Below are 72,089 nucleotides of genomic sequence, written 5' to 3'. Positions count from 1 at the left end.
ATCTTTTTTTGCCTTTTACACCGCAATTTTGTTGTTATGCCGATTGATTCCTCCCCACACACATTGTTGTGTTGTCACTGCTGTTGTATCCTACTGACTCACCTGCTAGTGAGGAGCCCCCACCAGCAGAACGTATAGAGCCTTCGTCCTACAAGTGGTTCAACCAGTTAATGCAAACCCCCCATTTCTGGTCAAATCATTTAAAAAATGTTTCTTGGCCTTCTTGGCACTCAAGATGTTGGTGAACAGACTAGGTGGAATTCTCTGTACATCCCTTAACTGGTTGAACCACTTCAACCCCTAAATACTTCATCCACCGGTGTCCCCCAGGGGCCAATACTAGGCCCCCTCCTTTTTTCCCTCTCCAACAAATCTCAACGTGTTACATTGTGACCATGTCCTTTATTCTCAGAAAATTCATGTGTATTTTCGGATACTTGACCACTTATAAACCCCCAATACTCTCTTCAACAAAAAATGACAATCTACAAGCTCCCAACGCATTTCAGTGTGACGCGTTGTTAGCTTGTAGACCGACTATTTTCATCAAATAGGGATGATAGGGATGCAAGGGTTCAAGTGGTTGATGTAAAAAATATATATATATATATATATCACACAAAGGTTTGGCGGCCCCCCGTAACTCTGAAGAGGGGGGTAACTCTGAGGACCCCCCAGACCCCTGCTCTACTGTATACTAGGGGTTCCCAAACGTTTTAGCTTGTTTAACTACTCTGCCCCGGTCAAATCCGCGACTGTTCCACCTCGCTGGTGCCGACTGTTCTCACCAAGCGGGCCGAGTGTTCCGGAACATTCGGCCCACTGGTACCGAGCGTTCCCTGGATAAAATGGGGCCGAGTAGATTTTGGTTACCCATTAAAGGTGCTATACAAATAAAGTTTATTATTATTATTTATAATTAATTATGAGGCCATTTAAGATCAGGTTTAAGTTCTGTGTTAGTGTCATATCATTCATGATACAGATGGTTAAAGATTTGCTCAGTTAAATAATTCTATCAATCCACACCAGTTTGAGTTGATCCAGAGTAATTAAAGTTATATTCATTCTTATAAAATGCATGTACTGTATATCAATGAGAAAATCTACACTTCCATTGTATGTGTCTCTATCTGTCTCTCTGTCTGACGTGTGAGAACTTAGTTGAAGTGCCAGTGCGTAAAGAATCTGAAAATGTCAGTTGATAAAACCTAAAGTTTATATAATTACTATGTTAAACGTTTTATTATTCTAGATTCTCATTTGATATTTATAATTATTATTCAAATTAAAGTTACTAATAATAATACAATACACTCATCCTATATTAACATTGGCTTAAGGGAGGACAGGCGGGCGGTTGGAGCACGCCATCACACTCATGCCATAACCATTCCCAAAGGAGCTATGCCCAAATATGGAGTGTGTTGTCTAACATCAATGTGTCATCATGGCATCAGGCACAAACAAATCACTCAGCTCCATATATGGCCAGAAAAGGGGCCATGTCCATTATGGTCATCAGGGATTGCGATTGATGCCCATAAAAGGCACAAGGACTGACAGATACAGAGATCTCCATATATGGCCATATCAGGTGGATCGGCGGTGCAACGTAGATTCGGTGCCGGTGTATGGTTTCTCCTGTATAAGTTAACTGTGTGCCGCAGCCTGTGTACATAGGCTGTCCTCTGAGTTTTCCCAAATTTAGGTGGAGTCTCTCCTTGTCATAGGGCATCTCCTTGTCATCATCTTGTCCCTGTTTTTTTATATGTGTATATATGTTAAATATATGTTTTCTAATCACTTGCTTTTCGATGTGCACTGTATAATTTCATTGAGGCATCTAAACAGCGGCAGGTATCGTTTGATTTGGTACGTTCAGAAATGTAGGCCTACTTTGTGCTCTTTACATACCTCTATAAAATTATACAGTGTAAACGTCGAAAAGCAACACAGCAGAAAACAATGTGTGATGTCGTCTTTTTTTTCTTGAACCGAGTATTTTATAAAGGTCTCAATCGTTCATAAATTGTGTTTGTTCATAAGCTGTCCACTTGGCTCTCATAGACTCCAATGTTATTTCACCGAACTTCCGGTGTGAGTCTGCCACCCAGTGAGTCGAATCTGCCGAATGGAATTGCATGATAGAGAAAATGACGTCGGCGTCAGAAAAAAGAAATTCCTTGGAACAGGGTGTTTAAAATGTGTAGCACTCTCAGGACTGATTGATTGGCTTAATGGCCACAGGTGTGGGGATCCTCACACTGAACTTAAACTGTCTGTGTGTCTGCACTGTCGGTAAGGTCTGCTCGAAACGTTACCACGAATAACATTTCCACAATGGGAGCACCATACTGGTGTGCAGATTTTATTATTTTTCTACTGTTGAAGTTTCGATCCAGCACCCAGCCCGGCAGGATATGGGATGTGCTTATTTGTCATTGTTTTGATGCCCTTTTCATGTATGTATTGTAGGCTAAGTCTTACTGATGAATTGAGTAGCTACAATGGACCACAATGAAAACAAGCCCCCCAGGGATTTTTGTGATATCCTTTTGGCATAATTTTTGACTGTGCTACTACATATACTGTTAACAATCTTGTTAATAAAGTAGCCACACTGAATAGTGGGGACATTTAATCACCAGATTTAAAGTCATCAAATTTGTCCAATTCGAGTCTAAAGTCCAAGTCCGAGTACATAGTGATAAAAGGAGTAAAATATTACCATATTTCTTATGCTTATTCATATTCTTCTTTGCGACCAACATGCCTTTCAAAGATTTTTATCAGGCAGTAGCCTACACCTCCATCAACTGCACCAATGAACTGTGCCGGTTGCAACAAATGGGTTGGGCTTAGTGACATGATACAGGGTGCTCATGCTATAAAAACTGGGATGCGTGTTCATTTCAGTTGTGTTGGCCTGGACAAGCTTTTGTCTGGTTTCTAATATGGGTGATGCATTTATAGTAGCAATAGACTTGGGTACTGCTTACAGTGGGTACGCTTTTCTTATCAGCGGCAAAGGATCTAACATAGATCCCATTCTTCCACAATGGGGAAGAGAAGAGGGAATGAACACCTCAAAGACGCCTACATGTGTTCTATTTGATGAAAATGAGCAATTCCTCAAATTTGGTTATGATGCTAAAAGGGAATACACTAGAAAAGGAAATGAAAAGGCAAAGAAAACACTTCTCTTTGAAAACTTTAAGATGGAACTCTACGGAAAAGTAAGTCTATGATATTTATTTGTAATTAGGATAAAAATGTGTTCTAAAAATTATATATATATATAATATACAATATATTATATATATACATATACATATACATATACATATACATATATATATATATATATGTATATATATATATATATATATATATATATATATAATCTATGTTCAATTATTTATCAACAACATACATTTTACATTTTCAACAGAAACTCAACGAGGAGTTGATGATTACAGCCGTAAATGGCAAAAAAATGAGAGCCCTGAAAGTCTTCACAGAAAGTCTACGCTACCTGAAGGACCATGCACTGAACACCATTGCTGAAAACACAAGAGGACGAACCTTCACCGCGTCTGACTTCACCTGGGTTCTGACTGTTCCTGCTATTTGGGATGCTTCCGCAAAACAGTTCATGAGAAAAGCAGCAACTGAGGCAATTCCATGTTGTTATAACATACATGATGACATTATCAAAATTATCTACAGGATATTTTCTACACATGTAAATGTGTGAATTTGAATGTTTTCGGTCTTTCTTTCTTTCTTTCTTTTCAGGCTGGCATTGTGAGAGAAAGTCAGACAGACAAGTTGGTCATCGCATTGGAGCCAGAGGCAGCCTCAATCTGGTGTAAGCAGTTGCCCTCAGATGGTTTTGTTGATGAGAACACAACACATGCTACCCTACAACAAAATCCTGGAACACAATACATTGTTGCTGATTGTGGAGGTATGTTTGTGCTGTGCTGTATATATATATTATAGTAAATAAGAGTGGGTGTGTGTATACTGTATATGTGTATGTATAAGACAAAGTATATACTCAGCTGTACATACATTCGTTTTACTTACAATATACTGCACAATTCTTATCTTTAGATGTATGCAACTTCACTCCATGTTTCCTCTGTTGTCCACTTTATATTAAAAAGTATACAAAATGTATGTAAACGTTCACATTTTAAAGCCTAGCATTGTTGTCTTACAGGTGGTACCATTGACATCACGGTACATGAAGTATTGGATGGAGGAGTCCTAAAAGAGCTGCATAAGGCCTCCGGTAATGATATGGGAGGGGAGCAGGTTACTAAAAAATGTAAAAGTTGCCTGAAAGAAATATTCTCTGATGATCTCTGGAATGAGTATGAAAGAGATTTTCCCAGTGAGCTTCAAAAGTTGATGTATAACTTCCTTGTCCTTAAGAGTGTGGATGATGCTGTAGAAATCTCCTGCCCTTTCAACTTAGCAGCATTAGCTCAGAAAAAGAAACCAATAGAGAATTACTTCAAGAATATGCAAGGTGTATCTTGGGACGAGGGGTCGATCAAAATCTCAAAAGCAAAGATGAGATCTTTCTTTGATGAAAGTCTGAGTGGCATCACTAAAAGTCTCAAAGAAATCTTGGGGGAAAAGGATCTCAGAATTGATTACCTTGTGTTAGTGGGCGGTTATGCCTCAAGTGAGATTCTGCGCAGACACATTACCGAGCAGTTTGGTGCTCAGTGCAAAGTACTGTGCCCTGCGTTGGCCCAGCAGGCAATTTTGAAGGGAGCTGTCATGTTCGGAAGAAACCCTGCAGTAGTGGCATCACGAAAAAGTGCCTTTACTTATGGCACTAATTGCTCTATCAGTTTTGATGAGTCGAAGCATAAGGCTGAAAAGAAGTTCTCAACTGAAACGGGTGACCGCTGTCGTAATATTTTCTTAACACTGGTGACAATAGATGAAGATGTAGGTTGGGATGAAACCAGAGACCACATCTTTACAGCACTAGAAAGAAACCAGACATCAGCATGTTTAGGTTTTTATCGCACAGAAAGGAAGAATCCTCTATATGTAGATGAGTGGGGAATAGAAAAACTGAACTCAATTGATGTTGAGATGCCAGATACTACACGTGGGCTGGATCGTGAAATCCAGTTGAAAGTCAAATTTGGCTTCACAGAAATAACAGCCACAGCCACTGATGTGGATTCCAAGTCAACAAACTCAGTCAAAATTGACTTTTTGAGCAAGTAGGATCCTAGAATAAGACTAAGTATTTACATTGTATTAACTTGAAGCCCCAAGTTATGTAATAGATACGAGATTAATACACTGTAACAAGTTAACCACGGTATAAGGGATTTTGGCCAACTCTAATCTGATACTCTGATACGAATCTGATACTCACGAATCTGATACTCACTTTCAAAACTGCCCTAAAGATACACCTTCAGGAGGCTGCAATTCGAAAATGGCCCCTGTCTAAGTCTTAACCTACCCCCCCCTACCCCCCCCTCCTTCATTTTCCTCTTTTGTATATATATATTTTTTTCTCTCTTCATACCAGTAACCTGAAAGCTGATTGTATGACATTCTGTATAGTAGTGTGTATATCTGGCTGTCTCTTATGTCATCATGATTTGTGTGCATGGGGTACTCATCTTAAACAAGCTGCGTGCTTAATGAGAGTTCCAGTTTAGTAGACCTTGTATTGTGAATTTCAATTTGTACTTCCATGTACTGTTATGTACTGTCATGTACTATTCTCATGTCTTACTAAATAAACTACATCAATCAATACTTTAAAGCAGGGGTTCTCAAACGTTTTTTATACCTGGACCCCATTTTATTAGGCATTTTTGGTGATACAACACTTATAGTGCAATTTTCAATTGCAACTAGAAAAAGTGCTCCTCGGAGCACAGGTCTCCGCCAGGTCAGGTAGGTTATTGTGGGCCAACAATGTTCGGAATTCGCCAATCAGGATGGAATATGAAAAATCGCACAGAACCATCTTGATCACTTGACTATAGAGATAATGGGTACCGATTTGCATGATGATTGGACAACATTTGTAGGAGTAATACAAAAAAGAAAAGTGTTGAAAAAATCGGCCTCCTGGTGGCGCTATAATAGGGCAATGTTAAAGGGTGGCATTTATTCTTCAACATAGTGCGAATGTGCGTGCAAAGTGTCACCTCAATCGGACGCTGCGTTCATGATTTGTGGCATTTTGTTCAAAACAGGCCACTTCTGCAAACTTTAGATGTCAATGTTAGCCAATCAGGATGAAATATGAAAAATCAAACAGTTCCTTCTTGATCACATGACTATAGAGATCATGTGTACCGATTTGTGTGAGATTTGGATAAAATCTGAAGGCTTAATATCCAAAAATGTGTTTTACATAAGTGGGCCTCCTGGTGGCGCTATAAAAGGCAAATGTGAAAAATGCAGGGCAGACATTTTTCCTTGGCCTCTAGGGAGTGTGCGTGCAAAGTTTCATGCAGATCGGTGCAGTTATAGTTAAAAACACAAATCAGCCTTTTATAGAGCCACCATGAGGCTGATTTGAAATATGTCAAGTGCCATTTGTTCCTCGGCGTATTGGGAATGTGTTTGTGAAATTTCACGGAAATCGCAAGCTGCGTTCATGATTTGAGGCATTTTGTTCAAAACGGACCAATCCTGCAAATTTTGGAAGCCAACCTTAGCCAATGAGGATGGAATATGGGAAATCGGACAGATCCGTGTTGATCACATGACTATAGAGATACTGGCCCTCATTTATCAACGCAGCGTATAAACCGGCTTATATTTTTCCATATATTCGGCGTACACCAACGTCAAAGTCACATTTATCAACGGATCCTACACAGCCAATCCTGGCGTACATCAGGTCGGAGCTTTGATAAATCTCACGTCTGAAAACGAGCGTCATTTAAATAACACGCCCTTAAATATTCTCAAAACGCCCCGATTTTACGACATGAAGAAGAATCAGAATACGACCAAAGACATCAAAAGCCAATAAGAAAGAGTTTCCCCCGATCGCCTCGCCTCGCTGCCTGTCAAGTCACACACACACGCACACGCACACGCCTCACCTCTCTCTCTCTCTCTCTCTCTCTCTCACTCACACACACACACACACACACACACACGCCCAACTGTGTCTTTCATGTAATCCGTAGCGGTACAATCTTTGTCACGTAGGCTTGTAGCCTACATGAATGACATATTATGATACCAATCACATCGCCATGAATGGAATACGTTTGTATATTAATTTATTTAACCCATACCGAGCAGTGCACAAGCAGTCATGTAGGATATTCCATGAAAAGATCGTCGGCAGTCCCGACCGCGGGACTCCCGGGTCCCGACGCAAAAGCGCTCGTATATTTTGAAAATAGCAGATCTACAAGCTCACAACGCGTCGCGATGCGACCCGTTTTTGAGCTTGCAGATCTGCTATTTTAAAATAGCCAATGCAACTGAATGACTGTTAAAGCAGTTTGTTTAAATTACTTTATAAAATGTTATATTTTCACAGGGATTAATTATTAGTGTGTAGATATACATTTAGGAGTGGATTATGTGTCCAGATGCCTGTCAGACAGTCAGACAATGCTGCTCCGCAGGTCTAGAATGGAATAAACGGGTGCAGCCAACGTCAACAACTGGTCTCGACCAGACGTGAGATCTCAGCGTATGGTAGGATGAAGCCCACGTCAGGATATATTGATAAATGCCGAAATGTGCGGTGATCTCGCCCTACGCCCATTATTTGGGCTGCACCGCGTTGATAAATGAGGGCCACTGTGTACCGATTTGCATGACGTTTGGTTAAAAACTGTAGGAGTAATGGGACAAAATGGGTTTTGCACAAATCGGCCTCCTGGTGGCGCTATGACAGGCCCATGTGAAAAATGTGGGGCAGAGTTTCTGAATTGGCATCCAGGGAGTGGGTGTGCACAGTTTGGCAGCGACCGGGCCAACGGTGCCTGAGATTAGCTGGTAACACACAGACAGGACACACGGACGGACGGACACACGGACGGACGGACGGACAGGGGCGAAAACATACTCTCTCGCCATGCCTTTCGGCCTGGCGGAGACAATAACGCATACTTAAAAATAAGGCATGCATTGGTGGCCTTGATTAGGAATATTGGAAAATACCTTTATATCCTGCTGATTTTGTGTCTTATCCATATAGTTTAAAAGCTACTGAAAAGTGTTTCTATACACATTTGTAAATGATAGCAGTATATAGCCTATATCTTAATTACCTTATTTTACTTTTACTTTTTTTTAATTTATTCTTTTACAATTTATTTTAATTCAAAATATATAAAAGAAAAACTAAGAAAATGCATTCACAGGCTTTGCTTAAAAAAAATAGATTTAATGGAAAGGATAAATGTAAAGTTTTTCAGTTGTCAATGTGCAAACCCACCCTCACCTTCCTGTGACACCACTTGGGGTCCTGACCCATATAGAACCTCTGGGTTGCATTTGGTTTAAGAGGAATTGTATTCAGTCATGTTAAGTTAATGTGCATTTAATGAACAATAATATGCATATGAAGTTATTGTTTTATTAAAATGACTTATTCATTGATATTATGTTGTGTATATAAATGACCAAATTATGTGAGTCTGCTTCCTCTGAAGGTACCAAAAATTAAGCATTATTTTTTTTCTTGGTTTGGATTGAATGTTTATTTAATTTTTATATTTCTTTTTACATAATTTGACCTAGGCTACTGTAAATGACGCAATGATGCAATAAATGAGTCACTGATTATATGTGAGTGAACTTCAGACAACATTAGTATGAAAACAACTGAATATCATACGTATATGGTAATGTAACACCTGACAAACATTACAACCACAATCCTGCGTGGACTACCTCACATATACTGTACCATGGTCACATCAATTTAAATATGACGACAATATAATATGTACTTGAAATAGAAACTTTGTGTTGGCATTATCTTTGTCAACCTTGATAAACATTCACATATCTTACAACTGTAGTAATTTTGAAGTAGGCTATGACAAAGAAATTAGTACCAGTTGAGTCTGACAATATGTGTGTAGCACAAGATTCTGGGCTCGGTACCAGGGCCCGGTTCCAAAACCTTTTCAGTTCTGGACCCAAAAGTGAAATTTGGGATCCAGGGACCCAAACTTACAAATACTTTATGCATCATGAACCTCACTTCTATATTTATAAATTACTAATGAAAATGCTGAATCTAATTTAAAGTTTCTCACCACCTTATAAATTATGTACAATATCTCAGCAATATTTTCATGAATTGGTACACCATTAACTCTGTAATCCCAGCATCATCAACAGACTCGTGTAGCTGCAATGAAAACCATTTTTGTTCCAATATTTCCTCTGTAACTGACCATTTAATATCTGCTGCCATGTCTTGATTCGATTGCAACATTTGTATTTGAGAGTGGATCAGCCGTTTAGACACGAGGACGGTCTCTACAGAAAACGGCAAAATAAAGTAGATGAGCCGTCCGTTTAGACAGCAACGGTGTTATCCAGGGTTGAAAACGCAATATAGTGAAACCTCCTTCCAGAGTGGAATTCTTTGAAAACGCAGCGCCTGCCGTCCATGTAAACGGCAAGACGGTGTTGGAGCTCTTCTCTTCGCAGATGAGTGAGGCTGGGACCGAGGCTAGTGTTGGAGACGTTGTTTACTAGTGTTGCCAGACTCTGCGAATAGATACGAGATTAATACAATTACACTGTAACAAGTTAACCACGGTATAAGGGAAAATGGTGATTTTGGCCAACTCTAATCTGATACTTTAAAGCAGGGGTTCTCAAACGTTTTTTATACCTGGACCCCATTTTATTAGGCATTTTTGGTGATACAACACTTGATTTATAGTGCAATTTTAAATTGCAATAACGCATACTTAAAAATAAGGCATGCATTGGTGGCCTTGATTAGGAATATTGGAAAATACCTTTATATCCTGCTGATTTTGTGTCTTATCCATATAGTTTAAAAGCTACTGAAAAGTGTTTCTATACACATTTGTAAATGATAGCAGTATATAGCCTATATCTTAATTACCTTATTTTACTTCAATTTATTTTTATTCAAAATATATAAAAGAAAAACTAAGAAAATGCATTCACAGGCTTTGCTTAAAAAAAAGATTTAATGGAAAGGATAAATGCAAAGTTTTTCAGTTGTCAATGTGCAAACCCACCCTCACCTTCCTGTGACACCACTTGGGGTCCTGACCCATATAGAACCTCTGGGTTGCATTTGGTTTAAGAGGAATTGTATTCAGTCATGTTAAGTTAATGTGCATTTAATGAACAATAATATGCATATGAAGTTATTGTTTTATTAAAATGACTTATTCATTGATATTATGTTGTGTATATAAATGACCAAATTATGTGAGTCTGCTTCCTCTGAAGGTACCAAAAATTAAGCATTATTTATTTTTCTTGGTTTGGATTGAATGTTTATTTTATTTTTATATTTCTTTTTACATAATTTGACCTAGGCTACTGTAAATGACACAATGATGCACTAAATGAGTCAGTGTTTATATGTGAGTGAACTTCAGACAACATTAGTATGAAAACAACTGAATATCATACGTATATGGTAATGTAACACCTTGCCGAGGCGTTGTCTGCCGCTGCCCTATGGTTTATTGTCCCTATTAGTGTATATGGTTTTGTGTTTTTTTTAGTTATTGTATTTTGTTTCATCTGGCTGCTTCCCATCAGAGCACAGTTTTATCATAACAGAGCATTCAGTTATATTACAGCAGTAGCCTATGTATACTATGTGCAGCTTGCTGTGACCCAACTGGGTTCTGTGTATATTATAAAGGGTTCACTGGACTGCCCAGGTTCCTGGTGTTGCTCAATAATTGTCTTGCTATTTTATCTATTGCTCTTCTAAGTCTAACCTCAAGCTTTTCTTAAATAAAGATCAGTACTATTGTACTAGGATTGTATACACTGTGTTTGTCATTCATTTGACAGCCTGACTGAATAGTACACAAATCCTACAAATGGTCTCCTAAGTAGGCGTGGTTTGCATCTCCCCCTACCATCCCACCACCCTCCCCCTCCCCCTCCCCTCTCCCTGTCTGCCAACGTCATGTAGATGTGCATTTGTGTATTTTCTTCATTAAAGAAAATAAATGCTTTAGATGTTTGAAAGTGCACTGTTATTGGCAAATATGCTTTTAAAGAAACCCATAAAATTCCCACCACAAACTCACACGTATTATTCAGTCTTATGCTAGATGTGCTCCTGTTTCTGCTCAACATTGTAAAAGGTCCTTTTATTTATAAAGTATATATTTGACCACTAAAGACTATATATACTATAGTGTTTAGCATGAATGTTTAGCAAAATGTCATGATTCCCAAATCATACCCCATCAACCAAGACAGTTAATAATGGAAAATGATATTATTGAGCATTGGAACACACATTTTATTTAATTTTTGAAATGTCCATAATGGTTTCACGTATATAGGCCTACTACATTCACATATAGAATCTCAGTTTATCAGTTTTTAGAACATCTTATGGGGACAGAGCATAGAGTTGAAATATAATATAATAATACAATATAATATAAGGGACAGACAGAGCCCTCTATGTCTCGTCCGTCAGACTGCAGATGGACTCTTCAGATATCTTCCCAAATCTCGCGAGAGTGGGTTGCTGGGATAGAGAAAAGTCGATAACAAAGTTGATTTTCTCCTAATTTGTGTCACAAAAAAAAAAGCCATTTCAGTATGGAAATCGTGCATATTATGTGTCTTGTGACGATCGGGTCCAATATTTAGTTCAGTGACCATGGAGCTAAAGAATGGTTCAGAAGCTGTGTTCACGTTCACTCTTCCATTGGAATCAATAGACTCCAACTTGCTTCCTGTCTCCTAAAAAGGTGTCCACCTACGTCACGCAGAAACGGGAAATACCGGAGAATGCGACTCTTGCTATTTCCCTCTTGGCCCTTACCTCTTTCTTACCCGAACACAAGGTTGCATAGGTATGACAGTGGATCTGCTGCAAGTTTATCGCAAGTTTATATAACACTGCTCGGCAGCAGTGATATAGCAGTGCTTAACACTTCAAATGGCCATAGTTTGGTGACCATTGCTATGACTAGGTTTGAAAATCTAGTACTATATAAGGTCAGCTGACAAGGGTCTATATTGGTCATTCCTCGTACCAGGTTGGGCGCCCATAGCTGAATGGTTAAGAGTGCCCGCCTGGGAAGCCGCTTGTCTCAGGTTCAAAGTGTCCCACGGTAAGACACATGCCTACACCCTAACTACTAACTACATCCTAACTGCTCCCCCCTCCGCACTCCTCTGTGGACAGCATTCAGCTGGGCGAACCTGAAAACTGAACCGGACGAACCGGACGAAAAGAAAGATAAAAAACAAGAAGGTTCATTACTATAGGTGACAGAACCTTTCAGTTTGTAGCTCCCAGACTCTGGAATGTCCTTCCACAGGTCTTGAGAGCTTCAGGCACTGCACATTTTTAACAACAACATTCTTACAAAATGACAAACAAAAAAAAACCTTAAGCTGAAAACTGAAGTTCCGGACAATTTTTTTTCAAAAAACAAGAAGGTTAATGACTAAAGGTGACAGAACCTTTCACTCTGTTGCCTTTCCCACACTCCAGTTAAGTGTTTAACAGTTGTCTGTGTTCTTTATGTTAAATAAATGTATGTATTTGGGCAAAACTCATGCCTCAAGTCTCATTTATCTAATCTGTGTTTTTGGGGACCCCAACAAACATTACAAAATTATTTTCCTTGATATAACCTCTTCAAGGTGGTATTGTCAGACATAATTCTGAGAGTAAATTCCTTGCCACACTAAGTTACACACTAGGTTACATAGCCTATGTAAAGCAGTTCTCTGTGAGAAGCGCTATATACAAATAATATGTACATACTTACTACACCACATGTTCAAAAGAGTTGTTGTCTCCGCCAGGCCGAAGGCATGGCGAGAGAGTATGTTTTACCCCCTGTCCGTCCGTCCGTCCGTCCGTCCGTCTGTCTGTCAGCAGCTAATCTCTGGCATCGTTGGCTTGATCGCAGCGAAACTGTGCACACACACTCCCTGGATGCCAATTCAGAACCTCTGCCCCAAAATTTTCGCTATAACAGGCCGATTCGTGTTTTTTACCAATAACTGCACCGATCTGTGTAAAACTGTTTGTTGCACACTCTCTAGAGGCCAAGGAAAAACCTTTGCCCTGCATTTTTCACATTTGCCTTTTATAGCGCCACAAGGAGGCCGTCTAAAGTAAAATACATTCTTGGATATTAAGCCTTCAGATTGTATCCAAATTTCACGCGAATCGGTACACATGATCTCTATAGTCATGTGATCAAGACGGATCTCTTTGATTTCTCATATTCCATCCTGATTGGCTAAGATTGACATCTAAACTTTACAGGAGTGGCCCGTTTTGAACAAAATGCCGCAAATCATGAACCCAGCATCCGATTGCGGTGAAACGTTGCACACACACATTCGCACTTCGTTGAGGAACAAATGCCACCCTTTTCACATTGCCCTATTATAGCGCCACCAAGAGGCAGATTTTTGCAACACTTTTCTTTTTTATATTACTCCAACACATTTTGTCCAAACATCATGCAAATCGGTACATATTATCTCTGTAGTCAAGTGATCAAGATGGTTCCCTCCGATTTTTCCTATTCCATCCTGATTGGCCAATTCCGAACATTGCTGGCCCACAACAACCTACCTGACCTGGCGGAGACCTGTGCTCCGAGGAGCACTTTTTCTAGTTGAACATGTTTCACCAGGTAGGTCATGTCATTTGTTAAAAATGTCAACAGAGCCTGCAGTTCTCAAGACCTTTGGAAAGGCATTCCAGCCTTTAGTTATTAACCTTTTTCGTTTTTGACCTCTTTTCGTGAAATGGGGCTTAAGTGTCCCTGAGCAACACTTAACCCATAACTGACCATACAACATTGTATGACGAAGTATACGACGGTGTCGCGCCGATCTATCTACAAACTGATTGATTGATTGATTGATTGAATACTTTATTTAGAAATTTGCAGAAAAAAAGCACATGAAAGTACAGTTTAAATACAAGCTAAATAGGATTGAAAAGCCCATGAAAGCCTAATGGCTTGTTTCAAATGAGGTCCCCATGTACTCAATTCATAGTGAAAGTTAACTCACAATGCATGCATTTGTGACAGCCTTTTTAGCTTGTAGATCTGCATTTCAACATTGTAGCCTACCACAGCAATTCATGATCATACACTTCTTTACATAACCTTAGTGAGTATATGTTATCTTTTCTCTAACTTAGGCTACTTATCTGAATGTTGGCATTGGTCTACACAAGATCTCATGAAAAGACCTAATTTGTATCATACGCAAGCCAATTCCCAGAGGTCTCGCCATTGTGGTTGAAACTTTCTCTCCCTGATCGTATCATAGGCTACTGCCTTTCACTTTCCCTCAAGTCTTGCGCCGACTTTCTTTGATACCTGTTTTTTATCCGGCGTTTGGCCAGATACTGGTGGTTTTCAAATGAGTCACTGGTGCAAGCAAATTAGCTATGTGAGTGAACGTCAGGCAACATTAATATGAAAACAACTGAAAATCATAAATATGGTAATGTAACACCTGACAAACATTACAACCACAATGCTATGTGGATTATGTCCATGCCCCACCATTACCAACAAAGAAATACAGATAAAGCAACATTGTGCCATAAACTGTTAGTCCGTCATAGTCAATTCATCATAGTCAGTTGTATATCAACTTTGTCAAAGGCAACCTCTTTTCATACATTTCGTACTTTATTGTTGCATGAAAGTATCTTGATACATCAGAATATATAATCAAACTAGTGGTGACATACGTTTTTGATAGACCTATTCAGGGTCACCACCACATATCAAAGAATTATATTTTGTACTTTTGTATTTTTTTGTACCCGGCCAACCAGGTATTACAATTGCTATTGTGCAATCGTGTGAACTATAATGTTAAAATATAAATACAACCCTTAAGAATGAAATCAAGACATTTTGAGGCAGAAACAAGCTTTCAATCAACAGGTAGAAGCTGCAGTTACTTTTTGGCAGGTGGAAAAATTCATTGTTAAGGGTTATATTGGCCCTTTCAATGAGTGGACTTGAGTGGACTATAATCAATGAGCTATAACCCCGAATGACAAATACAAATACTTCATGGGTTATATTAGCCCTTCAAAATCTTTTTTTGCCTTTTACACCGCAATTTTGTTGTTATGCCGATTGATTCCTCCCCACACACATTGTTGTGTTGTCACTGCTGTTGTATCCTACTGACTCACCTGCTAGTGAGGAGCCCCCACCAGCAGAACGTATAGAGCCTTCGTCCTACAAGTGGTTCAACCAGTTAATGCAAACCCCCCATTTCTGGTCAAATCATTTAAAAAATGTTTCTTGGCCTTCTTGGCACTCAAGATGTTGGTGAACAGACTAGGTGGAATTCTCTGTACATCCCTTAACTGGTTGAACCACTTCAACCCCTAAATACTTCATCCACCGGTGTCCCCCAGGGGCCAATACTAGGCCCCCTCCTTTTCCCCTCTCCAACAAATCTCAACATGTTACATTGTGACAATGTCCTTTATTCTCAGAAAATTAATGTGTAATTTCGGATACTTGACCACTTATAAACCCCCAATACTCTCTTCAACAAAAAATGCCAATCTACAAGCTCCCAACGCATTTCAGTGTGACGCGTTGTTAGCTTGTAGACCGACTATTTTCGTCAAATAGGGACTGTAACAGAGGACTCTGTCACGACTTCGATGTGGTATTAAAGGACTGTATTATTCTTTAGGCACTACTGGCTCCTGTGACTGTCGCAAGTAGTATGGCTGTTTGGGGCTGAGACGAGCGGCTCAGCTAACTATGAGATTCTAGGAAGCTCCTCTGGGTATAGCTCTTCCAGGTATAGCTCAAGTCTCCAAATATTCTTCGGGTTGTTATCTTACAGCTGGTCTGCTAGCCGCTCCTGCGTTCCGCTGTACTTATAGGTCCAAGGGACAGCTATTGAGCAGGTACAGTCCTACAAGTATCTGGGAGTTCACCTGGATGAGAACCTGGACTGGGCTCTGAACACCGATGTTGTCTATAAAAAGACACAGAGCAGGCTCTTTTTCTTGAGGAGGCTTAGGTCTTTTGACGTGTGCAGCAGAATGCTGCATAATGTTCTACCAGTCAGCAGTGGCAAGTGTCCTGTTCTATGCTGCAGTCTGCTGGGGAGGCAGTGTGATGGACAAGGATGCTAAGCGGCTGAACAAACTGGTGAAGAAGGCGGGCTCAGTACTGGGAGAGAGGCCGGACTCACTGGAGGCTGTGGTGGAGAGATGTATACACAAGAAGAGCAGGGCCATAATGGACAATGTGGGTCATCCTCTCCACAACATCCTGGCAGGTCAAAAAAGCAGTCGTAAGGACCTGTTCCGTTCATTGCCCTGCAAGAACGATCGTTTTAAGAACACTTTTGTTCCAACAGCAATCAGGCTCTTCAACTCCATGACCAGCCGCTAGGCCTATGAACTGGACTAATGGACTAATGGTCTTAGTTTTTAGTTATTTATGGGTCTATGTGCAATGACAATGACAAAGGATGATTTTTATTCCCAGTGACACCTTTTAAATGCTTTTTTATGCTTATTTCATAATATATCTTTTATATTTGTCTTCTCTCAGTTTTAACCTGTGACCCCCCTTTTTTGTGATGTGTTTTTAACTAACCTTGCCTGTATGAGCTATGGGATATCTGAATTTCCCCTCGGGGATCAATAAAGTATCTATCTATCTATCTATCTATCTAGGTGGGACATGGTGTCGTATGATCTTAGGGCGACGTCACACTGGCGTCGCGTCCTTAATCGGGACGATTATCCCATCGTCATCGTCGCCTTGGCAACAGGGATGATAGGGATGCAAGGGTTCAAGTGGTTGATGTAAAAAAATATATATATATATCACACAAAGGTTTGGCGGCCCCCCGTAACTCTGAAGAGGGGGGTAACTCAGAGGACCCCCTAGGGGTCCCAGACCCCCAAGACCCCTGCTCTACTGTATACTAGGGGTTCCCAAACGTTTTAGCTTGTTTAACTACTCTGCCCCGGTCAAATCCGCGACCTCGCGGGCTGAGTGTTCCGCCTCGCTGGTGCCGACTGTTCTCACCAAGCGGGCCGACTGTTCCGGAACATACGGCCCACTGGTACCGAGCGTTCCCTGGATAAAATGGGGCCGAGTAGATTTTGGTTACCCATTAAAGGTGCTATACAAATAATGTTTATTATTATTATTTGTAATTATTTATGAGGCCATTTAAGAACAGGTTTAAGTTCTGTGTTAGTGTCATATCATTCATGATACCGATGGTTAAAGATTTGCTCAGTTAAATAATTCTATCAATCCACACCAGTGGGAGTTGATCCCGAGTAATTAAAGTTATATTCATTCTTATAAAATGCATGTACTGTATATCAATGAGAAAATCTAGACTTCCATTGTATGTGTTAGAATTCTGTTTATGTGAACATACAGTACTGCCAATAAACTGATTGTTGTAACTCTGTGAAGTAGCCTACTGTAGAGAGATACCCGACTGTTACTGAAGAAAATACTCTATTTAGTAATGATTGCGAACGCGGAAGAGGCGCGGCGCGCCTCCGACCAAGTGGAGCTTACTATGTAACCCTGCTTGGGTTGTGTGTGTGTGTGTGTGTGTGTGTGTGTGTGTGCGTGTGCGTGTGTCTGTCTGTGTTCATGCCCCCATGTGACTCACATGCGTGCACTGCCTGTAAGCAGCCACCCGAGTGCGCCAGAGTGCAGGAATTTAGACAATGCACAGCCTGCCCCACACACACACAAAAACACACACGCACACACACACACACACACACACACACACACACACTTCTCTCCCCATCACGGTGAAATAACACGGATTACAAGTCCGTAAATACACAATATTTTCGATATGTGTTCGCTTCCAGCGTTTGCGCGTCTTACTTGTTCTTATAAGAAATAGCCTTACATAAAATAAAAAAATCACTTACACTACCTTTAATAAACATGATATAAACCCAAATTATGAAAAGAAAAAATACACACACGCACACGCACACACACACACACACACACACACACACACACACACACACACACACACACACACACACACACACACACACACACACACACACACACACACACACACACACATATATTCAGTTGATTGCTAGAGACACAATGTACAGAATAATCAATTCTTACTAATAGAGCTGAATGCAGATAAAAAGTCAATTTAAGTACCACAATACTAGGTGACACCTACTGAATTAAAACAAAACAACTCCAACTTCTACCTGAACTTTAGTTTATTGTCTCATCACAAGTGTAAAAGAGTGTATTATAATTTTTTGCAGTTACAACTATTAGTCATAAGAATAGAGATAGAAACACATGAAATGTCAAATGACAGGACAAATAAGAATTATGTTCGAGTATTCATAGTCATTTATACATTACATAAAGTGATAAAGCCTGTAACGGCCTGAGTTGCTATAAGACTGTTACATGGCTCAGCACTCATTCAACAGGGCATAGTAACATAATAAGTTGGAGTGGCTTATTGTGAAGATTGAGAGTGTGCATGTCTATCCCCTTTTCAAAGCGCTACACCCCTTTGAGATGAATAGCTGAGGTGGAGCGTAACACCTAGGTCTTAACGCACAACTTAGTTAGCCAAGTCATACTACTTATGAGTTGACGGTGCCCGGGATCAAACCCAGAACCTTGCAGTACAAAGGAGAGTAGCCCTACTCTACCGACTGAGCTATACCTGGACACATAACAACATAATATCGACACAATTAATACAACCTGTAGGTTTTAGTGATTACACAAAATTAGATACACCACAAAGATGTATCAATACAATTCATCTGTATATTTGTTAAAACTTTTAAAACTTAAAACTTTTTATAAGCTTTTTTAATTTTCTTGCTTTAATATATTTTGTGCTACATGTAGCACAATCTACGGGATAAGTCCCAACAACATTTTGGTGCTTGTACCTGTATAAGTCAGTGACAACCGCTTGAATCTTGAATCAATTCATCCCATTTATTTAGTAACCCTCATTTAAAACCATACATTTTTACCATTGGCTCAGTCTCCATGCTTAATATCAGGTGGGAAGATATTCCAAGCGTCAGGTCCAGGAATAAGACTCTCCCAGTCAGGCTGTAGTGGAGGACTGTTTAAAGCCATCAAACAACCCAACCAGTAGCATTCAGCAGCCAGATCTCTGAATGTCATTGTAGGGATCCTCTCTTGGTATTTCAGGAGCGCACCCTTTACGAGACAATATGGACAATTGACAAACTAAGATTTTGAATGGTTCTATCTATAGATAAACAATCTAATAATTTAATTCAGTGATCCATAAAACCACAACCCACCCTAACACATGCACGTTACACTATTGTTTCCTCTCTAGTCCTGAATAGCCTCTATACCTAAGCTTCATGTACAGTATTCTATACTTTTGTGGTGCACAGAACTTTGATGTACATCAACCATACCTTAACAACATCTTCTTTGCTGCTGTGATATACAGCCATTTGTAGATTTTGGGCAGCCAATTTTGTGTACACTGTTACCTGTATAGGAAAGGTAGAAAATTAACAAAAAGTAAAAGATTAAATGTGGTAATAAATAAATAAAAACATGTCATCATACATCCGTGGGTGATGGTGACAGGCTGTGCTTGTGGAATGCAAACATTTCCTGTAATTGCTTCTTCTTTTCATCCATATCCTTTCTCGAAGCCTCAAACATTTCCTATATGATCATAAAAGCATTGTGTGTTAGAGGATGCATGGATTAAATGAAGCTAATAATTGAATAAGGAGACTGCAGAACATAGTAAATCTCTATCTGTAACAGCACAACTTTCAGTCATCACATGTATACACTGTACGTACCCGAATCAATTTATCTGCCAGCTTTCTGTTTTCCTTCTTTGTTTTCAAATCACCCCTGATTTTAGGCCACTTGATGAAGTTTAGTTGTTCATACATGGCTGTCAGTCGTGTCTTGCTAACAGGACTGTCCATGCTCTCGCAATCTCCTGTCTTTAATTCATTGTTCAGATTGGCTGCCATTCTTCATAAGGTTAAAAAAAGAAAAGATTTTCATGTTGTATAACAACCTTTTTGTTTGTAGTTGCTTTCGTACATTATTCAGAATAATTTTACTTACCTGTTTTTGAATGAGTCAAATTCTTTTTCACGTTCTTTCAGTGCAGTTCTGAGGGAGGAAAATTTCATGAATGATTGTATTCTTTTGTGTTTTTTTGTGTTCAAGGTGATCTGTTAGCACTTTTAATTCAGAAAATAATTAGAATAGATGACAGCAATTAACTGAACTGTATTTAGCATATGATTATTTAATTGTAAGGGTGTAAAGTCATTTTCACATTTTGAATTCATAGTACACTTATTTATGTTGCTTATAGGCTACTGTAGGAACATAATTGGAAGTATTTACCGTGCCTCGTTTAGTTTCTCCTTGTAATGTTGGTCCATCTCATCCATACTGTATTACACACATATTGGTAATCATTATAAAACACTTAAGACCAGAAATAAACATTTCTAATAATTAAAACCAGGAAGATATTTGTCTTGATTAATTTTCTCTGCATATTAATGTTAACAAAATATCAAAAAATATACTGTATATGTAAACTGTTTATAAAAATAATTACAGATTTTGGGCTCACCTTTGTTTATATTCTTCACACATGCCACAGCTTAATTTGGTAAGTGCATAACAGAGATTAAAAAAATGCAGTTAATATGGTAAGTATAAAAGAAATGTGCCTTTTTGTATTGTAGATCTTACAAGTGTGACAAATATGGTAACCAATATCATGGGTGACTGAACATATAGAGGAATAAACAGCAGCTACCTTCCTGGATTACGTTTGTCTTGGGTATGTTGTTCCTTCGGATAATCACTGTATTAAAAGCATGAATCAGTTTGCATTATTGAAACATTTAAATTGTCAGTCCCACTCCCATAAATCACATGCTTCCTCACATCATACATTTGCAGATTTGAGTCAAAATCTTGCTTAGAGTACAGTACATGAAAATGTTATGCTTATGGAATAGAAAGAGAACCAAAGTGAGAAACGTTAGCCCAGGCCAAGACCACTGAACAGGTTGTATCCATCACCCATGGTATCAGTTCATGCATCATTATTTATCCTTTACTTTTTATGTAATGTTGTGAAGTAACAGAGAAATGTACTAAAACATCAAGTAACAAAGCTCTACATTTGATAGGTTGAAAGGTGTGTTCTGAATTCAGTGAAGTTGGGATAAAGAGGATTTTATGGTATCAGACATTTTACAGTACATTTTAAAATGAGAAACAAGATTCCTGTATTTACAGTATGCTGATGTAAACTAAGATTACTTCATTTTCTGAGTGTATGATTCAAAAGATGTCAGCATCTCTGTCATTTGAAGAAAAATTAAATGCTTGTGACTACGAAAACAAAATACAATAAGCATCATAACGTTTCTTATAATCAGAAATTGAGTGATTTTCAATACGTATGTGTTTGATACGATTAATAGGCTCTGAAATGAATCCAGTGAAGTTGGGAAAAAGAGATATTATGGTATCAGACATACAGACTAGGCCTAAAGTATAGGCTACATTTTAAAATTAGACACCAGATTCCTGCATTTACAGTAGGCCCGATGCTGGATCATCATGTTTAACTAAGATTACTTGATTGGGTGATTTTAGGACCTTGCCCACTTAAGTCCGTATTTTCACATAAAGAATATTTGTATGCGAAAATAAAGACTTTTACAATCTGTAACGTATCCCCACCTTGCACACTGACTCCAATGCATATTATTATATTAGCCTACTTGCGGAGAATTTCACAGTACGAACAGTCATCAAGCATTGGAGGTGATTGGAGGTGACCGAGGAGCTGCGGGATTATCCCGGTGTTGTTTCAATGTAGGCTTAGCCTTGGATCAAGACTATCATAGATCGTATTTTATCGATTTTGACACTTGCTTATCATAGATACGAAAGTGAAAGTCAGACTCGATAAAATACATCTATGAAACTATGATAGTCTTGATCCAAGGCTAAAAGTAAAAGTCAGGCTCGATAAAATACATCTATGAAACCACGATAGTCTTGATCCAAGGCTAGTTTAGGCTATTTTCTTGGCCCGGTTTGATGATCATGCTTTGCTATAGGACTTACAGTACATGGAGCCACATAAAAAAGAAGACCCTCGATCCTAAACACGGTACACACGTATTTGAATTATTTGATTAGAATCTGCACAAAAAGCGCATTACATACTGTAATAGATCCAAAGGTTACATTATGGTCAAACCAGATAGGCCTACAACTGGATGCTCATGCATCAACACATAGAGGGAAAATACGTCCATAATATGTTCCACCAAAGGCTGATATTTCATATTTGGATGTACAAGTGTCCATATAGCCTAAAAATAAAATGGGCAGCCTATTTGAAAATGTGACAGTTTTTCTGATTTCATTAATGGACACAATATCTGGGGTATTTGGAATATCTGACAAGCTTTAATGGTGAAAATAAGAATGTCCTCTCCAATGGTGTTATTTGAGAGGACAGAATGTGATATCAAAGGTTTGCAAAGGGAAGAAAATGTGTGATCATTCATTCCTATTATGGAGGCTCTCACGGTCACAGGTTGGATTGACAGCTCATGGTGCGTACCGTCGCGCTCATAGGTCGCGCTGCTTGCGCATGGATTACACACACACGCACACACACACACACACACACACACACACACACACACACACACACACACACACACACACACACACACACACACACACACACACACACACACACACACACACACACACACACACACACACACACACACACACACTTGAAGAGTGTGTGCTATGCCTTTGGTCAATCCACAGGCTGTAGGCTGGTACATACTGTAGGCTAAATGACGGATGAAGATTTCGGTGGCAGTAAACGTGATTGACACACACAAGTGACACAACCATCACAAAATGAGGTCAAATAATTTATTTTTACTTTCTCTGAATTGCAGGCGAACTTCATGTTGTGCTCTGAGTTAGTAAAAAGTTAGTAAAAAGAGGATATTATAGTATCAGACATAATTTACAGTAGGCCTTAAAATTTTGACCTGCATAAGCCTTGGATCAAGAATATCATAGATGTATTTTATCGATTTTGATATTTGCCTATAAAAGTCAGACTCGATAAAACACATCTATGATAGTCTTGATCCAAGGCTTAACTGTATGCTGTATGTGATGTTTAATAAGATTACTTGATTGAGTGATTCTCAAATACTTACTGTGTCTGATGCATGTTGTGGTCGCGGACATCTTGTTGTGTCTGATTGTTGGACCACCAGGGCCATCTCCACCACTGGCCACTTTTATCTCTGGGGGTGCCATCAGAGGAAGCAGACTGATGCTATAGGTTTGAACATATATATTTTTAAGTAGCCTATTATTTATCCAAACCTTATGCTGTCTGACCAAATAAAAGAACAAATTGCTTACAAAGTGATACATTACATTACACAAGGAGTTATATATATATAACTAATATATGACCAAATTTCTAATCCAACAAGAGGCTACTGCGTTATAACATTTTGGTCCTTGATAAATCTTTAGTCATCATGTTGCTTTTAGCCTACATTTTACTTTTATTTTAGTCATAAACGGCACTGTGACACAATGTTTTCTTTAGCGACCAACATGCCTTTCAAACATCACCTCATGCATCAAAGAAACATGAATAAATAGTGCTTTTTCATTTTCAGTGCTTACCTTTTTGGTCATGTCATCTCTTTAAGCCATGCCCAGATCTTTGTGTCGACACTTAAAACTGGTCTGTCACCGGTGCACACTGTGCAATTATGCATACCAAAGGGTGGGGCTTAGTGACATACCACAGGGTGCTCATGTTATAAAAACTGGGATATTTGTCATCTGTTTTAAGTTCAGTTTGGTTGACTTTGAGCTTTCTTCTGGTTTCCAATATGGGGGATACGTTTATAATAGCAATAGATTTCGGTACAGCTTACAGTGGATACGCCTTTAGTATCAAAGATAGAGAAGCTAACATAGATCCCATCGTTCCACAATGGGGAAAAGAACATGATGTAAGCACCCCGAAGACACCTACATGCATTCTATTTGATGAAAATGAGGAGTTCCTCAAATTTGGTTATGACGCTAAAATGGAATACACCAAAAAGGGAAATGAAATAGCCAAGAAAACACTTCTCTTTGAAAACTTCAAGATGGAACTCTACGGAAAAGTAAGTCTCTGATTTTTATGTGTAATTTATTAGGATAGAAATGTGTTTAGAAAATATATACGTATATAAATCTTTATACATTTATTAACAACATACATTTTAAAATTTCAACAGACACTCAATGAGGATCTAATGATTGCAGCCGTAAATGGCAAAAAAATGACAGCCCTGAAAGTCATCACAGAAAGTCTACGCTACCTGAAGGACCATGCACTGATCACCATTGCTGAAAACGCAAGAGGACGAACCTTCACTGCGTCTGACTTCACCTGGGTTCTGACTGTTCCTGCAATTTGGGATGCTTCCGCAAAACAGTTCATGAGAAAAGCAGCAACTGAGGTAATTCAATGTTGTTATTATTACATACATGATGACGTTATCAAAATGATCTACATGATATTTTCTACAAATGTAAATGTGTGAAATTAAATAATGTTCTTTCTGTCTTACTTTCTTTCTTTTTTATCAGGCTGGCATTGTGACAGAGGCATCGAACAAGTTGGTCATCGCATTGGAACCAGAGGCAGCCTCAATCTGGTGTAAGCAGCTTCCCTCTGATGGTTTCATTGATGAGAACTCCGGACATGATACCCTACAACAAAATCCTGGAACCCAATACATTGTTGTTGATTGTGGAGGTATGTTGTGCTGTGACTTTTATGTTGTTTTTTTTTATTGTTGTTTTAGATTCCCTTTTGCAATTATTTGCAAGTCTATTTTGAATTTCCCTTTTCTCAATTTAGTCATTAACCCGCAATGACACGTTGGTAGAGGTTTGAGTTGTGTAGGCTACTAAACTTGTCATGATGTTACTAGTCCAACTGGTAGATATCTTGCTATAGTTGCGCTGTTGTGCAACTTAACTATATTATTTCTCTGTTGTCCATTCTTGCTTTCATATTTTAAAGCCTAGCACCGTTGTCTTACAGGTGGTACCATTGACATCACGGTGCATGAAGTATTGGATGGAGGAGCCCTGAAAGAGCTGCATAAGGCCTCTGGTAACGGTCTGGGAGGGGAGCATGTTGACAAGAAGTTCAAATGTTTCCTCAAGGAAACATTCTCTGATGATCTCTGGAATGAGTATGAAACAGCATATCCCAGTGAGCTTCAAAAGCTGATGTATAACTTCTCTGTTCTTAAATGCGTGGATGATGATGTAGACATCTCCTGCCCATTTAACTTAGCTGCATTAGCTCAGAAAAGGCAACCAATGGAGAATTACTTTGAGACAGCGCAAGGTGTAACCTGGGACGAGGGGTTGATCAAACTCTCAAAGGAGAGGCTGAGATCTTTCTTTGATGAAAGTCTGAGTGGCATCACTAAAAGTCTCAAAGAAATCTTGCAAAAGGATTTCAGCATTGAGTGCCTTGTGTTAGTGGGGGGTTATGCCTCAAGTAAGATTCTGCGCGCACACATTACCAAGCAGTTTGGTGCTCAGTGCAAGGTACTGTGCCCTTCGATGGCCCAGCAGGCAATTTTGAAGGGAGCTGTCATGTTCGGAAGAACCCCTGAGGTAGTGGCATCACGAAAAAGTGCCTTTACTTATGGTATTGCCGTCTCTGAAGAGTTTGATGCCTCGAAGCATAAGGCTGATAAGCACTCCAACAAAGTGGCGTGTGGCACTGGTGGTAGGCCTACACAATCGTGTGGTGGTACACAATGGTGTCATGGTATTTTCTTACCACTGGTGACAATAGATGAAGATGTGGCTTGGGATGAAACCAGAGACCACACCTTAGTACCAACAGAAAGAAACCAGACATCAGGCCGTATTGGTTTTTATCGCACAGAAAGGAAGAATCCTCAATATGTAGATGAGTGGGGAATAGAGGAACTCAACTCGTTTGTCGTTGAGATGCCAAATATTGCAGGTGGGTTGGGTCGTGTAATCCAGTTCCAAGTCAAATTTGGCTTCACAGAGATAACAGCCACAGCCACTGATGTGGCTTCCAAGTCATCAAACTCAGTCAAAATTGACTTTTTGAGCAAGTAGGATCCACAGCCACTGATGTGGATTCCAAGTCATCAAACTCAGTCAAAATTGACTTTTTGAGCAAGTAGGATCCTAGAATAAGACTAACTATTTACATTGTAACAACTTGAAGGCCCAAGTTCTGTAATAGTGAAGAGATTGATATATTGTAACAGGTTGGCCACAAATATTAATATATAAGGGGACATTGTGATTTTGGCTCAATCTAATCTGATATTTTAAACCAGGGGTTCTCAAACGTTTTAGGGCCCCATTTTATTAGGCATTTTGGTTATAGTCTTAACCATATACGTATATTTTGAGATTTTGGTTTACCTTTAAAAAAAAGAAAAATCATCTGATACTTTAAACTAGGGCTGTATTTGGTTTATTAGGTTGAGTTGTATATGGGAATACCTATAATTCAAACATCATGTGATGTAACTTTGTATTTAATGTTAAAGAGCAGTCATACACATTTTGTAGACAATGTGCTCAATTAAGTTGTTCTATTGCTAAATTGTGTTATTATTCATTATTAATATATTTTGAAGTTTTTTTTATTTTTGGGCTTTTTATGCCTTTATTTAGAGAGGGACAGGGAAAGTAGGCTGACAGGAAACAGGGAGAGAGATGGGGGGGGGGGGGGTGACACGCAGCAAAGGTTGTCGGGAAAGGGAGTCGAACCCGCGACACGCTGTCAGGCTGGCATTGCAGCCTAGGGTGCCTGGACCATTACATTACGGGCCATTATTACAATATATTGATGTCCAAATGATGTACAACAATGCCAAACAAGTATGCAGTTTTTTTTTTCTTGGTTTGGATTACATTTGTTTTATCTTCTTTGTATTTGATGTAGCCTGCTGTAACTGACAAAAAATAAATAAATGTGATTGACTTTAAAAATGAGTCGCTGTTTATGTGAGGTAACAAACACTAAATGGTAATGTAACACCTGACAAATATTACAACCACGATCCTATGTGAATTATAAGTACAATATTTTGGGCCAATATGTATTTGTTATAGAAACTTTGTGTTGGCACTTCGCCATCCTTCATAAGTGTTAACTTACAACTCCAGCAAGTGGGAGAAGCCATTATAATAACCCTAATCTAGAAATGAGAACCAGCTGAGTCTGATCATGTTATTTTTTTACCACAATATCAACTCATACGTTCACGTTGTGTTCCCCAAAACGGTTGAACATTATATTGTACTTTTCTTATTTAAAATAAGTGTTAAAGAATAAAAGAGCAGGTTTCAAGCATCATTAACAATGTTTCAAGCAGCCTGCTGGGGAATAAAACGCACTCCTCCTTACTGTATATACCTTTAATATCATATTGTAAACAGTCGTATCTAAAATGTTTCACAAAGAATACAATTGACAATTCAGCACAGGAATCTCTGGAAACTCAGCATACTGACCAGAAATGTTATAAACTTCACAAAACAATTGTAAGTAGAGAGAACCTTTTTGTTTGTTTAAGACTGCTGGGGGCATAAGCATCTTATGCTTTATTTCATTTAGGTCAGGTTTTGTTACGCCTTAGGTTTCCCCCAGGCCAGGGCGTAACGGCAGAAAAGCAGTTCTAAAGTTGGTTACCACAATACTATGTGATGAAAGCAAAACAACTTCAACTTTCACTTGAAATGTAAATGTAGGGTAAGTGATATTTTTTGGTTAAAACGAAAACGTTTTTTGTTAAAAGGTTAAAGCACTATATTCTGATAGTAATCGTTGCTATAGAGTGTTTGTTCAGTAACAGGAGTCTCCAGCTCTTTAATAAACAGAAAATTGGTTGGAGAGACCCCAGTCTCTCCTGGGGTAACCTTACCATTCTCTATCGTGTCAAAACTGTCTCTCGACCTTACATATTCCATATATACGGGGACACTGTAAGACACACTGCGACAAAATAAGAAGACCCAGCTGCTTCTGCAGGAGCTCAGTGAGGCAGTTGAGTCCGAAGACATGTCACCGCCACCAGAATGCTCACCCATGTGCTCCGTCAAAAAGGGTAACCATGGACATACATAAACTGTACACACCCATCATCCATGGCTGAGGCGCACGACGCCACCAAGGCCCATCTGGCCCCGCCAGACGCTAAGGCCAGCCATAAACCATAAATGGGTGGAAGCCACTTAGCTCGCAGGTTGCAAGGCTAGCTTCAACATAAAAAGATATCACTCCGAGCCCAAGGTCCATCCTTAACGGAGTTGTGGTCCCAGAGGCATGGTATGTGTAGGCATGTGCTGGGCTGCATGGAGCCCAGCACACGCTCCGTGAATGGGGTGCTGGCTACCACATTCATGCAGTAGAACCTGATAAATGTGGACGGCTTCGATCAAGAGGCCCCTGTACAAATCTCAGATGAAGGGGCATAAAGCCCATGAGGTAGCGAGGCCCTGTGTGGAATGCGCACGCACTCTTGTTGGGGCTGGCTTGCCTGCCCACCTACAGTACGTATACTGTACGCCTGTTGGATTGTTGCACAATCCAATGAGGGAGCCTAGCCTTGGAAACCATCTCCCCAAGGCAGTTAGGTCCATACTCACCTTCAAGGCCCTGACAGGGCACAACATTGACTGCAACCCTGCTTCACCGTCCTGAGGAGGGTGGGAAGGGCTCAGCTCAATAGACTGACTGGCTTGCGACTCAGACCAGGCCTTAGGGTAGAATGCAGGGTTTGGTTTCAGCACCACCCCAGCATGGCCATGCAGGAAGCGGAAGCATTCCTCATGCACCGACAGGGACATTCTTTTAGCTGACACAATTGCCAGCAAGAATGCTGTCTCGAGGGAAGCCATTGCAGCCCAACTGCGTCCAGGGGCTCGAATGGCTCATGCCGCAAGGCCTATAGAACTACCTAATCCCAATGGGGGGACTGCTGGCCTACCGTGCGAGGGACGAACCCTACGAGCACCCTGCAGAAACCGGGTAATAAGGTCACAGCAACCTCCTGCCAGTTTCCGAGGCAGCCCTTATGGCAGCCACCATTCCCCTCAAAGTCGTGGGAGACTTGCCCGCCTACAACATTTCCTGGAGGAACTGGAGGATGTCACAGGCCCCACAAGAGAGGATAAAAGTGGCATCGAGTCGACCAAGAGGCCGTCGCACAGATCTCAGGTAACGAGGCACCTCGCCATAAGGCCATTGAGGTAGCGAGGCCCTGTGTGGAATGCATACGCACATCCACCTGTCTCTCCACGAGCAAACACTCCTCACCAACAGGGATACGCTGCCCCAGTCGATGGAGTCCGGGCTCCCTGCAGAGTACTAACCACAGACTGGGGCAACCCCATGGCTGGAAACTCTGCCCTCTCAGGGGCCAGACCCAAAGCCCCTGGGGAAAGGGATGGAAGAGAGTCCCATGGGACTTGGGACAGGAGGTCCTGCCGCACCGGGAGCTCCCAGGGTTACCCTCCAAGGAGGGGTGCAAGTTCCGAGAATCAGAACATCTGGGGCTAATTGGAGGCCACCAGGATGACACTCATCTCCTCCACCTTGTTTGACATTTTCCAAAGCATGCAGGCTTCTCATGGGATACAGGATAGGTGGGCACTAGGGACATCTGGGCACCTAAATGTAAAATTGGTCATTTTGTCTAAAATGTTTTTTAAAAATGGTCTAAACAGCTATGCAGCCAGGGCCTCACAGCAATTCAGAATGATTGAATCATTAGTTTGAATGAGAAAATGCAACAACCTAAACCACATTATTCATGGTAGGTTAAACTCATTTTTATTTTCTACACAAAAAAACCCCACAACTATAATCTCAAGCACTTTACTTGAGGCCTCCAGACGGGTTTCACTCCAGTAACTGGTAAAGGCAGACCTACAGTACTGGGAAGTGGTGAATATGATTCTCCTGTAGAAGTCAAAGCCTAGCCCCCCCACCCCCTCGAACTGTTTACTGTACATGTTTTTGTTTTTGTTTTCCAACTGTTTATATGATATTTTGCATAGTAGTGTATATTTGTCTGTCATTAATGTTTCGATGAATTGAGTACAAAGGACCCCAATGAAAACAAGCCATAGGCTTTCTTGGGTTTAAAATCCTTAGCAGACCTTGTATAGAACTGTACTTTCCTATATTTTTTTGCTAATAAAGTATTCAATCAATCAATCAAACTAAATGCATGAAACAGTTGTCTTTTACCCTTTTCTTTACAGTTGCCTGGGGAAACATGCTCACTTGTGCAACACTGACACCTTGTGGCTATTAATGGATAATAGATGGCCCTTGAACCACTAATTGACAATTATAGTAAAAAGTTGTTTGGAAAACATGTTAAATATTCACTTAAACGTTTAACCAAACCATGTTCAAGAGAAAGATATCTCAAAGTAGACATACATATAATGTACAAAATGCTTAATTTTGACAATGGAGTTGAATGCAGATAAGCAGTTCCAAAGTCAGTTACCACAATACTATGTGACACTTACTGAATGAAAGCAAAACAACTTCAACTTCCACATGAAATTTAAGTTTAATTTCTCATCACACGTTTTCTCATACCACCACCAAAAGAATGCAGTTACAAAATATAAGTAAATAAGTAAGTATCTGACTAACTAAACATAATCTTAAGAATAGAGAAAGTAACAAAGGAAAAGTTAGATAACAGAATATCAAATGCACATAAGGTAACCGCTAAAAAATAAATAAAAAGGCAGATTATCAGTCTCTTATACAAGTAAGAAACATCGCTTAACAGCAGATATATAACAGGTGATAGTGGCAGTGCAACAGTAATGGAGTTTTCATAGTCATTAAATTGATAATGCGTGTGACGGCCTGTGTAATCAATTCATCCCATTCATTTAGTAACCCTCATTTAACAACACATTGGCTGCCAAAGACGCATATCTGCGTTCTATTTAATTTCTCGTCTGGCTGCCAAAGACGCAGATCTGCGTTCTATTTTTAGACCCAAAGACCAAGGAGATATGATATATCAAAGATTTAAACTCCTATCCACTTCATTGTTAACTTAAAACTTAAGAAATCTGTATCTCGGCTCCTGAGAACTTTTTTTTTCAATGAAAAATCTCTGGCAGTCTACAGCAAAAAATCTGAAATAATTCTGGCAGGAAATGAGTTAAAACCAGACATTTTTTAACACATAGCTTTAAGGCTCAGTCTCCATGCTGGAAGTAAGCTTAATAGCAGGTGGGAAGATATTCCAAGCGTCAGGTCCAGGAATAAGACTCTCCCAGTCAGGCTGAAGTGGAGGACTGTTTAAAGCCATCAAACAACCCAACCAGTAGCATTCAGCAGCCAGATCTCTGAATGTCATTGCTACCTCTGCAGGAACCCTCTCTTGGTATTTCAGGAAAGGAACCTGTATGAGACAATATGGAACTAATCATTCATTGTATTAAATCATTTAATACATTCATTCAGTGATCCTTAAAACAACAACCCATCCTAAAGGGCCCAACACACTAACCCGACACCAGATAAATGTATGGTGCCTGTGTAAAGTGCGGAGTGGAGAGAGTAATGTGTGGAGAGAGTTGCAGCAGCAACATTTTCACACCTTTCAACCGACTGATCTCCCGACTTCATTCGACTTACAGTCTGTAGTCTGTTTAGTGTGTAAGGCCCTTAACCTGTACATGTTAACTACTGTTATCGTCCCAACCTAAGCTTCATGTACAGTATGATACTTTTGTAAGCTTCCACAACTTTGATGGTCTTTTTGTGAGGACCATAATATAAACAAGCCCTCAGGCCTTTTAGTGTTATCCTTTTAGCATCATTGTATGATTGTACCACTGTACTTTTTGCAAACTATTAATCAAGTATTCAATCAATCAATCAAAAACAATACAACAACCATACAGTAGCCTACCTTAACAACATCTTCTTTTCTGCTGTGGTATACAGCCATTTGAAGATTTTGGACTGCAATTTTTTTGTACACTGTGACCTGTAAGAAAGGTAGAATATTAACATTACAGCACAATTACAAGATTAAATGTGGTAATTTCCTGTAATCAGATGTCATCATACATCCTTAGGTGATGGTGATGTGCTGTGCTTGTTGAATGCAAACATTTTCTCTATTTTCTTCTTCTTCACATCCATTTTCTTTCTTGAAGCCTCAAACATTGCCTGATCATAAAAGCATTGGGTGTAAGAAGATGCATGGATTTAGTAAATTAAGCTAATAATTGAATAAGGAAACTGCAGAACAACTTTCAGTCATCACATGTTTACATACCCGAATCAAATCATCTGCCAGCTTTTTGTTTTCCTTCTTTGTTTTCAAATCACCCTTGATTTTTGGCCACTTGATGAAGTTTAGTTGTTCATACATGGCTGTCAATCGTGTCTTGCTAACAGGGCTGTCCATGCTCTCGCAATCTCCTGTCTTTAATTCATTGCTCAGATTGGCTGCCATTCTTCACAAGATGAAAATAATATGATAAGATTTTCATTTTGTATAACAACCTTTTAATTTTTACTTGCTTTTAGTTAGTTTGTTCTGAATATTTTCACATACCTGTTTTTGAATGAGTCTAATTCTTTCTCACGTTCTTTCAATGCAGTTCTGAGGGAGCAAAAGTCTGTATGTGAACATGCTTAATTCCTTGATCAACAATTTCATGAACTAAAACAACGTAAACATAGTTGTGTAACTGTTGGACGGACGGACGGACAGACAGACAGACAGACAGACAGACAGACAGACAGACAGACAGACAGACAGACAGACAGACAGACAGACAGACAGACAGACAGACAGACAGACAGACACATGTTTTGAATGGTTGTTTAATTGTAAGGGTGTGGATGTATTTTCACATCTTTAATTCACCAGGAACTTTATTAGTGTTGCTTATCAGAACATATTTAGAAGAATATTTACCTCGCCTTGTTTAGCTGGTCTTTGTAATGTTGCTCCATCTCATGCATGCTGTATTATAAACATATTATTATATAATACCAGGAAAATATTTGGGTTATGGGATACATGTTGATACATTTTCTCTGTAGATTAATGTTAACAAAATATATTTAAAAAATATATGTAAACTGTTTTTAACAGATTTTGAGCTCACATTTGTTTATGTTCTTGCGCATTCTCTTCACACCTGGTACAGCTTGATTTGGTAAATGCATATAACAGAGATAAAAACTTCAGTTAATATGTAAAAACAACAACAACAAAAATGATGATTAGAGTCTCTGAACATATAGCAAATTGAGAAGAAAATATACCTTGCCTCCTTGCATCTCCCTTGGTTATCTTGCTCCATCTCATAACATCTGTGTTAAAAACATAATTTAGTTATCTCTCATAGGTTCTCATATTGAAAACATTAACTCAGTTTGTTTAATATAATTTATATCATTACATCTTTGATTGTAGAAAATTGTATAAGTATTTTCACATATTGAATTTATACATTATTGTAAAATGTTGCATTTTGCTAAATTGAACTTGACTCCTTCAGTTTGACATGATGATGTTTGTTGCACCAATTCATTCTAACTGTATTACAAGCATCTAAACACTTCAGGGCTGCTTTCATTAGGAAAGGCTCTAAACAACGTACCTTTCTTCCTTAGGTTTGTCCTTGTACGGTTGCTCCACCTCATGGCATCTGTGTTAAAAGCATCATTTGGTTAACATGCTTAAAATGGCTCTCCCATAATATGTTATGATAATTGCATTCTCATATTCTAACAATCTTGCTTTAAAAAATACACAAAGTACATGCTTGTTCATGTCATACATTTTCATATTTGAGTCTGAATCTTGCTTAAAGTAGCTACAGTATGCAGCAATGCCATGCTTATGGAATAGAAAGAGAAGTTGTTGTATAATGAGAAATGTTTGCAGACCATTGGACAGGTTTTATCCACTACCTAAGGCATCAGTAAACATAATACAATGTGCATTTTAACATGTTGGGTGGAAGCCTTTCTTTTTCAAATTATAGTCTACTTTATTGTAAAATGTTGCATTTTGCAATATTGAACTCGACTCCTTCAGTTTGACATGATAATGTTGCACCAGTTCATTCTAACAGTATTACAAGCATCTAAACACTTCATAGGCTCTAAACAAAGAATAAAACGTACCTTTCTTCCTTAGGTTTGTCCTTGTACGGTTGCTCCACCTCATGGCAACTGTGTTAAAAGCATTTGGTTAACATGCTTAAAATGGCACTCCCATATTAAGTTATAATAATTGCATTGTCATATTCTAACATTTCATCTAGTATTCAAACAATCTTGCTTTCAAAAATCACATGCTTGCTCATGTCATACATTTTCATATTTGAATTTGAATCTTGCTTAAAGTTGCTACAGTATGCAACAATGTTATGCTTATGGAATAGAAAGATAAGTTGTTGTATAATGAGTTTGCAGACCATTGAACAGGTTTTATCCACTACATACAGTATATGGCATCAGTAAACATAATACAATGTGCATTTTAACATGTCGGGTGGAAACCTTTCTTTTTCCAATTATAAAACACTTAAAATAGTAAAAATAGCAGATCTACAAGTTCACACCGTGTCACATCTTGTGATCTTGTAGATCAGCTAATTTCACTCCTTTTGTGTCACACTCTGAAGTAAGGCATTAATCTGCGAAAAAAAAATAATTATGGAGATAACTGTCTGCCCGACAGCGACGATATCCAACTTACTGTGTACTGTGTGTTTCCAAGACATTTTGTTCACATTGATCACCTTGTTGCTGCAAATTGTCACCTACATCTCTGAAGGTGCCATCGGAGGAAACAGACCCATGCTTAATTATATTAATTCATACAAGACAAACAGTTGGATTATAGGATATGTTTACAGTATGTATTTAAATTTAATGTAAATTCTACAGAATAAATAGATTGTAATAATTCTGGGTTTTGTACATTTTGTTCCTACTCGATAGGTCTTGATGTGGTAAATGCATATAACAGAAAGCAAGATAATATCTATTTTAAAATATTTGCAGTGTACTGAACACAAAATACAAGTTTGCATCTTAACATTTCTTATAATTAGTGATAATCCAAGTAGCCTACTTACGGTGTACTGTTTGTGTCCAAGGCATTTTGTTCACATGTTTGATCACATTGTTGCTGCAAATTGTTATCTTCATCTCTCCAGGTGCCATCGGAGAAAACAGACACAACCTGGAAGGTTAAGTGATCAGACCATATTGTTGACTGCTTTACCAATATTTTCCAAAGGGAAGTGGGTGAATCTCTTCCTTCCTTGTTAACACATTTTTTGGTAATTGTTTTTGCTTTGGGTTATTCTTTTTTCTTCTTTTTTTGCGTGGCATCACTTCATCCATCAAAAGAAACATTAATGAAATGTTGTTAGTTTCACAGCTTACCTGTGTGAATTCCGTTTCCATGTTTGCTGTTGTTTGTCAGGATCTGATTTGTGCCGACCCTTAACTGGTCTGGTCTAACCTGCGCTAATGTAGGTTCCAAGAAATACCAAAGGGTGGGGCTTAGTGACATACTACATGGTGCTCATCCCAGCGTGATATAACTATGAGAGTGACGACACTAGCGTTTTTCTTAATCCTTGAAATGTGTACAGGTATTTTAAGATTCTGCCAGGTGCCAGGCTGAATTAATGTCCCATGGGATTTGTTTTTAACCCTGAACCCAAACCCAAAAATGGAAAACATAGAAAACAGCAAAAAAGCAAAAAAACTAGCCTGATTTATTTTTTCAGAGTACATCTTTTGTGTCTGGTCAGTGAAGGGTCCTGGACATTACTATATGTTTCAAAGTGAGGCTCTACAAAATACTCAACCCAGTACTTTAGTCAAAGTATAGCCTAGCCTACTCCTGGTGAAACATTACTCAACTACAAATGAAAGTTGCTCAGTCAAATGAAATAGATGCTTTTAAAAACACACCTCAATAATGTAAATGATATGTATGTATTTTGTACTAAACAGTGGTTGTTTCAAGTATGTAGGGTTGAAGTGGTTCAACCAGTTTTGCAAACCTCCCATTACTGGTCAAATAATTAAAAAAATGTTTCTTGGCCTTCTTGGCACTCAAGATGTTAGTGAACAGACTTGTAAACTAGGTGGAATTCTCTGCATAGCCCTTAACTGGTTTATAATAGTAGTGACATACCACGTATAGGTGCTCATGTTATAAAAGCCACCTGTTTTAATTTCAGTGTTGACTTGGACTAGCTTTCTTCTGGTTTCCGATATGGGGGATACGTTTATAATAGCAATAGACTTCGGCACAGCTTACAGTGGATACGCCTTTAGTATCAACGGTAGAGAAGCTAACATAGTTGTTCCACAATGGGGAATAGAACATGGAATAAGCACCCCGAAGACACCTACATGTATTCTATTTGATGAAAATGAGGAATTCCTCAAATTTGGTTATGATGCTAAAATGGAATACACCAAAAAGGGAAATGAAAAAGCCAAGAAAACACTTCTCTTTGAAAACTTAAAGTTGTACAATGCAAATTCACAACTAACGATTTTTAGCAACCTCTGCTGGTCACTACCGTCACTGCATACAATTTCCGTGTCCTCGATTACCCAGAATTCCATTCGTTTTCACCGGAAGCCGGAAGCGTTTCAAAAAGCGATCTTTTAATTGTTTTATACTATCTACGGATCGTTTCTCTTAGCCAGTGGAGCATTAGTTACCATGAGCTGTGCTTTCTTTTTCTGTTCTTTTTCGATCTTCTAATCCTACATTCTCTTAAAATCAGCGTGAGGTTCCTTTTTGTTATTTGCGCGATAGTTCCTGGCCAAACAGGAAACCGTTGCGGTAGTTCCTGGCCAAACAGGAAACCAGTGCATTTCCACCTCCGTTTTCCGGCCAGATGACGTCATTTCCCCGGGAAAGTCCCCCCAGTCCACATTCAATATAAAATATATAAATAAAAGGCTTCCGGGGGTGAAATTCATGGAGTGGGTGTTGTGAAACTTTTGCCACTCACAAAAGATATACAATTTAACTTTAGTTTTGTTGAAAACGTTACCTAGTATGCCTTTAAAGATGGAACTTTTATACGGAAGAGTAAGTCTATGATATTAATTTGTAATTAGGATAGATTTTTTTCCTAAAAATTATATTATAAATCTTTATAAAATGATTAACATCATACATTTAACATTTTCAACAGAAACTCAATGAGGATCTAATGATTACAGCCGTAAATGGCAAAAAAAATGACAGCCCTGAAAGTCTTCACAGAAAGTCTTCGCTACCTGAAGGACCATGCACTGATCACCATTGCTGACAACACAAGAGGACGAACCTTCACTGCGTCTGACTTCACCTGGGTTCTGACTGTTCCTGCTATTTGGGATGCTACTGCAAAACAGTTCATGAGAAAAGCAGCAACGGAGGTAATTCCATGTTGTTATAACATGCATGATGACGTTATCTACCCATGGAAATGTGTGAATTTAAATAATGTTCTTTCTTTCTTTCTTTCTTTTTTTAGGCTGGCATTGTGATAGAAAGTCAATCGGACAGGTTGGTCATCGCATTGGAACCAGAGGCAGCCTCAATCTGGTGTAAACAGCTTCCCTCTGATGGTTTTATTGATGAGAACTCAGGACATGGTACCCTACAACAACATCCTGGAACACAATACATTGTCGCTGATTGTGGAGGTATGTTGTGCTGTGACTTTTATGTTGTTGCTGTTTTTTTCTTCATTTGCAAGTCTTTTTTGAATTCCCCTTTTTTCACAATTTAATAATTAACACACAATGACACTTTAGTAGAGATTTGAGTTGTGTACTTACTCGTCATGATGTAACTAGTCCAACTGACAGATCTCGCTAGTCGCGCTGTTGATTTGCAATTGATAACACAAAGAATTGCCTCCTCATTCACTTATGGTAAAAAACACTATTGAAATCCAAAATCCAAATAGCTTAAAGTTTCATAAAAAGGAACAAAAGTAACATAAACATTAACATAAAATAAATCATGCTATATTGACAGCATCAGCATTTTTTTCATTTGTTAAATTGCAAAAAAATTGACTTTGAGAGCTGTTTCACCATACAGTGTAAGTCAATGCACAAACCTCTTTAGAAATTATTTGCTTTTCAAACATATTACAAACTGCAACTTAACTATTATTTCTCTGTTGTCCATTCTTGCTTTCATATTTTAAAGCCTAGCACCGTTGTCTTACAGGTGGTGCCATTGACATCACGGTGCATGAAGTGTTGGATGGAGGAGTCCTGAAAGAGCTGCATAAGGCCTCTGGTAACGGTCTGGGAGGGGAGCATGTTGACAAGAAGTTCAAATGTTTACTCAAGGAAATATTCCCTGATGATCTCTGGAATGAGTATGAAACAACATATCGCAGTGAGCTTCAAAAGCTGATGTATAACTTCTCTGTTCTTAAATGTGTGGATGATGATGTAGACATCTCCTGCCCATTTAATTTAGCAGCATTAGCTCAGAAAAGGCAACCAATGGAGAATTACTTTAAGACAGAGCCAGGTGTAACCTGGGACGAGGGGTCGATCAAAATCTCAAGGGCGAGGCTGAGAAAGTCTGAACAGCATCACTAAAAGTCTCAAAATAATCTTGAAAAGGGAATTCGCCATTGAGTACCTTGTGTTAGTGGGGGGTTATGCCTCAAGTAAGATTCTGCGCACACACATTACCAAGCAGTTTGGTGCTCAGTGCAAAGTACTGTACCCTTTGATGGCTCAGCAGGCGATTTTGAAGGGAGCGGTCATGTTTGCGCATGCAATTTTGAAGGGAGCTGTCATGTTTGGAAGAACCCCTGAGGTAGTGGCATCACGAAGAAGAGAGTTTGATGGGTCGAAGCATAAGGCTGCTAAGAAGTTAATATTTTAACACTGCCTGGTGACAATAGATGAAGATGTAGGTTGGGATGAACCAGAGACCACATCTTAATACCAAGGCATAGGGACACAACAGGAGTATGTTTCAAGTTTTATCGCACAGAAAGGAAGAATCCTCAATATGTAGATGAGTGGGAAATAGAAAAACTGAACTCGTTGAGATGCCAAATACTACATGTGGGCTGGATCGTAAAATCCAGTTTCAAGTCAAATTTGGCTTCACAGAAATAACAGCCACAGCCACTGATGTGGATTCCAAATCAACTAACTCAGTCAAAATTGACGTTTTGAGCAAATAAGACACTAGAGTAAGACTATTGCACATAGTCTTAACCAGAGTGACTTGCAATGTAATTGGCATGAAACCTATTAAAAAAATTACAAGATAAATGTATAGTGCAAAGAAAAAATATTTAGTCCCAACTTTATTCTTTCATTTTAGAGATTAATATACTGTAACAGGTTACATTTGGTTTATTAGGTTGAGTTGTAAATGGAAACTGGGAATATAAATCTTACATCTTGTGATGTAACTTTGTATTCAATGTTAAAGAGCAATCATACTCATTTTGTAGACAATGTGCTAAATGAAGTTGGTCTATTGCTAAATTGTATTATTATTCATTATTATTACAATTTATTAATCACCAAATGATGTGCAATTATGTCAAGAAATGTGGCAGAATTTGGTTTCTTGGTTTGGATTACATTTGTTTAATCTTCTTTGTATTTGACTTGTAGCCTGCTGTAACTGACACATAAATAAATGTGATTGTCATTGCATACAGTATGAGTCGCTGTTTATGTGAGTGAACTTCAGGTAACACTAAACTGTAATGTAGCATCTGACAAATATTACAACCACAGTCCTATGTGAATTATTAGTACAATATTTTGGGCCAATATGTATTTGTTATAGGAACTTTGTGTTGGCACTTCACTCACAAGTGTTAACTTACAACTCTAGCAAATGGTATAACCCATAATAATAATCATCTAGAAATGAGAACCAGCTGAGTCTGATTATGTTCGTTTTTTTTAACCACAATATCAACATACATGTCTTCCCCCAAAAGGTTGAACATTATATTATACTTTACTTATCTTAAATAAGTGATAAAGAGCAGGTTTCAAGAATCATTACCAATTTTTCAAGGAACCTGCTGGGGAATCATACCTATTCCTCCTTATACCTTTAATATCATATCGCAAACAGTTGTATCTCAAATGTTTCACACAGAATACAATTGACAATCCAACACAGGAGTCTCTGGAAACTCAGCATACTGACCAGACATTTTATAAACTTTACAAAACAAATTTACAAGTACTGTAGAGAGAACCTTTTTGTTTGTTTAAGATTGTTGGGGGTCATAAGCATGTTATGCTTTATTTCATTTAGGTCAGTGTAGACTGAGAGACAGGAAACCAATGGCAGAAAGAAAGGAGAGACGTGAGACGAGACGGGCGTTGTCGCGTTCACAAGGAGCCTGGTCTGTGAATTAACTGGCTGAGGCTGAGCTTTACGCACCCCCAACCAGTAGACATGAACTGTAGACAGAAACATTGAGAATTAACAGCTATGCAGCCAGGGCCTCACAGCAATTCAGAATGATTGAATCATTAGTTTGAATGAGAAAATGCAACAACCTAAACCACATTATTCATGGTAGGTTAAACTCATTTTTATTTTCTACACAAAAAAAACCCACAACTATAATCTCAAGCACTTTACTTGAGGCCTCCAGACGGGTTTCACTCCAGTAACTGGTAAAGGCAGACCTACAGTACTGGGAAGTGGTGAATATGATTCTCCTGTAGAAGTCAAAGCCTAGCCCCCCCCACCCCCTCGAACTGTTTACTGTACATATTTTTGTTTTAGTTTTCTAAACTGTTTATATGATATTTTGCATAGTAGTGTATATTTGTCTGTCATTAATGTTTCGATGAATTGAGTACAAAGGACCCCAATGAAAACAAGCCATAGGCTTTCTTGGGTTTGAAATCCTTAGCAGACCTTGTATAGAACTGTACTTTCCTATATTTTTTTGCTAATAAAGTATTCAATCAATCAATCAAACTAAATGCATGAAACAGTTGTCTTTTACCCTTTTCTTTACAGTTGCCTGGGGAAACATGCTCACTTGTGCAACACTGACACCTTGTGGCTATTAATGGATAATAGATGGCCCTTGAACCACTAATTGACAATTATAGTAAAAAGTTGTTTGGAAAATGTGTTAAATATTCACTTAAACGTTTAACCAAACCATGTTCAAGAGAAAGATATCTCAAAGTAGACATACATATAATGTACAAAATGCTTAATTTTGACAATGGAGTTGAATGCAGATAAGCAGTTCCAAAGTCAGTTACCACAATACTATGTGACACTTACTGAATGAAAGCAAAACAACTTCAACTTCCACATGAAATTTAAGTTTACTTTCTCATCACACGTTTTCTCATACCACCACCAAAAGAATGCAGTTACAAAATATAAGTAAATAAGTAAGTATCTGACTAACTAAACATAATCTTAAGAATAGAGAAAGTAACAAAGGAAAAGTTAGATAACAGAATATCAAATGCACATAAGGTAACCGCTAAAAAAGAAATAAAAAGGCAGATTATCAGTCTCTTATACAAGTAAGAAACATCGCTTAACAGCAGATATATAACAGGTGATAGTGGCAGTGCAACAGTAATGGAGTTTTCATAGTCATTAAATTGATAATGCGTGTGACGGCCTGTGTAATCAATTCATCCCATTCATTTAGTAACCCTCATTTAAAACCAGACATTTTTTAACACATAGCTTTAAGGCTCAGTCTCCATGCTGGAAGTAAGCTTAATAGCAGGTGGGAAGATATTCCAAGCGTCAGGTCCAGGAATAAGACTCTCCCAGTCAGGCTGAAGTGGAGGACTGTTTAAAGCCATCAAACAACCCAACCAGTAGCATTCAGCAGCCAGATCTCTGAATGTCATTGCTACCTCTGCAGGAACCCTCTCTTGGTATTTCAGGAAAGGAACCTGTATGAGACAATATGGAACTAATCATTCATTGTATTAAATCATTTAATACATTCATTCAGTGATCCTTAAAACAACAACCCATCCTAAAGGGCCCAACACACTAACCCGACACCAGATAAATGTATGGTGCCTGTGTAAAGTGCGGAGTGGAGAGAGTAATGTGTGGAGAGAGTTGCAGCAGCAACATTTTCACACCTTTCAACCGACTGATCTCCCGACTTCATTCGACTTACAGTCTGTAGTCTGTTTAGTGTGTAAGGCCCTTAACCTGTACATGTTAACTACTGTTATCGTCCCAACCTAAGCTTCATGTACAGTATGATACTTTTGTAAGCTTCCACAACTTTGATGGTCTTTTTGTGAGGACCATAATAGAAACAAGCCCTCAGGCCTTTTAGTGTTATCCTTTTAGCATCATTGTATGATTGTACCACTGTACTTTTTGCAAACTATTAATCAAGTATTCAATCAATCAATCAAAAACAATACAACAACCATACAGTAGCCTACCTTAACAACATCTTCTTTTCTGCTGTGGTATACAGCCATTTGAAGATTTTGGACTGCAATTTTTTTGTACACTGTGACCTGTAAGAAAGGTAGAATATTAACATTACAGCACAATTACAAGATTAAATGTGGTAATTTCCTGTAATCAGATGTCATCATACATCCTTAGGTGATGGTGATGTGCTGTGCTTGTTGAATGCAAACATTTTCTCTATTTTCTTCTTCTTCACATCCATTTTCTTTCTTGAAGCCTCAAACATTGCCTGATCATAAAAGCATTGGGTGTAAGAAGATGCATGGATTTAGTAAATTAAGCTAATAATTGAATAAGGAAACTGCAGAACAACTTTCAGTCATCACATGTTTACATACCCGAATCAAATCATCTGCCAGCTTTTTGTTTTCCTTCTTTGTTTTCAAAGCACCCTTGATTTTTGGCCACTTGATGAAGTTTAGTTGTTCATACATGGCTGTCAATCGTGTCTTGCTAACAGGGCTGTCCATGCTCTCGCAATCTCCTGTCTTTAATTCATTGCTCAGATTGGCTGCCATTCTTCACAAGATGAAAATAATATGATAAGATTTTCATTTTGTATAAAAACCTTTTAATTTTTACTTGCTTTTAGTTAGTTTGTTCTGAATATTTTCACATACCTGTTTTTGAATGAGTCTAATTCTTTCTCACGTTCTTTCAATGCAGTTCTGAGGGAGCAAAAGTCTGTATGTGAACATGCTTAATTCCTTGATCAACAATTTCATGAACTAAAACAACGTAAACATAGTTGTGTAACTGTTGGACGGACAGACAGACAGACAGACAGACAGACAGACACAGACACAGACACAGACACAGACACAGACACAGACACAGACAGACACAGACAGACAGACAGACAGACAGACAGACAGACAGACAGACAGACAGACAGACAGACAGACAGACAGACACATGTTTTGAATGGTTGTTTAATTGTAAGGGTGTGGATATATTTTCACATCTTTAATTCACCAGGAACTTTATTAGTGTTGCTTATCAGAACATATTTAGAAGAATATTTACCTCGCCTTGTTTAGCTGGTCTTTGTAATGTTGCTCCATCTCATGCATGCTGTATTATAAACATATTATTATATAATACCAGGAAAATATTTGGGTTATGGGATACATGTTGATACATTTTCTCTGTATATTAATGTTAACAAAAATATATAAAAAATATATATAAACTGTTTAAACATATTTTGAGCTTTAGTGTGTAAGGCCCTTAAAAATAATATGATAAGATTTTCATTTTGTATAACAACCTTTTAATTTTTACTTGCTTTTAGTTAGTTTGTTCTGAATATTTTCACATACCTGTTTTTGAATGAGTCTTTTTCTTTCTCACGTTCTTTCAATGCAGTTCTGAGGGAGCAAAAGTCTGTATGTGAACATGCTCAATTCCTTGATCAACAATTTCATGAACTAAAACAACGTACACATAGTTGTGTAACTGTTGGACGGACGGACAGACAGACAGACAGACAGACAGACAGACAGATAGACAGACAGACACATGTTTTGAATGGTTGTTTAATTGTAAGGGTGTGGAGTGGATGTATTTTCACATCTTTAATTCACCAGGAACTTTATTAGTGTTGCTTATCAGAACATATTTAGAAGAATATTTACCTCGCCTTGTTTAGCTGGTCTTTGTAACGTTGCTCCATCTCGTGCATACTGTATTATAAACATATTATTTTATAATACCAGGATAATATTTGGGTTATGGGATACATGTTGATACATTTTCTCTGTAGATTAATGTTAACAAAATATATTAAAAAAATATATGTAAACTGTTTTTAATAGATTTTGAGCTCACATTTGTTTATGTTCTTGCGCATTCTCTTCACACCTGGTACAGCTTGATTTGGTAAATGCATATAACAGAGATAAAAACTTCAGTTAATATGTAAAAACAACAACAACAAAAATGATGATTAGAGTCTCTGAACATATAGCAAATTGAGAAGAAAATATACCTTGCCTCCTTGCATCTCCCTTGGTTATCTTGCTCCATCTCATAACATCTGTGTTAAAAACATAATTTAGTTATCTCTCATAGGTTCTCATATTGAAAACATTAACTCAGTTTGTTTAATATAATTTATATCATTACATCTTTGATTGTAGAAAATTGTATAAGTATTTTCACATATTGAATTTATACTTTATTGTAAAATGTTGCATTTTGCTAAATTGAACTTGACTCCTTCAGTTTGACATGATGATGTTTGTTGCACCAATTCATTCTAACTGTATCACAAGCATCTAAACACTTCAGGGCTGCTTTCATTAGGAAAGGCTCTAAACAACGTACCTTTCTTCCTTAGGTTTGTCCTTGTACGGTTGCTCCACCTCATGGCATCTGTGTTAAAAGCATCATTTGGTTAACATGCTTAAAATGGCTCTCCCATAATATGTTATGATAATTGCATTCTCATATTCTAACAATCTTGCTTTAAAAAATACACAAAGTACATGCTTGTTCATGTCATACATTTTCATATTTGAGTCTGAATCTTGCTTAAAGTAGCTACAGTATGCAGCAATGCCATGCTTATGGAATAGAAAGAGAAGTTGTTGTATAATGAGAAATGTTTGCAGACCATTGGACAGGTTTTATCCACTACCTAAGGCATCAGTAAACATAATACAATGTGCATTTTAACATGTTGGGTGGAAGCCTTTCTTTTTCAAATTATAGTCTACTTTATTGTAAAATGTTGCATTTTGCAATATTGAACTCGACTCCTTCAGTTTGACATGATAATGTTGCACCAGTTCATTCTAACAGTATTACAAGCATCTAAACACTTCATAGGCTCTAAACAAAGAATAAAACGTACCTTTCTTCCTTAGGTTTGTCCTTGTACGGTTGCTCCACCTCATGGCAACTGTGTTAAGAGCATTTGGTTAACATGCTTAAAATGGCACTCCCATATTAAGTTATAATAATTGCATTGTCATATTCTAACATTTCATCTAGTATTCAAACAATCTTGCTTTCAAAAATCACATGCTTGCTCATGTCATACATTTTCATATTTGAATTTGAATCTTGCTTAAAGTTGCTACAGTATGCAACAATGTTATGCTTATGGAATAGAAAGATAAGTTGTTGTATAATGAGTTTGCAGACCATTGAACAGGTTTTATCCACTACATACAGTATATGGCATCAGTAAACATAATACAATGTGCATTTTAACATGTCGGGTGGAAACCTTTCTTTTTCCAATTATAAAACACTTAAAATAGTAAAAATAGCAGATCTACAAGTTCACACCGTGTCACATCTTGTGATCTTGTAGATCAGCTAATTTCACTCCTTTTGTGTCACACTCTGAAGTAAGGCATTAATCTGCGAAAAAATGTTAATTATGGAGATAACTGTCTGCCCGACAGCGACGATATCCAACTTACTGTGTACTGTGTGTTTCCAAGACATTTTGTTCACATTGATCACCTTGTTGCTGCAAATTGTCACCTACATCTCTGAAGGTGCCATCGGAGGAAACAGACCCATGCTTAATTATATTAATTCATACAAGACAAACAGTTGGATTATAGGATATGTTTACAGTATGTATTTAAATTTAATGTAAATTCTACAGAATAAATAGATTGTAATAATTCTGGGTTTTGTACATTTTGTTCCTACTCGATAGGTCTTGATGTGGTAAATGCGTATAACAGAAAGCAAGATAATATCTATTTTAAAATATTTGCAGTGTACTGAACACAAAATACAAGTTTGCATCTTAACATTTCTTATAATTAGTGATAATCCAAGTAGCCTACTTACGGTGTACTGTTTGTGTCCAAGGCATTTTGTTCACATGTTTGATCACATTGTTGCTGCAAATTGTTATCTTCATCTCTCCAGGTGCCATCGGAGAAAACAGACACAACCTGGAAGGTTAAGTGATCAGACCATATTGTTGACTGCTTTACCAATATTTTCCAAAGGGAAGTGGGTGAATCTCTTCCTTCCTTGTTAACACATTTTTTGGTAATTGTTTTTGCTTTGGGTTATTCTTTTTTCTTCTTTTTTTGCGTGGCATCACTTCATCCATCAAAAGAAACATTAATGAAATGTTGTTAGTTTCACAGCTTACCTGTGTGAATTCCGTTTCCATGTTTGCTGTTGTTTGTCAGGATCTGATTTGTGCCGACCCTTAACTGGTCTGGTCTAACCTGCGCTAATGTAGGTTCCAAGAAATACCAAAGGGTGGGGCTTAGTGACATACTACATGGTGCTCATCCCAGCGTGATATAACTATGAGAGTGACGACACTAGCGTTTTTCTTAATCCTTGAAATGTGTACAGGTATTTTAAGATTCTGCCAGGTGCCAGGCTGAATTAATGTCCCATGGGATTTGTTTTTAACCCTGAACCCAAACCCAAAAATGGAAAACATAGAAAACAGCAAAAAAGCAAAAAAACTAGCCTGATTTATTTTTTCAGAGTACATCTTTTGTGTCTGGTCAGTGAAGGGTCCTGGACATTACTATATGTTTCAAAGTGAGGCTCTACAAAATACTCAACCCAGTACTTTAGTCAAAGTATAGCCTAGCCTACTCCTGGTGAAACATTACTCAACTACAAATGAAAGTTGCTCAGTCAAATGAAATAGATGCTTTTAAAAACACACCTCAATAATGTAAATGATATGTATGTATTTTGTACTAAACAGTGGTTGTTTCAAGTATGTAGGGTTGAAGTGGTTCAACCAGTTTTGCAAACCTCCCATTACTGGTCAAATAATTTAAAAAATGTTTCTTGGCCTTCTTGGCACTCAAGATGTTAGTGAACAGACTTGTAAACTAGGTGGAATTCTCTGCATAGCCCTTAACTGGTTTATAATAGTAGTGACATACCACGTATAGGTGCTCATGTTATAAAAGCCACCTGTTTTAATTTCAGTGTTGACTTGGACTAGCTTTCTTCTGGTTTCCGATATGGGGGATACGTTTATAATAGCAATAGACTTCGGCACAGCTTACAGTGGATACGCCTTTAGTATCAAAGGTAGAGAAGCTAACATAGTTGTTCCACAATGGGGAATAGAACATGGAATAAGCACCCCGAAGACACCTACATGTATTCTATTTGATGAAAATGAGGAATTCCTCAAATTTGGTTATGATGCTAAAATGGAATACACCAAAAAGGGAAATGAAAAAGCCAAGAAAACACTTCTCTTTGAAAACTTAAAGATGGAACTTTTATACGGAAGAGTAAGTCTATGATATTAATTTGTAATTAGGATAGATTATTTTCCTAAAAATTATATTATAAATCTTTATAAAATGATTAACATCATACATTTAACATTTTCAACAGAAACTCAATGAGGATCTAATGATTACAGCCGTAAATGGCAAAAAAAATGACAGCCCTGAAAGTCTTCACAGAAAGTCTACGCTACCTGAAGGACCATGCACTGATCACCATTGCTGACAACACAAGAGGACGAACCTTCACTGCGTCTGACTTCACCTGGGTTCTGACTGTTCCTGCTATTTGGGATGCTACTGCAAAACAGTTCATGAGAAAAGCAGCAACGGAGGTAATTCCATGTTGTTATAACATGCATGATGACGTTATCTACCCATGGAAATGTGTGAATTTAAATAATGTTCTTTCTTTCTTTCTTTCTTTTTTTAGGCTGGCATTGTGATAGAAAGTCAATCGGACAAGTTGGTCATCGCATTGGAACCAGAGGCAGCCTCAATCTGGTGTAAGCAGCTTCCCTCTGATGGTTTTATTGATGAGAACTCAGGACATGGTACCCTACAACAACATCCTGGAACACAATACATTGTCGCTGATTGTGGAGGTATGTTGTGCTGTGACTTTTATGTTGTTGCTGTTTTTTTCTTCATTTGCAAGTCTTTTTTGAATTCCCCTTTTTTCACAATTTAATAATTAACACACAATGACACTTTAGTAGAGGTTTGAGTTGTGTACTTACTCGTCATGATGTAACTAGTCCAACTGACAGATCTCGCTAGTCGCGCTGTTGATTTGCAATTGATAACACAAAAAATTGCCTCCTCATTCACTTATGGTAAAAAACACTATTGAAATCCAAAATCCAAATAGCTTAAAGTTTCATAAAAAGGAACAAAAGTAACATAAACATTAACATAAAATAAATCATGCTATATTGACAGCATCAGCATTTTTTTCATTTGTTAAATTGCAAAAACATTGACTTTGAGAGCTGTTTCACCATACAGTGTAAGTCAATGCACAAACCTCTTTAGAAATTATTTGCTTTTCAAACATATTACAAACTGCAACTTAACTATATTATTTCTCTGTTGTCCATTCTTGCTTTCATATTTTAAAGCCTAGCACCGTTGTCTTACAGGTGGTGCCATTGACATCACGGTGCATGAAGTGTTGGATGGAGGAGTCCTGAAAGAGCTGCATAAGGCCTCTGGTAACGGTCTGGGAGGGGAGCATGTTGACAAGAAGTTCAAATGTTTACTCAAGGAAATATTCCCTGATGATCTCTGGAATGAGTATGAAACAACATATCCCAGTGAGCTTCAAAAGCTGATGTATAACTTCTCTGTTCTTAAATGTGTGGATGATGATGTAGACATCTCCTGCCCATTTAATTTAGCAGCATTAGCTCAGAAAAGGCAACCAATGGAGAATTACTTTAAGACAGAGCCAGGTGTAACCTGGGACGAGGGGTCGATCAAAATCTCAAGGGCGAGGCTGAGAAAGTCTGAACAGCATCACTAAAAGTCTCAAAATAATCTTGAAAAGGGAATTCGCCATTGAGTACCTTGTGTTAGTGGGGGGTTATGCCTCAAGTAAGATTCTGCGCACACACATTACCAAGCAGTTTGGTGCTCAGTGCAAAGTACTGTACCCTTTGATGGCTCAGCAGGCGATTTTGAAGGGAGCGGTCATGTTTGCGCATGCAATTTTGAAGGGAGCTGTCATGTTTGGAAGAACCCCTGAGGTAGTGGCATCACGAAGAAGAGAGTTTGATGGGTCGAAGCATAAGGCTGCTAAGAAGTTAATATTTTAACACTGCCTGGTGACAATAGATGAAGATGTAGGTTGGGATGAACCAGAGACCACATCTTAATACCAAGGCATAGGGACACAACAGGAGTATGTTTCAAGTTTTATCGCACAGAAAGGAAGAATCCTCAATATGTAGATGAGTGGGAAATAGAAAAACTGAACTCGTTGAGATGCCAAATACTACATGTGGGCTGGATCGTAAAATCCAGTTTCAAGTCAAATTTGGCTTCACAGAAATAACAGCCACAGCCACTGATGTGGATTCCAAATCAACTAACTCAGTCAAAATTGACGTTTTGAGCAAATAAGACACTAGAGTAAGACTATTGCACATAGTCTTAACCAGAGTGACTTGCAATGTAATTGGCATGAAACCTATTAAAAAAATTACAAGATAAATGTATAGTGCAAAGAAAAAATATTTAGTCCCAACTTTATTCTTTCATTTTAGAGATTAATATACTGTAACAGGTTACATTTGGTTTATTAGGTTGAGTTGTAAATGGAAACTGGGAATATAAATCTTACATCTTGTGATGTAACTTTGTATTCAATGTTAAAGAGCAATCATACTCATTTTGTAGACAATGTGCTAAATGAAGTTGGTCTATTGCTAAATTGTATTATTATTCATTATTATTACAATTTATTAATCACCAAATGATGTGCAATTATGTCAAGAAATGTGGCAGAATTTGGTTTCTTGGTTTGGATTACATTTGTTTAATCTTCTTTGTATTTGACTTGTAGCCTGCTGTAACTGACACATAAATAAATGTGATTGTCATTGCATACAGTATGAGTCGCTGTTTATGTGAGTGAACTTCAGGTAACACTAAACTGTAATGTAGCATCTGACAAATATTACAACCACAGTCCTATGTGAATTATTAGTACAATATTTTGGGCCAATATGTATTTGTTATAGGAACTTTGTGTTGGCACTTCACTCACAAGTGTTAACTTACAACTCTAGCAAATGGTATAACCCATAATAATAATCATCTAGAAATGAGAACCAGCTGAGTCTGATTATGTTCGTTTTTTTTAACCACAATATCAACTTTACAATATTATACTTTACTTATCTTAAATAAGTGATAAAGAATCAAAGAGCAGGTTTCAAGAATCATTACCAATTTTTCAAGGAACCTGCTGGGGAATCATACCTATTCCTCCTTATACCTTTAATATCATATCGCAAACAGTTGTATCTCAAATGTTTCACACAGAATACAATTGACAATCCAACACAGGAGTCTCTGGAAACTCAGCATACTGACCAGACATTTTATAAACTTTACAAAACAAATTTACAAGTACTGTAGAGAGAACCTTTTTGTTTGTTTAAGATTGTTGGGGGTCATAAGCATGTTATGCTTTATTTCATTTAGGTCAGTGTAGACTGAGAGACAGGAAACCAATGGCAGAAAGAAAGGAGAGACGTGAGACAAGACGGGCGTTGTCGCGTTCACAAGGAGCCTGGTCTGTGAATTAACTGGCTGAGGCTGAGCTTTACGCACCCCCAACCAGTAGACATGAACTGTAGACAGAAACATTGAGAATTAACAGCTATGCAGCCAGGGCCTCACAGCAATTCAGAATGATTGAATCATTAGTTTGAATGAGAAAATGCAACAACCTAAACCACATTATTCATGGTAGGTTAAACTCATTTTTATTTTCTACACAAAAAAACCCCACAACTATAATCTCAAGCACTTTACTTGAGGCCTCCAGACGGGTTTCACTCCAGTAACTGGTAAAGGCAGACCTACAGTACTGGGAAGTGGTGAATATGATTCTCCTGTAGAAGTCAAAGCCTAGCCCCCCCACCCCCTCGAACTGTTTACTGTACATATTTTTGTTTTAGTTTTCTAAACTGTTTATATGATATTTTGCATAGTAGTGTATATTTGTCTGTCATTAATGTTTCGATGAATTGAGTACAAAGGACCCCAATGAAAACAAGCCATAGGCTTTCTTGGGTTTAAAATCCTTAGCAGACCTTGTATAGAACTGTACTTTCCTATATTTTTTTGCTAATAAAGTATTCAATCAATCAATCAAACTAAATGCATGAAACAGTTGTCTTTTACCCTTTTCTTTACAGTTGCCTGGGGAAACATGCTCACTTGTGCAACACTGACACCTTGTGGCTATTAATGGATAATAGATGGCCCTTGAACCACTAATTGACAATTATAGTAAAAAGTTGTTTGGAAAATGTGTTAAATATTCACTTAAACGTTTAACCAAACCATGTTCAAGAGAAAGATATCTCAAAGTAGACATACATATAATGTACAAAATGCTTAATTTTGACAATGGCGTTGAATGCAGATAAGCAGTTCCAAAGTCAGTTACCACAATACTATGTGACACTTACTGAATGAAAGCAAAACAACTTCAACTTCCACATGAAATTTAAGTTTACTTTCTCATCACACGTTTTCTCATACCACCACCAAAAGAATGCAGTTACAAAATATAAGTAAATAAGTAAGTATCTGACTAACTAAACATAATCTTAAGAATAGAGAAAGTAAAAAAGGAAAAGTTAGATAACAGAATATCAAATGCACATAAGGTAACCGCTAAAAAAGAAATAAAAAGGCAGATTATCAGTCTCTTATACAAGTAAGAAACATCGCTTAACAGCAGATATATAACAGGTGATAGTGGCAGTGCAACAGTAATGGAGTTTTCATAGTCATTAAATTGATAATGCGTGTGACGGCCTGTGTAATCAATTCATCCCATTCATTTAGTAACCCTCATTTAAAACCAGACATTTTTTAACACATAGCTTTAAGGCTCAGTCTCCATGCTGGAAGTAAGCTTAATAGCAGGTGGGAAGATATTCCAAGCGTCAGGTCCAGGAATAAGACTCTCCCAGTCAGGCTGAAGTGGAGGACTGTTTAAAGCCATCAAACAACCCAACCAGTAGCATTCAGCAGCCAGATCTCTGAATGTCATTGCTACCTCTGCAGGAACCCTCTCTTGGTATTTCAGGAAAGGAACCTGTATGAGACAATATGGAACTAATCATTCATTGTATTAAATCATTTAATACATTCATTCAGTGATCCTTAAAACAACAACCCATCCTAAAGGGCCCAACACACTAACCCGACACCAGATAAATGTATGGTGCCTGTGTAAAGTGCGGAGTGGAGAGAGTAATGTGTGGAGAGAGTTGCAGCAGCAACATTTTCACACCTTTCAACCGACTGATCTCCCGACTTCATTCGACTTACAGTCTGTAGTCTGTTTAGTGTGTAAGGCCCTTAACCTGTACATGTTAACTACTGTTATCGTCCCAACCTAAGCTTCATGTACAGTATGATACTTTTGTAAGCTTCCACAACTTTGATGGTCTTTTTGTGAGGACCATAATATAAACAAGCCCTCAGGCCTTTTAGTGTTATCCTTTTAGCATCATTGTATGATTGTACCACTGTACTTTTTGCAAACTATTAATCAAGTATTCAATCAATCAATCAAAAACAATACAACAACCATACAGTAGCCTACCTTAACAACATCTTCTTTTCTGCTGTGGTATACAGCCATTTGAAGATTTTGGACTGCAATTTTTTTGTACACTGTGACCTGTAAGAAAGGTAGAATATTAACATTACAGCACAATTACAAGATTAAATGTGGTAATTTCCTGTAATCAGATGTCATCATACATCCTTAGGTGATGGTGATGTGCTGTGCTTGTTGAATGCAAACATTTTCTCTATTTTCTTCTTCTTCACATCCATTTTCTTTCTTGAAGCCTCAAACATTGCCTGATCATAAAAGCATTGGGTGTAAGAAGATGCATGGATTTAGTAAATTAAGCTAATAATTGAATAAGGAAACTGCAGAACAACTTTCAGTCATCACATGTTTACATACCCGAATCAAATCATCTGCCAGCTTTTTGTTTTCCTTCTTTGTTTTCAAATCACCCTTGATTTTTGGCCACTTGATGAAGTTTAGTTGTTCATACATGGCTGTCAATCGTGTCTTGCTAACAGGGCTGTCCATGCTCTCGCAATCTCCTGTCTTTAATTCATTGCTCAGATTGGCTGCCATTCTTCACAAGATAAAAATAATATGATAAGATTTTCATTTTGTATAACAACCTTTTAATTTTTACTTGCTTTTAGTTAGTTTGTTCTGAATATTTTCACATACCTGTTTTTGAATGAGTCTAATTCTTTCTCACGTTCTTTCAATGCAGTTCTGAGGGAGCAAAAGTCTGTATGTGAACATGCTTAATTCCTTGATCAACAATTTCATGAACTAAAACAACGTAAACATAGTTGTGTAACTGTTGGACGGACAGACAGACAGACAGACAGACAGACACAGACACAGACACAGACACAGACACAGACACAGACACAGACACAGACAGACACAGACAGACAGACAGACAGACAGACAGACAGACAGACAGACAGACAGACAGACAGACAGACAGACAGACACATGTTTTGAATGGTTGTTTAATTGTAAGGGTGTGGATATATTTTCACATCTTTAATTCACCAGGAACTTTATTAGTGTTGCTTATCAGAACATATTTAGAAGAATATTTACCTCGCCTTGTTTAGCTGGTCTTTGTAATGTTGCTCCATCTCATGCATGCTGTATTATAAACATATTATTATATAATACCAGGAAAATATTTGGGTTATGGGATACATGTTGATACATTTTCTCTGTATATTAATGTTAACAAAAATATATAAAAAATATATATAAACTGTTTAAACATATTTTGAGCTTTAGTGTGTAAGGCCCTTAAAAATAATATGATAAGATTTTCATTTTGTATAACAACCTTTTAATTTTTACTTGCTTTTAGTTAGTTTGTTCTGAATATTTTCACATACCTGTTTTTGAATGAGTCTTTTTCTTTCTCACGTTCTTTCAATGCAGTTCTGAGGGAGCAAAAGTCTGTATGTGAACATGCTCAATTCCTTGATCAACAATTTCATGAACTAAAACAACGTACACATAGTTGTGTAACTGTTGGACGGACGGACAGACAGACAGACAGACAGACAGACAGACAGATAGACAGACAGACACATGTTTTGAATGGTTGTTTAATTGTAAGGGTGTGGAGTGGATGTATTTTCACATCTTTAATTCACCAGGAACTTTATTAGTGTTGCTTATCAGAACATATTTAGAAGAATATTTACCTCGCCTTGTTTAGCTGGTCTTTGTAACGTTGCTCCATCTCGTGCATACTGTATTATAAACATATTATTTTATAATACCAGGATAATATTTGGGTTATGGGATACATGTTGATACATTTTCTCTGTAGATTAATGTTAACAAAATATATTAAAAAAATATATGTAAACTGTTTTTAATAGATTTTGAGCTCACATTTGTTTATGTTCTTGCGCATTCTCTTCACACCTGGTACAGCTTGATTTGGTAAATGCATATAACAGAGATAAAAACTTCAGTTAATATGTAAAAACAACAACAACAAAAATGATGATTAGAGTCTCTGAACATATAGCAAATTGAGAAGAAAATATACCTTGCCTCCTTGCATCTCCCTTGGTTATCTTGCTCCATCTCATAACATCTGTGTTAAAAACATAATTTAGTTATCTCTCATAGGTTCTCATATTGAAAACATTAACTCAGTTTGTTTAATATAATTTATATCATTACATCTTTGATTGTAGAAAATTGTATAAGTATTTTCACATATTGAATTTATACTTTATTGTAAAATGTTGCATTTTGCTAAATTGAACTTGACTCCTTCAGTTTGACATGATGATGTTTGTTGCACCAATTCATTCTAACTGTATCACAAGCATCTAAACACTTCAGGGCTGCTTTCATTAGGAAAGGCTCTAAACAACGTACCTTTCTTCCTTAGGTTTGTCCTTGTACGGTTGCTCCACCTCATGGCATCTGTGTTAAAAGCATCATTTGGTTAACATGCTTAAAATGGCTCTCCCATAATATGTTATGATAATTGCATTCTCATATTCTAACAATCTTGCTTTAAAAAATACACAAAGTACATGCTTGTTCATGTCATACATTTTCATATTTGAGTCTGAATCTTGCTTAAAGTAGCTACAGTATGCAGCAATGCCATGCTTATGGAATAGAAAGAGAAGTTGTTGTATAATGAGAAATGTTTGCAGACCATTGGACAGGTTTTATCCACTACCTAAGGCATCAGTAAACATAATACAATGTGCATTTTAACATGTTGGGTGGAAGCCTTTCTTTTTCAAATTATAGTCTACTTTATTGTAAAATGTTGCATTTTGCAATATTGAACTCGACTCCTTCAGTTTGACATGATAATGTTGCACCAGTTCATTCTAACAGTATTACAAGCATCTAAACACTTCATAGGCTCTAAACAAAGAATAAAACGTACCTTTCTTCCTTAGGTTTGTCCTTGTACGGTTGCTCCACCTCATGGCAACTGTGTTAAGAGCATTTGGTTAACATGCTTAAAATGGCACTCCCATATTAAGTTATAATAATTGCATTGTCATATTCTAACATTTCATCTAGTATTCAAACAATCTTGCTTTCAAAAATCACATGCTTGCTCATGTCATACATTTTCATATTTGAATTTGAATCTTGCTTAAAGTTGCTACAGTATGCAACAATGTTATGCTTATGGAATAGAAAGATAAGTTGTTGTATAATGAGTTTGCAGACCATTGAACAGGTTTTATCCACTACATACAGTATATGGCATCAGTAAACATAATACAATGTGCATTTTAACATGTCGGGTGGAAACCTTTCTTTTTCCAATTATAAAACACTTAAAATAGTAAAAATAGCAGATCTACAAGTTCACACCGTGTCACATCTTGTGATCTTGTAGATCAGCTAATTTCACTCCTTTTGTGTCACACTCTGAAGTAAGGCATTAATCTGCGAAAAAATGTTAATTATGGAGATAACTGTCTGCCCGACAGCGACGATATCCAACTTACTGTGTACTGTGTGTTTCCAAGACATTTTGTTCACATTGATCACCTTGTTGCTGCAAATTGTCACCTACATCTCTGAAGGTGCCATCGGAGGAAACAGACCCATGCTTAATTATATTAATTCATACAAGACAAACAGTTGGATTATAGGATATGTTTACAGTATGTATTTAAATTTAATGTAAATTCTACAGAATAAATAGATTGTAATAATTCTGGGTTTTGTACATTTTGTTCCTACTCGATAGGTCTTGATGTGGTAAATGCGTATAACAGAAAGCAAGATAATATCTATTTTAAAATATTTGCAGTGTACTGAACACAAAATACAAGTTTGCATCTTAACATTTCTTATAATTAGTGATAATCCAAGTAGCCTACTTACGGTGTACTGTTTGTGTCCAAGGCATTTTGTTCACATGTTTGATCACATTGTTGCTGCAAATTGTTATCTTCATCTCTCCAGGTGCCATCGGAGAAAACAGACACAACCTGGAAGGTTAAGTGATCAGACCATATTGTTGACTGCTTTACCAATATTTTCCAAAGGGAAGTGGGTGAATCTCTTCCTTCCTTGTTAACACATTTTTTGGTAATTGTTTTTGCTTTGGGTTATTCTTTTTTCTTCTTTTTTTGCGTGGCATCACTTCATCCATCAAAAGAAACATTAATGAAATGTTGTTAGTTTCACAGCTTACCTGTGTGAATTCCGTTTCCATGTTTGCTGTTGTTTGTCAGGATCTGATTTGTGCCGACCCTTAACTGGTCTGGTCTAACCTGCGCTAATGTAGGTTCCAAGAAATACCAAAGGGTGGGGCTTAGTGACATACTACATGGTGCTCATCCCAGCGTGATATAACTATGAGAGTGACGACACTAGCGTTTTTCTTAATCCTTGAAATGTGTACAGGTATTTTAAGATTCTGCCAGGTGCCAGGCTGAATTAATGTCCCATGGGATTTGTTTTTAACCCTGAACCCAAACCCAAAAATGGAAAACATAGAAAACAGCAAAAAAGCAAAAAAACTAGCCTGATTTATTTTTTCAGAGTACATCTTTTGTGTCTGGTCAGTGAAGGGTCCTGGACATTACTATATGTTTCAAAGTGAGGCTCTACAAAATACTCAACCCAGTACTTTAGTCAAAGTATAGCCTAGCCTACTCCTGGTGAAACATTACTCAACTACAAATGAAAGTTGCTCAGTCAAATGAAATAGATGCTTTTAAAAACACACCTCAATAATGTAAATGATATGTATGTATTTTGTACTAAACAGTGGTTGTTTCAAGTATGTAGGGTTGAAGTGGTTCAACCAGTTTTGCAAACCTCCCATTACTGGTCAAATAATTTAAAAAATGTTTCTTGGCCTTCTTGGCACTCAAGATGTTAGTGAACAGACTTGTAAACTAGGTGGAATTCTCTGCATAGCCCTTAACTGGTTTATAATAGTAGTGACATACCACGTATAGGTGCTCATGTTATAAAAGCCACCTGTTTTAATTTCAGTGTTGACTTGGACTAGCTTTCTTCTGGTTTCCGATATGGGGGATACGTTTATAATAGCAATAGACTTCGGCACAGCTTACAGTGGATACGCCTTTAGTATCAAAGGTAGAGAAGCTAACATAGTTGTTCCACAATGGGGAATAGAACATGGAATAAGCACCCCGAAGACACCTACATGTATTCTATTTGATGAAAATGAGGAATTCCTCAAATTTGGTTATGATGCTAAAATGGAATACACCAAAAAGGGAAATGAAAAAGCCAAGAAAACACTTCTCTTTGAAAACTTAAAGATGGAACTTTTATACGGAAGAGTAAGTCTATGATATTAATTTGTAATTAGGATAGATTATTTTCCTAAAAATTATATTATAAATCTTTATAAAATGATTAACATCATACATTTAACATTTTCAACAGAAACTCAATGAGGATCTAATGATTACAGCCGTAAATGGCAAAAAAAATGACAGCCCTGAAAGTCTTCACAGAAAGTCTACGCTACCTGAAGGACCATGCACTGATCACCATTGCTGACAACACAAGAGGACGAACCTTCACTGCGTCTGACTTCACCTGGGTTCTGACTGTTCCTGCTATTTGGGATGCTACTGCAAAACAGTTCATGAGAAAAGCAGCAACGGAGGTAATTCCATGTTGTTATAACATGCATGATGACGTTATCTACCCATGGAAATGTGTGAATTTAAATAATGTTCTTTCTTTCTTTCTTTCTTTTTTTAGGCTGGCATTGTGATAGAAAGTCAATCGGACAAGTTGGTCATCGCATTGGAACCAGAGGCAGCCTCAATCTGGTGTAAGCAGCTTCCCTCTGATGGTTTTATTGATGAGAACTCAGGACATGGTACCCTACAACAACATCCTGGAACACAATACATTGTCGCTGATTGTGGAGGTATGTTGTGCTGTGACTTTTATGTTGTTGCTGTTTTTTTCTTCATTTGCAAGTCTTTTTTGAATTCCCCTTTTTTCACAATTTAATAATTAACACACAATGACACTTTAGTAGAGGTTTGAGTTGTGTACTTACTCGTCATGATGTAACTAGTCCAACTGACAGATCTCGCTAGTCGCGCTGTTGATTTGCAATTGATAACACAAAAAATTGCCTCCTCATTCACTTATGGTAAAAAACACTATTGAAATCCAAAATCCAAATAGCTTAAAGTTTCATAAAAAGGAACAAAAGTAACATAAACATTAACATAAAATAAATCATGCTATATTGACAGCATCAGCATTTTTTTCATTTGTTAAATTGCAAAAACATTGACTTTGAGAGCTGTTTCACCATACAGTGTAAGTCAATGCACAAACCTCTTTAGAAATTATTTGCTTTTCAAACATATTACAAACTGCAACTTAACTATATTATTTCTCTGTTGTCCATTCTTGCTTTCATATTTTAAAGCCTAGCACCGTTGTCTTACAGGTGGTGCCATTGACATCACGGTGCATGAAGTGTTGGATGGAGGAGTCCTGAAAGAGCTGCATAAGGCCTCTGGTAACGGTCTGGGAGGGGAGCATGTTGACAAGAAGTTCAAATGTTTACTCAAGGAAATATTCCCTGATGATCTCTGGAATGAGTATGAAACAACATATCCCAGTGAGCTTCAAAAGCTGATGTATAACTTCTCTGTTCTTAAATGTGTGGATGATGATGTAGACATCTCCTGCCCATTTAATTTAGCAGCATTAGCTCAGAAAAGGCAACCAATGGAGAATTACTTTAAGACAGAGCCAGGTGTAACCTGGGACGAGGGGTCGATCAAAATCTCAAGGGCGAGGCTGAGAAAGTCTGAACAGCATCACTAAAAGTCTCAAAATAATCTTGAAAAGGGAATTCGCCATTGAGTACCTTGTGTTAGTGGGGGGTTATGCCTCAAGTAAGATTCTGCGCACACACATTACCAAGCAGTTTGGTGCTCAGTGCAAAGTACTGTACCCTTTGATGGCTCAGCAGGCGATTTTGAAGGGAGCGGTCATGTTTGCGCATGCAATTTTGAAGGGAGCTGTCATGTTTGGAAGAACCCCTGAGGTAGTGGCATCACGAAGAAGAGAGTTTGATGGGTCGAAGCATAAGGCTGCTAAGAAGTTAATATTTTAACACTGCCTGGTGACAATAGATGAAGATGTAGGTTGGGATGAACCAGAGACCACATCTTAATACCAAGGCATAGGGACACAACAGGAGTATGTTTCAAGTTTTATCGCACAGAAAGGAAGAATCCTCAATATGTAGATGAGTGGGAAATAGAAAAACTGAACTCGTTGAGATGCCAAATACTACATGTGGGCTGGATCGTAAAATCCAGTTTCAAGTCAAATTTGGCTTCACAGAAATAACAGCCACAGCCACTGATGTGGATTCCAAATCAACTAACTCAGTCAAAATTGACGTTTTGAGCAAATAAGACACTAGAGTAAGACTATTGCACATAGTCTTAACCAGAGTGACTTGCAATGTAATTGGCATGAAACCTATTAAAAAAATTACAAGATAAATGTATAGTGCAAAGAAAAAATATTTAGTCCCAACTTTATTCTTTCATTTTAGAGATTAATATACTGTAACAGGTTACATTTGGTTTATTAGGTTGAGTTGTAAATGGAAACTGGGAATATAAATCTTACATCTTGTGATGTAACTTTGTATTCAATGTTAAAGAGCAATCATACTCATTTTGTAGACAATGTGCTAAATGAAGTTGGTCTATTGCTAAATTGTATTATTATTCATTATTATTACAATTTATTAATCACCAAATGATGTGCAATTATGTCAAGAAATGTGGCAGAATTTGGTTTCTTGGTTTGGATTACATTTGTTTAATCTTCTTTGTATTTGACTTGTAGCCTGCTGTAACTGACACATAAATAAATGTGATTGTCATTGCATACAGTATGAGTCGCTGTTTATGTGAGTGAACTTCAGGTAACACTAAACTGTAATGTAGCATCTGACAAATATTACAACCACAGTCCTATGTGAATTATTAGTACAATATTTTGGGCCAATATGTATTTGTTATAGGAACTTTGTGTTGGCACTTCACTCACAAGTGTTAACTTACAACTCTAGCAAATGGTATAACCCATAATAATAATCATCTAGAAATGAGAACCAGCTGAGTCTGATTATGTTCGTTTTTTTTAACCACAATATCAACTTTACAATATTATACTTTACTTATCTTAAATAAGTGATAAAGAATCAAAGAGCAGGTTTCAAGAATCATTACCAATTTTTCAAGGAACCTGCTGGGGAATCATACCTATTCCTCCTTATACCTTTAATATCATATCGCAAACAGTTGTATCTCAAATGTTTCACACAGAATACAATTGACAATCCAACACAGGAGTCTCTGGAAACTCAGCATACTGACCAGACATTTTATAAACTTTACAAAACAAATTTACAAGTACTGTAGAGAGAACCTTTTTGTTTGTTTAAGATTGTTGGGGGTCATAAGCATGTTATGCTTTATTTCATTTAGGTCAGTGTAGACTGAGAGACAGGAAACCAATGGCAGAAAGAAAGGAGAGACGTGAGACAAGACGGGCGTTGTCGCGTTCACAAGGAGCCTGGTCTGTGAATTAACTGGCTGAGGCTGAGCTTTACGCACCCCCAACCAGTAGACATGAACTGTAGACAGAAACATTGAGAATTAACAGCTATGCAGCCAGGGCCTCACAGCAATTCAGAATGATTGAATCATTAGTTTGAATGAGAAAATGCAACAACCTAAACCACATTATTCATGGTAGGTTAAACTCATTTTTATTTTCTACACAAAAAAACCCCACAACTATAATCTCAAGCACTTTACTTGAGGCCTCCAGACGGGTTTCACTCCAGTAACTGGTAAAGGCAGACCTACAGTACTGGGAAGTGGTGAATATGATTCTCCTGTAGAAGTCAAAGCCTAGCCCCCCCACCCCCTCGAACTGTTTACTGTACATATTTTTGTTTTAGTTTTCTAAACTGTTTATATGATATTTTGCATAGTAGTGTATATTTGTCTGTCATTAATGTTTCGATGAATTGAGTACAAAGGACCCCAATGAAAACAAGCCATAGGCTTTCTTGGGTTTAAAATCCTTAGCAGACCTTGTATAGAACTGTACTTTCCTATATTTTTTTGCTAATAAAGTATTCAATCAATCAATCAAACTAAATGCATGAAACAGTTGTCTTTTACCCTTTTCTTTACAGTTGCCTGGGGAAACATGCTCACTTGTGCAACACTGACACCTTGTGGCTATTAATGGATAATAGATGGCCCTTGAACCACTAATTGACAATTATAGTAAAAAGTTGTTTGGAAAATGTGTTAAATATTCACTTAAACGTTTAACCAAACCATGTTCAAGAGAAAGATATCTCAAAGTAGACATACATATAATGTACAAAATGCTTAATTTTGACAATGGCGTTGAATGCAGATAAGCAGTTCCAAAGTCAGTTACCACAATACTATGTGACACTTACTGAATGAAAGCAAAACAACTTCAACTTCCACATGAAATTTAAGTTTACTTTCTCATCACACGTTTTCTCATACCACCACCAAAAGAATGCAGTTACAAAATATAAGTAAATAAGTAAGTATCTGACTAACTAAACATAATCTTAAGAATAGAGAAAGTAAAAAAGGAAAAGTTAGATAACAGAATATCAAATGCACATAAGGTAACCGCTAAAAAAGAAATAAAAAGGCAGATTATCAGTCTCTTATACAAGTAAGAAACATCGCTTAACAGCAGATATATAACAGGTGATAGTGGCAGTGCAACAGTAATGGAGTTTTCATAGTCATTAAATTGATAATGCGTGTGACGGCCTGTGTAATCAATTCATCCCATTCATTTAGTAACCCTCATTTAAAACCAGACATTTTTTAACACATAGCTTTAAGGCTCAGTCTCCATGCTGGAAGTAAGCTTAATAGCAGGTGGGAAGATATTCCAAGCGTCAGGTCCAGGAATAAGACTCTCCCAGTCAGGCTGAAGTGGAGGACTGTTTAAAGCCATCAAACAACCCAACCAGTAGCATTCAGCAGCCAGATCTCTGAATGTCATTGCTACCTCTGCAGGAACCCTCTCTTGGTATTTCAGGAAAGGAACCTGTATGAGACAATATGGAACTAATCATTCATTGTATTAAATCATTTAATACATTCATTCAGTGATCCTTAAAACAACAACCCATCCTAAAGGGCCCAACACACTAACCCGACACCAGATAAATGTATGGTGCCTGTGTAAAGTGCGGAGTGGAGAGAGTAATGTGTGGAGAGAGTTGCAGCAGCAACATTTTCACACCTTTCAACCGACTGATCTCCCGACTTCATTCGACTTACAGTCTGTAGTCTGTTTAGTGTGTAAGGCCCTTAACCTGTACATGTTAACTACTGTTATCGTCCCAACCTAAGCTTCATGTACAGTATGATACTTTTGTAAGCTTCCACAACTTTGATGGTCTTTTTGTGAGGACCATAATATAAACAAGCCCTCAGGCCTTTTAGTGTTATCCTTTTAGCATCATTGTATGATTGTACCACTGTACTTTTTGCAAACTATTAATCAAGTATTCAATCAATCAATCAAAAACAATACAACAACCATACAGTAGCCTACCTTAACAACATCTTCTTTTCTGCTGTGGTATACAGCCATTTGAAGATTTTGGACTGCAATTTTTTTGTACACTGTGACCTGTAAGAAAGGTAGAATATTAACATTACAGCACAATTACAAGATTAAATGTGGTAATTTCCTGTAATCAGATGTCATCATACATCCTTAGGTGATGGTGATGTGCTGTGCTTGTTGAATGCAAACATTTTCTCTATTTTCTTCTTCTTCACATCCATTTTCTTTCTTGAAGCCTCAAACATTGCCTGATCATAAAAGCATTGGGTGTAAGAAGATGCATGGATTTAGTAAATTAAGCTAATAATTGAATAAGGAAACTGCAGAACAACTTTCAGTCATCACATGTTTACATACCCGAATCAAATCATCTGCCAGCTTTTTGTTTTCCTTCTTTGTTTTCAAATCACCCTTGATTTTTGGCCACTTGATGAAGTTTAGTTGTTCATACATGGCTGTCAATCGTGTCTTGCTAACAGGGCTGTCCATGCTCTCGCAATCTCCTGTCTTTAATTCATTGCTCAGATTGGCTGCCATTCTTCACAAGATAAAAATAATATGATAAGATTTTCATTTTGTATAACAACCTTTTAATTTTTACTTGCTTTTAGTTAGTTTGTTCTGAATATTTTCACATACCTGTTTTTGAATGAGTCTAATTCTTTCTCACGTTCTTTCAATGCAGTTCTGAGGGAGCAAAAGTCTGTATGTGAACATGCTTAATTCCTTGATCAACAATTTCATGAACTAAAACAACGTAAACATAGTTGTGTAACTGTTGGACGGACAGACAGACAGACAGACAGACAGACAGACAGACAGACACAGACAGACACAGACACAGACAGACAGACAGACAGACAGACAGACACATGTTTTGAATGGTTGTTTAATTGTAAGGGTGTGGATGTATTTTCACATCTTTAATTCACCAGGAACTTTATTAGTGTTGCTTATCAGAACATATTTAGAAGAATATTTACCTCGCCTTGTTTAGCTGGTCTTTGTAATGTTGCTCCATCTCATGCATGCTGTATTATAAACATATTATTATATAATACCAGGAAAATATTTGGGTTATGGGATACATGTTGATACATTTTCTCTGTATATTAATGTTAACAAAAATATATAAAAATATATATAAACTGTTTAAACATATTTTGAGCTTTAGTGTGTAAGGCCCTTAAAAATAATATGATAAGATTTTCATTTTGTATAACAACCTTTTAATTTTTACTTGCTTTTAGTTAGTTTGTTCTGAATATTTTCACATACCTGTTTTTGAATGAGTCTTTTTCTTTCTCACGTTCTTTCAATGCAGTTCTGAGGGAGCAAAAGTCTGTATGTGAACATGCTCAATTCCTTGATCAACAATTTCATGAACTAAAACAACGTACACATAGTTGTGTAACTGTTGGACGGACGGACAGACAGACAGACAGACAGACAGACAGACAGACAGACAGACAGACAGACAGATAGACAGACAGACAGACACATGTTTTGAATGGTTGTTTAATTGTAAGGGTGTGGAGTGGATGTATTTTCACATCTTTAATTCACCAGGAACTTTATTAGTGTTGCTTATCAGAACATATTTAGAAGAATATTTACCTCGCCTTGTTTAGCTGGTCTTTGTAACGTTGCTCCATCTCGTGCATACTGTATTATAAACATATTATTTTATAATACCAGGATAATATTTGGGTTATGGGATACATGTTGATACATTTTCTCTGTAGATTAATGTTAACAAAATATATTAAAAAAATATATGTAAACTGTTTTTAACAGATTTTGAGCTCACATTTGTTTATGTTCTTGCGCATTCTCTTCACACCTGGTACAGCTTGATTTGGTAAATGCATATAACAGAGATAAAAACTTCAGTTAATATGTAAAAACAACAACAACAAAAATGATGATTAGAGTCTCTGAACATATAGCAAATTGAGAAGAAAATATACCTTGCCTCCTTGCATCTCCCTTGGTTATCTTGCTCCATCTCATAACATCTGTTTTAAAAACATAATTTAGTTATCTCTCGTAGGTTCTCATATTGAAAACATTAACTCAGTTTGTTTAATATAATTTATATCATTACATCTTTGATTGTAGAAAATTGTATAAGTATTTTCACATATTGAATTTATACTTTATTGTAAAATGTTGCATTTTGCTAAATTGAACTTGACTCCTTCAGTTTGACATGATGATGTTTGTTGCACCAATTCATTCTAACTGTATCACAAGCATCTAAACACTTCAGGGCTGCTTTCATTAGGAAAGGCTCTAAACAACGTACCTTTCTTCCTTAGGTTTGTCCTTGTACGGTTGCTCCACCTCATGGCATCTGTGTTAAAAGCATCATTTGGTTAACATGCTTAAAATGGCTCTCCCATAATATGTTATGATAATTGCATTCTCATATTCTAACAATCTTGCTTTAAAAAATACACAAAATACATGCTTGTTCATGTCATACATTTTCATATTTGAGTCTGAATCTTGCTTAAAGTAGCTACAGTATGCAGCAATGCCATGCTTATGGAATAGAAAGAGAAGTTGTTGTATAATGAGAAATGTTTGCAGACCATTGGACAGGTTTTATCCACTACCTAAGGCATCAGTAAACATAATACAATGTGCATTTTAACATGTTGGGTGGAAGCCTTTCTTTTTCAAATTATAGTCTACTTTATTGTAAAATGTTGCATTTTGCAATATTGAACTCGACTCCTTCAGTTTGACATGATAATGTTGCACCAGTTCATTCTAACAGTATTACAAGCATCTAAACACTTCATAGGCTCTAAACAAAGAATAAAACGTACCTTTCTTCCTTAGGTTTGTCCTTGTACGGTTGCTCCACCTCATGGCAACTGTGTTAAAAGCATTTGGTTAACATGCTTAAAATGGCACTCCCATATTAAGTTATAATAATTGCATTGTCATATTCTAACATTTCATCTAGTATTCAAACAATCTTGCTTTCAAAAATCACATGCTTGCTCATGTCATACATTTTCATATTTGAATTTGAATCTTGCTTAAAGTTGCTACAGTATGCAACAATGTTATGCTTATGGAATAGAAAGATAAGTTGTTGTATAATGAGTTTGCAGACCATTGAACAGGTTTTATCCACTACATACAGTATATGGCATCAGTAAACATAATACAATGTGCATTTTAACATGTCGGGTGGAAACCTTTCTTTTTCCAATTATAAAACACTTAAAATAGTAAAAATAGCAGATCTACAAGTTCACACCGTGTCACATCTTGTGATCTTGTAGATCAGCTAATTTCACTCCTTTTGTGTCACACTCTGAAGTAAGGCATTAATCTGCGAAAAAATGTTAATTATGGAGATAACTGTCTGCCCGACAGCGACGATATCCAACTTACTGTGTACTGTGTGTTTCCAAGACATTTTGTTCACATTGATCACCTTGTTGCTGCAAATTGTCACCTACATCTCTGAAGGTGCCATCGGAGGAAACAGACCCATGCTTAATTATATTAATTCATACAAGACAAACAGTTGGATTATAGGATATGTTTACAGTAGTTTAAATTTAATGTAAATTCTACAGAATAAATAGATTGTAATAATTCTGGGTTTTGTACATTTTGTTCCTACTCGATAGGTCTTGATGTGGTAAATGCGTATAACAGAAAGCAAGATAATATCTATTTTAAAATATTTGCAGTGTACTGAACACAAAATACAAGTTTGCATCTTAACATTTCTTATAATTAGTGATAATCCAAGTAGCCTACTTACGGTGTACTGTTTGTGTCCAAGGCATTTTGTTCACATGTTTGATCACATTGTTGCTGCAAATTGTTATCTTCATCTCTCCAGGTGCCATCGGAGAAAACAGACACAACCTGGAAGGTTAAGTGATCAGACCATATTGTTGACTGCTTTACCAATATTTTCCAAAGGGAAGTGGGTGAATCTCTTCCTTCCTTGTTAACACATTTTTTGGTAATTGTTTTTGCTTTGGGTTATTCTTTTTTCTTCTTTTTTTTGCGTGGCATCACTTCATCCATCAAAAGAAACATTAATGAAATGTTGTTAGTTTCACAGCTTACCTGTGTGAATTCCGTTTCCATGTTTGCTGTTGTTTGTCAGGATCTGATTTGTGCCGACCCTTAACTGGTCTGGTCTAACCTGCGCTAATGTAGGTTCCAAGAAATACCAAAGGGTGGGGCTTAGTGACATACTACATGGTGCTCATCCCAGCGTGATATAACTATGAGAGTGACGACACTAGCGTTTTTCTTAATCCTTGAAATGTGTACAGGTATTTTAAGATTCTGCCAGGTGCCAGGCTGAATTAATGTCCCATGGGATTTGTTTTTAACCCTGAACCCAAACCCAAAAATGGAAAACATAGAAAACAGCAAAAAAGCAAAAAAAATAGCCTGATTTATTTTTTCAGAGTACATCTTTTGTGTCTGGTCAGTGAAGGGTCCTGGACATTACTATATGTTTCAAAGTGAGGCTCTACAAAATACTCAACCCAGTACTTTAGTCAAAGTATAGCCTAGCCTACTCCTGGTGAAACATTACTCAACTACAAATGAAAGTTGCTCAGTCAAATGAAATAGATGCTTTTAAAAACACACCTCAATAATGTAAATGATATGTATGTATTTTGTACTAAACAGTGGTTGTTTCAAGTATGTAGGGTTGAAGTGGTTCAACCAGTTTTGCAAACCTCCCATTACTGGTCAAATAATTAAAAAAATGTTTCTTGGCCTTCTTGGCACTCAAGATGTTAGTGAACAGACTTGTAAACTAGGTGGAATTCTCTGCATAGCCCTTAACTGGTTTATAATAGTAGTGACATACCACGTATAGGTGCTCATGTTATAAAAGCCACCTGTTTTAATTTCAGTGTTGACTTGGACTAGCTTTCTTCTGGTTTCCGATATGGGGGATACGTTTATAATAGCAATAGACTTCGGCACAGCTTACAGTGGATACGCCTTTAGTATCAAAGGTAGAGAAGCTAATAGTTGTTCCACAATGGGGAATAGAACATGGAATAAGCACCCCGAAGACACCTACATGTATTCTATTTGATGAAAATGAGGAATTTCTCAAATTTGGTTATGATGCTAAAATGGAATACACCAAAAAGGGAAATGAAAAAGCCAAGAAAACACTTCTCTTTGAAAACTTAAAGATGGAACTTTTATACGGAAGAGTAAGTCTATGATATTAATTTGTAATTAGGATAGATTTTTTTCCTAAAAATTATATTATAAATCTTTATAATGATTAACATCATACATTTAACATTTTCAACAGAAACTCAATGAGGATCTAATGATTACAGCCGTAAATGGCAAAAAAAATGACAGCCCTGAAAGTCTTCACAGAAAGTCTACGCTACCTGAAGGACCATGCACTGATCACCATTGCTGACAACACAAGAGGACGAACCTTCACTGCGTCTGACTTCACCTGGGTTCTGACTGTTCCTGCTATTTGGGATGCTACTGCAAAACAGTTCATGAGAAAAGCAGCAACGGAGGTAATTCCATGTTGTTATAACATGCATGATGACGTTATCTACCCATGGAAATGTGTGAATTTAAATAATGTTCTTTCTTTCTTTCTTTCTTTTTTTAGGCTGGCATTGTGATAGAAAGTCAATCGGACAGGTTGGTCATCGCATTGGAACCAGAGGCAGCCTCAATCTGGTGTAAGCAGCTTCCCTCTGATGGTTTTATTGATGAGAACTCAGGACATGGTACCCTACAACAACATCCTGGAACACAATACATTGTCGCTGATTGTGGAGGTATGTTGTGCTGTGACTTTTATGTTGTTGCTGTTTTTTTCTTCATTTGCAAGTCTTTTTTGAATTCCCCTTTTTTCACAATTTAATAATTAACACACAATGACACTTTAGTAGAGGTTTGAGTTGTGTACTTACTCGTCATGATGTAACTAGTCCAACTGACAGATCTCGCTAGTCGCGCTGTTGATTTGCAATTGATAACACAAAAAATTGCCTCCTCATTCACTTATGGTAAAAAACACTATTGAAATCCAAAATCCAAATAGCTTAAAGTTTCATAAAAAGGAACAAAAGTAACATAAACATTAACATAAAATAAATCATGCTATATTGACAGCATCAGCATTTTTTTCATTTGTTAAATTGCAAAAAAATTGACTTTGAGAGCTGTTTCACCATACAGTGTAAGTCAATGCACAAACCTCTTTAGAAATTATTTGCTTTTCAAACATATTACAAACTGCAACTTAACTATATTATTTCTCTGTTGTCCATTCTTGCTTTCATATTTTAAAGCCTAGCACCGTTGTCTTACAGGTGGTGCCATTGACATCACGGTGCATGAAGTGTTGGATGGAGGAGTCCTGAAAGAGCTGCATAAGGCCTCTGGTAACGGTCTGGGAGGGGAGCATGTTGACAAGAAGTTCAAATGTTTACTCAAGGAAATATTCCCTGATGATCTCTGGAATGAGTATGAAACAACATATCCCAGTGAGCTTCAAAAGCTGATGTATAACTTCTCTGTTCTTAAATGTGTGGATGATGATGTAGACATCTCCTGCCCATTTAATTTAGCAGCATTAGCTCAGAAAAGGCAACCAATGGAGAATTACTTTAAGACAGAGCCAGGTGTAACCTGGGACGAGGGGTCGATCAAAATCTCAAGGGCGAGGCTGAGAAAGTCTGAACAGCATCACTAAAAGTCTCAAAATAATCTTGAAAAGGGAATTCGCCATTGAGTACCTTGTGTTAGTGGGGGGTTATGCCTCAAGTAAGATTCTGCGCACACACATTACCAAGCAGTTTGGTGCTCAGTGCAAAGTACTGTACCCTTTGATGGCTCAGCAGGCGATTTTGAAGGGAGCGGTCATGTTTGCGCATGCAATTTTGAAGGGAGCTGTCATGTTTGGAAGAACCCCTGAGGTAGTGGCATCACGAAGAAGAGAGTTTGATGGGTCGAAGCATAAGGCTGCTAAGAAGTTAATATTTTAACACTGCCTGGTGACAATAGATGAAGATGTAGGTTGGGATGAACCAGAGACCACATCTTAATACCAAGGCATAGGGACACAACAGGAGTATGTTTCAAGTTTTATCGCACAGAAAGGAAGAATCCTCAATATGTAGATGAGTGGGAAATAGAAAAACTGAACTCGTTGAGATGCCAAATACTACATGTGGGCTGGATCGTAAAATCCAGTTTCAAGTCAAATTTGGCTTCACAGAAATAACAGCCACAGCCACTGATGTGGATTCCAAATCAACTAACTCAGTCAAAATTGACGTTTTGAGCAAATAAGACACTAGAGTAAGACTATTGCACATAGTCTTAACCAGAGTGACTTGCAATGTAATTGGCATGAAACCTATTAAAAAAATTACAAGATAAATGTATAGTGCAAAGAAAAAATATTTAGTCCCAACTTTATTCTTTCATTTTAGAGATTAATATACTGTAACAGGTTACATTTGGTTTATTAGGTTGAGTTGTAAATGGAAACTGGGAATATAAATCTTACATCTTGTGATGTAACTTTGTATTCAATGTTAAAGAGCAATCATACTCATTTTGTAGACAATGTGCTAAATGAAGTTGGTCTATTGCTAAATTGTATTATTATTCATTATTATTACAATTTATTAATCACCAAATGATGTGCAATTATGTCAAGAAATGATGCAGAATTTGGTTTCTTGGTTTGGATTACATTTGTTTAATCTTCTTTGTATTTGACTTGTAGCCTGCTGTAACTGACACATAAATAAATGTGATTGTCATTGCATACAGTATGAGTCGCTGTTTA

At 37.5% G+C, this 72,089-nt stretch overlaps 2 protein-coding genes and 3 pseudogenes across 5 annotated transcripts; all 5 read left to right on the top strand.

The window, feature by feature from the left end:
* Positions 1-3,221: 3,221 nt before the first annotated feature.
* On the top strand, positions 3,222-5,262 carry LOC308106293 (heat shock 70 kDa protein 12A-like; the record flags this gene model as incomplete). Its single annotated transcript, XM_080457340.1, has 4 exons — positions 3,222-3,239; positions 3,455-3,679; positions 3,802-3,973; positions 4,232-5,262. The coding sequence occupies 4 exons, from the start codon at positions 3,222-3,224 to the stop codon at positions 5,260-5,262; spliced, it is 1,446 nt and encodes a 481-aa protein (XP_080313466.1).
* Positions 5,263-24,259: 18,997 nt separating this feature from the next.
* On the top strand, positions 24,260-26,537 carry LOC308106292 (heat shock 70 kDa protein 12A-like; the record flags this gene model as incomplete). The annotated part of the gene is made up of 4 exons (XM_080457339.1): positions 24,260-24,541; positions 24,656-24,880; positions 25,011-25,179; positions 25,471-26,537. 4 exons carry the CDS (start codon positions 24,260-24,262, stop codon positions 26,535-26,537), a joined length of 1,743 nt encoding a protein of 580 aa, XP_080313465.1.
* An 11,197-nt stretch (positions 26,538-37,734) lies between these two features.
* On the top strand, positions 37,735-39,394 carry LOC308106291 (heat shock 70 kDa protein 12A-like; annotated as a pseudogene). Its single transcript has 3 exons — positions 37,735-37,914; positions 38,013-38,184; positions 38,720-39,394. The product of its transcript is annotated as a heat shock 70 kDa protein 12A-like (transcript).
* An 8,992-nt stretch (positions 39,395-48,386) lies between these two features.
* Positions 48,387-50,048, top strand: LOC308106290 (heat shock 70 kDa protein 12A-like; annotated as a pseudogene). Its single transcript has 3 exons — positions 48,387-48,566; positions 48,665-48,836; positions 49,374-50,048. The product of its transcript is annotated as a heat shock 70 kDa protein 12A-like (transcript).
* A 19,140-nt stretch (positions 50,049-69,188) lies between these two features.
* On the top strand, positions 69,189-71,277 carry LOC308106289 (heat shock 70 kDa protein 12A-like; annotated as a pseudogene). Its single transcript has 4 exons — positions 69,189-69,258; positions 69,623-69,795; positions 69,894-70,065; positions 70,603-71,277. The product of its transcript is annotated as a heat shock 70 kDa protein 12A-like (transcript).
* The last annotated feature ends 812 nt before the right edge of the window (positions 71,278-72,089 follow it).

Source organism: Gymnoscopelus braueri, assembly GCF_963280865.1.
Source record: "Gymnoscopelus braueri genome assembly, chromosome: 18".
Taxonomy (NCBI): domain Eukaryota; kingdom Metazoa; phylum Chordata; class Actinopteri; order Myctophiformes; family Myctophidae; genus Gymnoscopelus; species Gymnoscopelus braueri.
The sequence above is the reverse complement of the archived record's forward strand: the minus strand, read 5'-3'. Positions and strand labels throughout refer to the sequence as shown.